At 44.4% G+C, this 72,089-nt stretch overlaps 1 protein-coding gene and 2 pseudogenes across 1 annotated transcript; 2 read left to right on the forward strand and 1 right to left on the reverse strand.

Annotated features, from left to right (window-relative positions):
* Window positions 1–16,362: 16,362 nt before the first annotated feature.
* LOC127212732 (serine/threonine-protein phosphatase 2A regulatory subunit B'' subunit delta-like) lies at window positions 16,363–23,127 on the reverse strand. The gene is made up of 13 exons (XM_051172860.1): window positions 22,546–23,127; window positions 20,982–21,206; window positions 20,785–20,888; window positions 20,593–20,695; window positions 19,695–19,769; window positions 19,532–19,618; window positions 19,100–19,256; window positions 18,250–18,298; window positions 18,081–18,170; window positions 17,623–17,798; window positions 17,181–17,299; window positions 16,947–17,065; window positions 16,363–16,750 (listed from the first exon to the last, which is right to left on the reverse strand). Exons 1-13 carry the CDS (start codon window positions 22,837–22,839, stop codon window positions 16,660–16,662), a joined length of 1,689 nt encoding a protein of 562 aa, XP_051028817.1. The 5' UTR covers window positions 22,840–23,127; the 3' UTR covers window positions 16,363–16,659.
* A 10,771-nt stretch (window positions 23,128–33,898) lies between these two features.
* LOC127187065 (heterogeneous nuclear ribonucleoprotein C-like) lies at window positions 33,899–34,792 on the forward strand (annotated as a pseudogene).
* A 12,728-nt stretch (window positions 34,793–47,520) lies between these two features.
* On the forward strand, window positions 47,521–47,930 carry LOC127187024 (60S ribosomal protein L27-like; annotated as a pseudogene).
* Window positions 47,931–72,089: the final 24,159 nt, after the last annotated feature.

Below are 72,089 nucleotides of genomic sequence, written 5' to 3' on the forward strand. Positions count from 1 at the left end.
GGTGTTGTGTGGCTTTGCTTTGTTCTCTGTTTACACAGCCGTCTGCATGATTTTGAGTTCTCAGTATGTTTTCTCAGTGCTCTGTTCTGAATCTGTCAGAGGTTTCTAACTTTTCAGAATAAAGCTTAAAGTTTTCCCTTTAGCCTTAAAGCTCTAACCAGTTTGGACCCTTCTGTTTCCTCACCTCCTTTGGAACTCTGCTATCAATCGCTCATTTTGGGACAAGTGTTGCTTCTCCCAGGTGTGATCTCCATGATTCACACAAGGGTCAGTTCCTGTGCCATTTCCACAGAGTACAGAAAATCAACAATTATGTGAATTAATGTATATATTAATTGGCTCAGTATTGCCATTTCACAACCAATTCATAGATTCCAAATCCTATTATGCATCATAAAGTGTCTTGTAAAGTTTAGGGAACAAATGCCAGTAGCAAAGCCTTACTCGTTTTAACTCAGCATCATGCCCGCTTTCCCCACTGCTCAACCTCCTGACTTCCCCACATACTCCTGCACACCAGACAGAATGTATCTACTCACCTCTTGTTTCCACCTAAGAACAGAGAGCACCCCTTATAGCAATGGTTGGACTCATCTCAATGTTTATCCCATGAGCTTTGTTTTGTGATATGGTGAGCGATCAATCAGCAGCTGTGCATGAGTCATGCAGTCTTCAGGAAGGACATCGTCTACCCCAGCTTAGGCAATGAGCAGGTTTTAACATTCTCACTAGAAGGGGCTGAGAGATGGTTCTGCGGTTAAAAGGGGGAGGGGGGGGGGGCGGGGTTCCCCAGCTCCAGGGAATCTGATGCCCTCTTCTGGTCCATTTGGGCACTGCATGCATGTGGTACATATACATACATGCTGCCAAAAACACCTATACCCCTATACACAGAAAAATAAAATTAAGTAAATATTTTCTTAAATTAATAATGTTACTAGTTTATGTCACTAAGCATTTCTGAGCCTCATCTTTAGATCATAATATCAGCTGAAAAATAAAGACATCAAGAAATGGAAGAGAAGTTTGATAACCACTTTAAAATATTTCTGCAAGTGAACAGTGGAAATAGCTCTGAAAGCAAAGTGCTTGTGCAGGCATTAGGGATTGAGTTCAGATCTCCAGCAGCCAATAATGGCCTGTTGCTGCAATGGGCACTTCTCATCCCAGTGCTGGGGGACAGAGACTCTCTGGTCTCACTGCCCAGCCAGCCTCGCTGAGCTGGTAAGAGGCGGGTTCTGTGAGACCCTCCCTCAGACAATGCATTACAGCAGAGAAGTGGATGAGAAAGACACCCAGCATTGACCTCTGACCTCCACAGCACAGACACATGAGCAGGTGTACATATATCTCGGCACTTACACGAATGTGCACACACATAGAATTAAACAAAAATTCTACAAATGCATTAATATTAGTATAAATGATGCCTTTGTCCAAGTCTAGGAACTCAAGTGTGAGGAATCTGCCACAGGACTTGGTTGTCCCTTACAGATGTAAATATCAGGGACGTATGTTCTGCTATGAACATGGCCCCAGAGTTAGGAGTGAGAGAAGAACATGTTTAAGGGGGTCTGGCTGATGTGCTTTAATGGCTGATAGCCGAGCAAGCGTTGTAAAGCTTTTGTTTCACTCACAAGAGCTGGAATCTGTTCTCAAAAGAAAGAGAACAGCTCAGGAAAAACACAATAAATTCTGTTTGCTAGTTAACATCTCTGACCAGTGTTCTCTCACCCTCTTGAAGAGTGTTGCTGATGCAGAGAGAGTTGTTTTTAAAGATTTATTTTATTTACTTTAGCAGATTCTGAGAGCCCTGATGTCCTAACATTGGTTGGAGATGGAGTGGCTGTTTTATTTGTGCTGCATTTAATTTGCATCTTATGGGCATGGCATTTGCTCTGGTGGGAAGAACCAGGAACCTCAAAAGGACAGGTGAACTGTGTAACCCTGCACATCAGGCAGTCACCAAGGACAATGTCTATAGCCCTTAGCTTGACTCAGAGGCAGCCCTCTGCTCACTGAGACACAGCCACCCGAATACTCCTCTACTGCTGGCAACTTATTTAGGAAACAGTTAATGATCACTTATTTCTCTGTTAATCAAAATGACTTCTTTTCATGGGTTGTTGTCCTTTTAGGGTCCTTGGCTGTCCTGGACTCGCTTTGTAGACCAGGCTGGCCTCAAACTCACAGCGATCTCACCTGCCTCTGCCTCCCGAGTGCTGGGACTAAAGGCATGCGCCACCATTTCCTGGTAAACTAAGTGATTTATTTTAAACTTTACAAGGTGATTTACACTTAAATAGTCCAAAAATTATCATCAGATGAAGGTGAACTGGAATAAAGAGATTACAGGATGAACATGTGGACTGCTTGGGTCCAAAGCTTGATTTTATTTTAGTTATTTTGCCCTCTACTCATTCTCCCACAGGAATTCTTCTGCAGAGAAAGGATAATAACTTAGAATGAATTTTTTAGCACTCAGAGTAAAATTAAAAACGTATATAGAAAAGGTTTCTGATTTGATTGGTAAAGGGAGAATAAAACTTTATAAATTATCAGGAAAAGACCCAGCAGAGATTATAAAGCCTTGTACTGATTCTTAAATTATGTCTTTACGGATAACTGATGTGGATTGGCACAAGGCTTGCAGTGATTCTGTGGGAGACATTAACAAGAGATACCCCAGAAGCAAGCAACTTAGGTTATAAAAAGAATTATTTGGATTCTTCCTTATATAATACAGCTTTCCTTTTATACAGATGTCAATAAGCCAGGAATGGCAGATTATAAGTCAGAAAGTATAAGTAATTAAAAGACCATATATTTCAGCTCAAAAGCCAGAACTGTATGCTAGTCCCATGGTTCTATTAGATTTTTTTTTCTGAAGCCCTTAATATAGATATTAAATATGCAAAGTTGATTTGCATATGGAAACTGCCACACTTATTCCAGATTATTCAGAATTAACACTGTTATTTATACCACTACAACGGGTAACTCAAAACAGAGGGTGTGTGTGTGTGTGTGTGTGTGTGTGTGTGTGTGTGTGTGTGTGTGTGTGTAATATATAGTACACTGAAAACCATAGTACTGAGAACCACCAGGCAGGCATCGAGATTCAGAGTGAAAATTACTTTGCACCGGGCATGGTGGCACATGCCTTTAATCCCAGCACTTGGGAGGCAGAGGCAGACGGATCGCTGTGAGTTCGAGGCCAGCCTGGTCTACAAAGTGAGTATAAGACAGCCAAGGCTACACAGAGAAACCCTGTGTCGAAAAACCAAAAAAAGAAAAAAAGGAAAGAAAGAATATTACTTTGCATCTGGTGCATGGACTAGTGGCATCATATACTCCCTTTGCTTCTCCCCTGTCCTTTTTGTTACACTTAATTCTGTGACTGTCAAAGGTCAGGCAGAGTGAGTGCTGCCTCGCACTCTTCATGGTCAGGGGCTCTGTCACACACCGCTTTCCAGGTCTGATTTGGAACCTGGTGTGCATTTGTGTTGTATTTTAAATCAAGCAACGTAAGCATTCATGTTTGTCTCACAGAGTGAACTTTTATAACAAAAGAGAAATTTTTCATTTTAATTAACAAATGGCCAATTATTTATCCCTCTGGATGCACCAAAGACCAGTAAAGTTTATAGCTTTTGCATTTATATTTATAAAGCAACATTATATTATTAAAAATCACTACTTTATCACGTGCTTGAAATTTTTATTTTTGTTGTTCTAAAAAATGTGCACTCTAAATGTATCAGAACCTTATTTCTCCCTTTGAACTCAAGCTGCCTATGCACAACAAATGTAAGATTATCAACTGGAGATGAAGTGCCTAGAGTCCCTGGGCTCTTATAAACTGCAAGAAAAGAGAGCGAAAACAAGTTCTTTGTCCCAAGTTACAGTAAATGTTCGACTTGGTTGATAGGTTGCTAACCCACAAAAAATCCATTCCAGGTGTGTGTCTGGCTTGGGCTGTATCTGGAGTAGAGACTGGGTCTGAGATTTCTGAGGCAGGAGAGTATCATCTTCTACCGCTGCCCTTGTTCTGGATAGAGCAGTCAGCAGACGGAAGCATCATAGGGCTGCTGTCCCGTAAGTGCTCTGTATGTGGCTGGCAGGATTGGCTAGGGCTGTATGTGTTTGTACTTTTGGGTACATTTGTGGCTGGCTCCCTGTCACTGTACACCAGCTCTCTTTGGCAAAATTATAACAATCAGTTTCTCTCGAGTCTGTCACATTTTGCATTTAAAATTATTTGCAATGCCAAAATAAAAAAAAAAATCTGTATATGAAACAATATGTTTGGATTCTATTTCTTTCAAGAAATTAAATTTAAGCCGGACGGTGGTGGCGCACACCTTTATTCCCAGCACTCGGGAGGCAGAGGCAGGTGGATCACTGTGAGTTCGAGGCCAGCCTGGTCTACAAAGTGAGTCCAGGACAGTCAAGGCTAACACAGAGAAACTCTGTCTCAGAAAAAAAAAGAAAGAAAGAAAGAAAGAAAGAAAGAAAGAAAGAAAGAAAGAAAGAAATTAAATTTATCAGAAACTTGAACTTCTAAAAAAGCAATGTCTGTGTCAAAATGTAACTGTTAGCAGGTAGTTTGTGGCAAACCAACTAAATGATGATCAAGTAAGTCTGAGTCTGTGTAACTAGTGAGCTGCATTTTCTGTTGAGAGCATTATTGTTGGTCCTACAAGAGGCAACGGCCTGAATTGATGTCTTAAATATAACTTGTGCAGAAATAGTTCTATAAATACATCTAAATAAACCGTAAAGACATGTTGTTGTTGTTGTTTTTTTTTTAATTTACAGGTACTTTTCACTGGCCCAAACACAGAGCAGAGAATCACGCCTATCAAGTGTTGGGAGGAAGAGGATGAAAGGACAGAAAGGGGGGTATAGGGGTAAAAGAACATCGAGGATGGATTATTGTATCTCTTTGACAGCGAAAAGAAGTGTAGATTATTGTACCTCTTTTTAGACTAGAAAACGAGTCTAAAACATTTTTACGTTGGTATTGATGTTTATATATTGATGGAAACTTAAGTTTCTATACTGATAGAAACTTAAGCTCTTATAAGCTACAACATACCATATATATATAGGACTGAGCTGTTGCTTAAAGCATTGTACATATGCAACTCATTGAAAAATATAATAAAGTTCTACTCCTATAGCTACGTTTGAAACAGTTTAGTGTAATTAAGAAATGCAAGTTAGTAATTTTTATTTTTCTGCTTTTCTCAAGTTGTGAATTAATTTCTCGCTTCTCAAGTTAGTTCTACTTAAATCAAATAGCTAGTTAAATTTAAATATTAAGAAAACTTTATTATGTCCAGAAGAGTCGGACAAAAAAATAAGGAAACAGTTTCTCAATATTTACTTAAGTGTGGTTACTCTTTCCATTTTACCATGATATGCTTGAAATTCTTGCTTTGGTTTAAGACTCTCAGGTGGAAGAACATCACCATATTTTGGATATTTTTCCAAATATTCTGTTGTGGGGCAAGATATGCCAGAATGTTCATAAACCCTTGTGACTCCATGTGGCCAACAATGTCATCTGTACAAATAAATAAACCAAAACATTATTTTGCCTTTAAAAAAATTTTCTATTTAGTAGTCACTCATAAGCAAGCAAACTTGTAGTCATGTTAGGGGCTAATTAAGTTAATTACAGAAATTAGCTTTATTTAGCCTCATGTATATGTTTTCAAGGTAAGCAGATAGTATTTAGATAGGCTTCAGTGTTAATGTCCAGGGCTGGGAAAACTGAGTGAGATGGGTGTGGGGTCTGTGGACAGGTCAGCCTGTCCAGTAGAGACTGATGTGCTTTGTGGCTAGTCAGACTGTTTCTGTACTTAAACGTAATCCACTTGAGCTTTGTGCCGAGGAGCTCAAAAGCAGTTCTACTTAGGTTTGAACCCCCGACCTACAGACTTAAAGTCTGATGCTTTACCAACTGAAGCACCTGAGGCTCTCAGCCTTCCTAACCCCAAATTCAGTCCCTTGGGAAAGTCTTTTTTTTTTTACCCCCCCTCTTAACAACAGGTAGTCTTAATTGGCCTTACAATGAGCTTCTAGCCTGATTACTCATAAGCTTTATCCTGTTTTTGCAGGCTCAGTCCAGTAGTGATCCCTATGCTGTCTTTGAAGCCATCACAATCAGAGTTAACTGTTTTGGGCTGTAAATTCAGGCTCAGACCATTGATTGAGGGTAGAGTCCTGTTAACCCTCTGCAAGCCAAAGAGGAAAGAAAGAGAAAAGATGGGAAGTCTCTCTCTCTCTCTCTCTCTCTCTCTCTCTCTCTCTCTCACACACACACACACACACACAAACAAACACACTCTTTCAAAAGATAGATGAAACAAGAAATTTCCACCAACAAATACTGACAAACTTACATACTGATAATGATGTTGGCTTCAGCTGGCGTCTTCTCTGCTGAAACTGCAGGAAGTACAGGTTGCCTTCAGGGAAAACCTCTTTCCTGGCCAGCTTCCATGGACATTTAAACAAGATCAGCCTGTATGGACACAAAGGCAAATGATGAGACATATAGACCTGTACATATTCATACATGTGTGTGTGTGTGTGTGTGTATTAAACAGACGATACAAAAGGAGCTCCTTGCAGACAGGCAATTGACATATATTAATGTAATGTATGTACTAAAATCAGACGAACACATTCACACGCAAATGTTTATCTATATACATACTTACTTACAACTCATGGATGAATCAAACTATAGTGAACTTCAAACAGGTTTATTGCCTGGTCATATTTTATACTTCTGAGACAAAGTTTTCTACATCAGAAAAGGAATTATCTCACAGTCAAAAAGGAAATTAATCAGAAATACAGATGAATGCAACAGGATAATAGGTTACATTTTTTTCATAAAACAACAAACATTTCTCATCTATGTATCCATAACATAAGTTCATTGAGTTCTAATGACGAAGGTTGACAATGCTCAATTGTTAACAGGCTCCAAGAGGTTACAACAAGATATATGTCTTTTCAATTAGGACTGACCTCGCTACACATATTCCAGCTATCTCTTAGTTTAATGTGATTTCAGGACAAAAATTGTATCTGAATTTCATTGCAAGATACAAAGTAAATTTAGTATGACAATTTTTTAAGCCATAAGCTGACAAGCTATAAGGATCCACAATAAAACAAATTTTCCCTGACAACATTTCTTGGTAGCCCAATTATATTTTGAATACATGGAAAAAGTTTAAACCAACTTGCCTATATTTATGACACATACCAGGATTTGTGGTGCCAGATAAGAGTGAAAGCTTATCTGAGGCCACAAGTCTGTTTCAGGCCTATTTCTATCCTAATGAAGTTTATATGTCTATGTCAAGTGAAAAATATCACAGAATTCTTAGCAGATATAGTTATTCTGCAGGAGGAGCAGAAAAAGCCACTTGAATCAATTAAGGAGTCTTTATCAAGAATTATAAAAGTATTTCTTATAATGATTCTGCAAGAATCTTCCTGTCAGAGAAAAGCAGTTACACAAGAGCATAGACAATGAAAAACTATACAGCCTCTTAATGTATATATGTATACATACATACACATAAATATATATACGTACATATATACAAAAGCACACACGCATATACATATATACTTTTCTGGGCAAAGGTCTGAATCAGCTCCTCTCCAGAGAAGCCAGTTTTACCTGCACGGGGATGAAAGGAAGCACTCCCTCCAGTCTCCAGAAAATCCCATTTGGTGGAAAGGTGTGACTTTCCTGGTCCTGCTGGAAGACTTCAAAGCAGCCTCTGAATTAATAAGAGACCCCGGAGACAGGCACCTGGGAGATACCCTGGGTCCCAAGTAGGGAGACCTTCTCATCCCTTCTCTCTGTCCTCCTGACCCCCAAGCCTTTTGTCCTTTTTTCCCATTCTCCTAGGCTTCTCTTTACCTCCCCTTTTGGCAGCTGAGCTCAGACACTGGCCTCTAAACTAATTCTACCAGTCTTAGTGCGTGAATCAAAACTTAGTTCTTTGTCTCTTGGCTGCCTTCTTTCGGCTAACCACATTCGGCCACCATGAACTTCTTCAAATCCTAGCCTTCAATTCCCCTCACAGAGTGTAAGAACCTGACTCCCCTCTGACTGAGAACGAACGCGTGGACACCCACATTCAACCCTCAGCCCTCTGCGCAATCCGATCACAGAGCAAGCCTCTGCCCAGACAACTTCACCGGGTCTTGGAGGAGCAGAGGCTGAGGAAAGGCACCACGAGGGGGCGAGAACCGACAACTGGCGCCTTAAAACACAGGGCAACGGCGACATCTGCTGTCCAGTCTCAGGATTTCATGACCAGACTTGGAATGGGAGCCTACTAAAGGAAAAAACGATAATGACGGAAATATTACTTCCAGGCAACCCACAAACAGTAGACACAGATATGCAAGGTCACACTATACTAACTGTGAAGGCTCCTCACTCCTAAGATGTTAGCAGTTCTTCATCAAAAGTAGTCTGGGGGACATACAAGAGCAAATGTATTTGTCCTCATAGTGGACCCCAGACAGTTTGCTGTTCTACCTTCTGAGTGGAATGTTACACAGTAAAAAGTATTTGAGTTGCCTGTGATACTACTAAGGATTTTTAAGGTGTTAGAATTCTTTATTATTAAACAGTGATAAAGTTTTTTTTTATCTATATTATCTTATAGCTCGCCCAGGGATGGCATGCTCATACGAAGCCAGAAATTCTCAGTTGTCCACAGATCTTAAGGCATTGCAGCTAAGAGGAAGACCTACAGTAGATGGGCAGGGAAGCTAGCTGGGTATTGATACAGATAGATAGGTTTCCAGTCTGTGGCCTTCTCCACTGTGCGAGGATAGATACCGTAAGAATTTTCTTAAAGAAGTACTTGGTTAATGACCGTCAAACTGATTTCTACCTCTCAGTAAACCTTTTCCAGGCTGAAGTGTGCTCCAGGGTAGTGTGCTCAGCCAACATGCACAAGTCATTGGATCTCATTCTCAATTCTAGAACAAAAAAATTTTTATAACTTTTTTTTTAAACGATTTATTTATTATTATGTATACAGTGTTCTGTCTGCATGTACACCTGCAGGCCAGAAGAGGGCATCAGATCTCATTATAGGTGGTTGCGAGCCACCATGTGGTTGCTGGGAATTGAACTCAGGACTTTTGGAAGAGCAGGCGGTGCTCTTAACCACTGAGCCATCTCTCCAACCCCTTTATAACTTTTAAAACACATTCATCTATAATGAGCATATTAATATATGCCTGTTAAATACAGCCTAGTATGTTATTGATCCACACAATGTATGATACCCTGGTATTTTGTATTCAATTTTTAGAAACTGGAATGTATTTTATTTGTATATAGACAAATAAAGCTAAGCTAAGTGTCCAGCAGAGTTCCTGATTCACACAGAGAATGGACTCTCCTAAAGGAAGAGCAACATCCTTGGGCATCTGACACAGATTCCCTCTCCACTTCCCCCACTTAACTAAAAGACCCCAAAATTTAGCAGATCAAGAGGAATTTCTCTAACACTTCCACGTTTTTCTTTTTTATGTCTAAGGCTCACAGAGACATTTTTTTCTTTATTCTTTTGGTAGTAGTTTGTTTATTTTTGAGACAGGGTCTCACCGCATAGCTTTTGCTATACTGGGAATCACAGGATTTGCCTGCCTCTGCCTCCCGGTCACTGGAAGTAAAGTGTGCCACCATGCCCGGCAAGTTTATTTTTAAAAAAGCTTTTACCCAGTTCTTGGGAGCCTGAGGCAGGAGGATCACTACAATATGCGGGACACCTGGGATACATAAGTTCCCAGCCAGCCTGCCCTACAAAGGGAAAAAAGAAAAAGAAGAGGAGGAAGAAGAATTTGTATAAGACAGAACTTTTCTTTGTAGCCCTGGCTGTCCTGGAACTCAAGGCTCTACCTGCCTCTGCTGTCCAGTGCTGGTTTAATGGCATGTGCCGCCTCACCCGCCCCTGAGCCGCCTCACCCACCCCTGAGCCATCTCACCCGCCCCTGAGCCGCCTCACCCGCCCCTGAGCCGCCTCACCCGCCCCTGAGCCGCCTCACCCGCCCCTGAGCCGCCTCACCCACCCCTGAGCCACCTCACCCGCCCCTGAGCCGCCTCACCCGCCCCTGAGCCGCCTCACCCGCCCCTGAGCCGTCTCACCCGCCCCTGAGCCGCCTCACCCGCCCCTGAGCCGCCTCACCCGCCCCTGAGCCATCTCACCCGCCCCTGAGCCGCCTCACCCGCCCCTGATCTCTTATATCTACATAGTCTCTGTACTTCTTTGTTGGAGGACAACCGGAGTTAAAAATCTCTTGCTCTTTCCCATCTGTCTTGAGAACATTATTCTCCACTCCCCATCATTTTACTTTATATATCTTTTAATGTGTCTTCTTTTTTCTTCTTCTTCTTCTTCTTCTTCTTCTTCTTCTTCTTCTTCTTCTTCTTCTTCTTCTTCTTCTTCTTTTTCTTTTTTCAAGACAAGGTTTCTCCATGTAGCCTTGGCTGTCCTAGACTCCCCTTTGTGGACCAGGCTGGCCTCGAACTCACAGAGATCCCCTGCCTCTGCCTCCCAAGAGCTGGGATTAAAGGCGTGCGCCACCACTCCTGGCTTTATGTCCCTTCTTTTACCCTTTTCCCTACCCTTTTTTGTTTCGTTTATTTACAATGCAGCATGATTCTTAAGTCATATTTAATTTTATAGTGCACTCTATTTCTGCTTGCTTTGCCCCATTTCTTTTATTTTTATTTCATGAAATACTTTGGTTATCTCCTGTTCTATCTGTGGGTCTTTAAAGGCAACTTTTTTTTTTTTTTTTTTTTTTTTTTACATATACATTCATACCATGCTCCACCATTATAAAGAGTTTTGGGTGACTGTTCAGGCAGCAAACTGTCTCTGTTATATTTTCATTTTGGAAGCTGCTAACCTGCACTTGTGGTTTCCTCGGGTAATTAAGTTTTATTCTTTCTCACGTCTCTGATGGCATTGAAGACCAGATAGTTTAGTTTTATAATTAAAATTAGTTGTTTGGTGGTTAAGCTGTTTTTAGGTCTAGATAAATCGTTTAAGTTGATAGAGATGAGATATGATAAATACTGGTTTTCATTCAGAATTTTAGACTCACCAAGATAGGAAAGATGGTTTCTTCAAGGTTGCCAAATACCAAATATCCAAAATACTATGAATGTAACATTTATATAATTCCTTATTGTTTTGTGGTTCTTCTTGCTGTATGTAGTTTATTTTATTTAGGTGTAATAATACATATATATATATATATATATATATATATATATATATATATATAAGAAATATAGTAAAAATTGCAAAAAAGAGATCACATCCTTGAAGGAGAGATAAACCTGTTTTTGTTATGATCCCAAGTGTGGGATGGGGAATGGTCTTGTGAGAGAACAGGTTAAGCTAATCCACTAGAAGACAAACTACCTTGTGTGGGAGCTTGATTGTTGCCAGCTGAAAAGATCCATGAACAGACTCTAGGAGGAGATATATAAATGAGCCCAGAACTGGAGACGGGGCTTTTGGAAACTTGGGATAGTTTTAGCTGTTCATCGCTCCACTTCAAGACGTTCCTAGAGAGAACTGCTCAAGGGAAGGCGTCAGGCCTCCAGGCTCCTGCTGAGGTTCCAGGTTCTGGTTATTCCAGGTTCCAGCAGAAAAAATCCTGTTGGCAATGCCAAGAGAATTGTTTCTCGGAACTGATATCCTTACAGTTTAGGTATTGTATTCTTTAACCCTCTTTTCCTATTGTTTTGGTTAGTCAGGTTATAAGGGACACATGCTCAGTTAATAAGTTTGTAATAAAATATATTGGTTAAGGAAATTGAACCAGCCGGGTGGTGGTGGCGGCGGCGGCGCACACCTTTAATCCCAGCACTCGGGAGGCAGAGGCAGGCGGATTGCTGTGAGTTCGAGGCTGGCCTAGTCTACTAAGTTAGTCCAGGACAGCCAAGGCTACACAGAGAAACCCTGTCTTGGGAAAAAAAAAAAAAAAAAAAAAGAAAATTGAGCCTACACATCCTGGGTTGACAAATTATAGAAGCCAGAAAGTACACTTAGGGACTTTCCCAAAACTATAGCCTTTGACGGATTAGATCTTTGTTCTCACTTTGGCAGGTGGTGCCGCCTACATGCTGGGCCTGAACGATGCTTCCCTCATGGCAGCAGGGAGCCTGCAACAAACACCCCATCTACTGTGTGAAGGGAAATTTGAGCCTTGTGTTGGTGGACCACGTGTTACTCAATCCCTGGCAATGAAAACTCACAAATATCCACATGAGAGTGAGAACCTTTTGTCTTCCTTAAACATAGTGCCAATTCAAACAGGAAACGAACTGTGTGTAGCTTCAGTTTCCACAACAGCGACTGTCATAATGGACACATCATACACTGTGCCCGTTTCTCTTAGATGTTGCCCTTCAGGTCAAAAGTTTTCTTCGCTTTCCCACTATTCTCCACCTCTTTCTTTTCAAGTGATCTTATTTTCTTCAGCCATCTTTTCATCCCTGGCAAAAATGAAGAAGAGGTAGCAGAGGAAGGTAGTAATACGGGGATTTGCTTCTTCTTCTTCTTCTTCTTCTTCTTCTTCTTCTTCTTCTTCTTCTTCTTCTTCTTCTTCTTCCTCTTCCTCCTCCTCCTCCTCCTCCTCCTCCTCCTCCTCCTCCTCCTCTTCTTCTTCTTTTTTTTTTTTTAACACCTGTGCCGTTAGGAACAAGCCATGTGCCTCAGTTACCTCCTGGGAAGTTGTGAGGAAGCCCTGGGAGCTACTCACTAGAAGGGCTCGGAGCAGGAGCAGAGCCTTCCGTGGGGAGGTGTACACATCTCTTAAACTGGCTCACTCAGCTTGTAGCAAGGATGCTGTGCTGGTCTCACCCTGAGGAGAGTCGTGTGCACTCAGAGTGCCTGACATATTAATGTAATTAGATTTTCAGCTGGGTCCTGCTAGGTGCTACTGAATTCAGGCCAGGCACCCAGGTTCTGTGGAAGATGGACTACCTACATATTCTCCGAGGTCCCCACATGTTCCTGGGTGGTCTAGGGTATGTTCTAAGAGAAGTTAGTATGGCATTCAGTTCGTTCTCTCCCCCCCCCCAATGCCGTGTGTGTGTGTGTGTGTGTGTGTGTGTGTGTGTGTGTGTGTGTGTGTGTGTTGTGGGATAGGTGTTCCAGTAAGTGTGGTACTTGCCATCCATGGCCCTGCTTCCCCAACACAATTGAAAATTCTTATTTTTTTAGTTGTTAAGGGCCAGGACAAGTCTCCAGTATACATGGGGTTTACTGCTAGCCACAGTGTAAACCATCTGCTGAGGGATGGATGTTGTGTCAGGACATAGCCCCCATGGATAGCAGAGAGCTGAAGTGTTTCCAGTAGCAACCAGAGCATCAGTGGTCCAGGTGCAAGCTGACAGTAAAGATACGTAGAATGAGACTCCCTGTCACTCACACATGAGAAGCAAGCGTCCTGGTGAGTGTACGCACGGTACTTGCGACCATTCGGGAAATCTTGGCAGGTGAGCAGCTAAACTGTCTTCTTGATCCTTAACATTGCTGGTTAGTGTGGTACAATAAAAGGACCCTCTTGCTCGCAATGTGGCACAAGTACGCATCCTCTTCCCCGGCATGCCAGTAGGCAGGGAATCACAAAGGGCTACAAAGGCACACAACACAAACACACAAACTTACACACACATACACATACAGGCAGGAGTTGGGGCACCCCACACACACAAACACTGGCCTATGCACACACACACGAAAGCACTACAGTCTACGAACACACACACACACACAATCGGCAGGAAGGCAGATGGAGCTACAAATACCTCCCCACACTCAGCACACACACATACCGAAGGCTCTTGTACCCACTCCAACAGCAACCCCAAGAACACACACACACACACACTCCTAACACACACACACACACACACACACACACACAGGCACACATACTCAGGCCCATATATGCCCTTGGCCCCTAGAGGCTGGTGAGAAAGCCGGGTTCCTTGTGGATAACCTCCCACCAGGTGGGCTAGGTAGGAGCCTCCAGACCCTCCAAACTCCACTCACCCACACACTACTTGGGCAAGGAAGACCTGAGCCAAGTGCTGTCTGAGGTGACCCAGGATCTGGATCTGAAGGCCAGCCTGGGCTTCAGGCAAGTCAAGGGAGCCTCACAGTGGTTGTCTACCTCCTGAGGGCTCTGACCCAGGGTGAATTTACAAACTTTTGTCAGAGTGGAGAGGGGGCTATTTCGGACCTCAGGTGGGTGGGTGGGGCCGGGCCGGGCCCTGCCCTGGGTCCCAGAAGCTCCCTGGCCAAAAGCACAAAAGCCCTCTTAGAGGGCAGGCTAAAAAAAAAAAAAAAAGCCTACAGCAGGTATTTCTGGGCGGTCTCCCATCCAAGTACTACCAGGCCCGACCCTGCTTAGCTTCCGAAATCAGAAGAAATCCGGCAGTTCAGGGTGGTATGGCCTTAGACTGGGGGGTGGGGGTGGGGGAAGGGGGACAAGTGGGGGCAGAGGGGGGAGCTGGAGCCCCAAGAGCCTACTGTGCTGCTTGCTGCTCTCCTGCCCAGAGCCCAGCCAACCAGACCACCTCTGGAACCTGGCTCAAGCCCCAGCCAGCCAGCCAGCCAGCCCGCGTGCCCACCTGCCAGGACCCCCTCAGCAGTCCTCTGTGGGAACTGGAGGAGGGGCCCGGTGACAGCAGCGGCCAGGCTTACCCCGACCCCTACCCTCACCCCATATTCTCTGCCCCACAGACCCCTAACTGGTCCCTTGGCAGGTTTGCTGGTTCGGTTCCTTTTTCCACCCACTCGTTTGCCCCTCAGCCTTTGGTTCAGTGTGCCCGCGGCATCTAGCTCATTGAGCGGGGAATCTAGCAGTGTTGGCTTGGATGTCTCAGGGCTGTCCATGGCAAGCGTTGGCTTGGAACCCCTACTCGCCTCATATGGGGCCTGAGGCCTGGGTCCAAGGAGGCTCTTATCTTTGGGCTGGTTCGAGCCCTCTCCTCTCACGTGTAGGCATTCGTGGTGGTGGTGGGAAGGCCAGGGGGCAGTGGTGAGGAGGAGTGGAGGTGCTGGGGCCTGGGTTCCAGGTCCTGCCCCACCTGTGCTTTGGCCAGTTCCCTTCAGCGACTGGCAACCACTGGCTTCCGGGGGAGCCGCCCAGGTAGGCACAGGTTAGGTGCCCAACTCACTTGGCTCATCCTCCCAGAAAGGGAAGACCCTGCCCTGTGGGTGTCCTGCCAGAGCTATCCAGGTGCCCTGCTGGATGGGGTGCTCCGGTGGCATCACCCTGGGGACACTGTCTCCCTCTTGACCACCTCACGGCACTAGGGCATCTTCTCTGCTCCCAGAGAACCCAGGGGCAAGGCCCCACCTAATGTCAGTTGAGTGGGAGGGAATGTGGGTGGGTATGTGGCCAGGATGGTTTGCTCTTTAGAACATGAAATCCTAGCTCCTCCAGCTCCTGTCCCCACACCCAGGAACTCACGCGTGCGCGCGCGCGCACACACACGCACACACACACACACACACACACACACACACACACACACACATTCCTCGCCTCCAGAGGCTGCCACCACGAAGAAATGCAAGCCTTCCGGGGCGCAGGAAGAAAAGCACACGGGCCAGAGAGGAAGTTGCTTTGGGGGCTCAAGGACCCTAAGGAGCTCGCACACCTCAACAGCGACTTTCCTTCCACTGGACAGTCGACTATCCTATGTCGGACAGTGTAGAGCTTCTAAGCTTCACAGGCCTAATCACCTCCCCCCTCTTCCCCCGTACCCCTTCCTGGGCCTCCCCGCAAACCCCTGAAGCTGTCGGGTGACCTCTAAAAAGCACAGAAGCGATGTGCAGTGACTCACCTTCTGGATCATGCTTCGGGTCGGGGTCGGGAGAGTGGTAGTGGACTGACCGCTGACTTCCTCTTGCCCAGGAAGTTCCTGCCCAGGAGGTTCGGGTTCCAGGGCCTCCAATCCCTATCCACCTTGGTCTTTGGTCCTTGGCCATCACCTAACTCTAACCCTAACCCAAAGCCCTAACGGGAACAGGAACCCTGTTGCACAGATGGCAAAGTGAGCAGGATTGAGGATAGGAGTGCTGTTTCCAAAGAGGAACCGGTGTTTGTGTGGGACGTGGCAGTATTTCCGTTCGGCCCTGCTTGTGATTGGCCATGAGGCAAGACCATTATGGTTGTGGACTTAAGTTGGTGAGTCCCTGGCTCTACGTTCTGCTATGTGTTTGTAGCTAAGGACGTCAGTCATTCCCGTGACATCACCACCTCCAGAGTGCCGTCACACGAGGGATGAAAACCATCGAAAACTTTATTGAAAAATAAAAAGTGACCCGCCCCTCTCCCACAGGCCGCAACGGTGTCACGTGGGGCCGGGGTAGGAAGGCACCTGCAGGTGGCCAGGGTCTGGTCAGTGAGGAAGATCCCATTGTTCCAAGGAGCCCATTACTCCCGTGACCCTGGAAAGTCTGTGCAACTCGAACAATCACGTCATGGCTTGTGTGGGAGCAGGAGCGGGGCAGGCCGGCTGCAAGCACAAACGTCATCCCCCAAGTAATCCCGGGCACATCACAGGGGCCGCGTGAGGTCGTACAGGTTCACGTCGTCATCATCCTGGTCATCCCAGGAAGGGTTCAAGTCCGCTGGGCTCAGCTCAAACCTGGGGTAGAGAAAAGGCGGGGCTAGAATCAGTGGGCGGGGCCGACGGTAAGAGCGCGGTTAGCGGCAGCTTCCATGGCAGAGTAGGCAGCAGTGACCGGGAGGAAAGCTAGAGGGCAGAAGTTGAGTGGCCCAGGGCGATGGGCGGGGCCCTACGGAGAGGCAGGATACACGCCCCGCAGGAGCCGCCCACTCACGCATCCTCCCACTCGTCCCCAGCCGTGGCCGCCGCTTCCTCCGCCACCAGGAAGTCGTACTCCTGCGCCGCGTAGACATCCCAGTCTGAGGGAGGGGGGCCGTCGGGGGAGTCAGCGTCCTGCGTGAGAGATGTGGTGGTGACGACGGCGGAGATAACCAGTCTGACGCCCTAAGTCCGTGCCCTCATCGGAAGACACCACTGGAAATCCCTCCCCAACACTGCAGACACCCACCCGCGCCGGCGCCGCCCGCTCCCGCTGCTCCCGGTCCAGGTATTTGTCCACGTTGAAGAACGTGTCGAAGAAAACGCCCGCGAGGCCGCAGCGCTTCAGATCATGCAACGTGATCCTGCCTGCGTGGAGCAAAGCGGGTCACATTTCTCGGGGAGGGCAGTGTCCCGTGGGAGGCAGCCACACCCTACCATGTTTCACAGAAGCACATTCCTTAGCATGTCCAAGCTATGCCTCCCTGGAAGCCTCGCCTTGTTCCCAGAAGCGCTGCCCCCTCTTAACCCATACACACAAGGGCCCAGCAAATCCCTCGTCAGGCAGCCGCTCCAGCAGCTCACTGAAGTTCCGCCTACTCAAACCTGTCTTTAGAGAACTGTTCGCAGAAGGGCCCTGGCTCCAACTCGCCTGCCTCCAGCCTCCCCCGGAAAGTCCTGCCCCCTCTCACCAGGTACCCGCGGCCTGACCATGTCCATCATCTGGCATGCACAGTCGCGGAAGGGCAGTGGCTCCACGTCCCGGGCCTCCAGCCGCTGGGCCTGCTCCTCGTAGAAGAACTCGAGCTCGAACAAGGAGAGTGCGCCGTCACCGTCCAGGTCCATGCAGCGGAACCAGTACTCGGTGCTGCATGCAAATTATGGGTGACTTGGGTGGGACACACGTGACACATGGAGAAGGGGGAGAGCATGCTGTCCCCGTCCTGGTCCATGCAGCAGAACAAGTACTCAGCGCTGCGTGGCACGGTGTGTAGGTCACGCGAGGAACCTGGGAGTGTTGGGGTGGGCACAGGTGACTCAAGGACAGGGAAACAGCACTGGAGACTGCCCGGTGGGTGACAAAGATGGGTGACTGACACAAGCTCAGGGACCAACTGCAGAGACTCCGCCCACAGCCCCTCCCACATACCTGGTGGGCGTGGTTTTATCCTCCTCTGAAAGCAGGAACCAGATGAAGTCCGCATAGCTCATCTTCCCGTCCTTCCGCACCTTCCGGCCCCTGTGGGTGGGTGGTGTCAGGGCCGGCCCGCCTTTGACGTCACAGGGACTCCCCCTGCCACCATTCTACCAGCAGGTACCTAGTCACAGCACCGGAGAAGATCCTGTCAATCATCCTGGAGGAGATGGCTGTGGAGGAAAGTGGTGGCTGAGACCCCGCCCTTTGTGACGTCACCCACAGCTGTCCTGCCCATCAGACCAGCCTCTTCAAGTCCCTCTCAGCGAATCTGCTACACACCCTCTGTCACTCACCCAGGCCCCGCCCCTCCACCCCTCAGCCCTGGTCCTATCCCTCCACTCTGCACCTGCCCAGTCCCTCAGGAATGTTGTCTCAGGCAGGCATGACCATCTGTCCTATTGTCCCCTCACAGATGCCATCCTGGCACGCCCATCAGCCCTTTTGTGACGTGATGTCTCCAGCTCTCACCCAGCTGTCTTGGCTGTGTACCCCTCACCCAGGCCACGCCCCCTCAGTGCAACAACCACACACCGTTGTTCCCAAGCTCAAGACCACCGGTGCTTGTAACCCCAGATCACCTGGCACCCTGTCCTCTGTCCTTCAATCAGCCTCCACCTCTGTCCCTCAGCCCCGCCCTGTCATTAGACATGCCCACTGGGCTTTCCTCCCAGGCCTTTCATCTACCCATGGCTCTGTTCCATGGTCCCTGTGTGCCCATCAAGGCCAGTGACCTCAACTCCCTATCAGTCAGAGGCCACGCCCCTCTGCACCAGGGTCCCACGTCACTTCTGCCCCACTATCAGGTAGGTCCTGTTTGCTGTCTGTCTCCGTCACCCTGCCTTGTGTCCCCACAGGCCCTGCCCCGCGACCTGATATGTCAGGTCACGCCTGTCAATCATAAGGCCGCGGTCCATCCATCCTCCTGCAACTCCTCCCCATCCATCCACACAGGCCCTGCCCCCCATGCTTACCCCCATCCCCATGCCGCCCCAGGTCGCGCCTGTCAATCATCAGGTCGTGGTCAGCATCCAGCTCCCAGAACTTGCAGTAGATGACATAGAAGTGCTCGTAGGAGAAGAACTCCGTCAGCTGATTGATGTCATGCTCCACCTCCAGCAGCGCGACATTCTGAGGGGGGCGGGGCCTGGGTGGGACACGCCCACTCCCCCCCACGGGTCACCCGACTTCATCTAGTGGGGACAATACCCTCACACTACATCACATGGATGGGTGATGTGGTGTGGACAGAAAGGGAAAGGTAGGCCATACCCCCATCCTTATGGGACACGCCCCTCACACAACATATACATGGATAGATGGAGGGAAAGACAGGTAGGCCACGCCCCTTCTTATGTCCCCAGATGGCTATACCCCTTTCCCCTGGAACCCCCATTTCCAATCACCTGCAGAAAGCTGCTCCGCCGCAGCTCTGAGCACGTGATTCTGCCAGTCCACGACCTGTTCACTGTGTAGAAGATCCTCTGGATGACCTGCAGTCACGGCAGGGGCGGGGTCACACATGAGGCGCCGGGGTTACGGCGGGCATGGTCAGGGCCTGTCACTCACCGTCGTGATGTAGCGAGAGTGGAACTCAGAGGCCTCTTTCAGGAAGGACAGGCCGGGGTGAGTGTTCACCACATCCTGTGGGGGGAGGGATCACGTGGGTAGGATGGAGGAGGCTTGGCCTGTGTTGTCTGTGATGAGGCCGGGAAGTTGACAAGCCCAGGAGGGGGCGTGGCCTGAGATGAAGGTGAGGCCAACTGTGGCCTCAGGCAGGGTGAAGCCTTGAATTGTCATAGGCAGGGGATTAGCCAGGGATGGGGCCATGGCCAGTGGTGTGTGGGTCTGACCAGGTACAGGTGGGGCCAAGGGCAAGGGTGTGGCCAGGCCTAGGATGTGTAAGAAACCAGGCACAGGCTTGTGGGGGGTGGAGGTAGGGGGAGCAGGGAGTGCACACAGGAGGGGGCATGGTCCGAGTAGAGAGGATGGACCTCAGAGGAAGGAACAGCCCCAAAGAGGCAAGTCAAGGACAATAAAAAGGTCTGGAAGACGGTATGACCCTGGTGGGGGCGTGGACTGGTATATGGTCCAGACTTAGAACAACGGTTCTAAAGCCCTGGGGCAGCAAGGGCAGGAGTTCCCGCCCCAGGAAGTTGGTACCAGGGAGGGCAAGGCTTGGCCTGGGTCTTGAATGTGGGCTGGGACAAGGAAGGGTCGGGAGGCGTGTCCCAGGGCAGAGGCGTGTCCCATCAAGTGAGTGTGGCTTACAAGAAGGCCCGGCCCAGGAAAGGGACAGGGCAGGGGCTGGGACAGGCATGTCCTCACCTGCAGTAAGTCCTGGTATACCAGGTATCTGCTTCCTGGTGGGGGGGGGGGGGGCGTTACCTGTGGTGTGGGCAGGGCTAGCGAAGTGGGAGGGACCTGTGAGATGGGCATGGTCCCGAGAAAGGGGGCGTGTCCTCACCTGCAGGAAGGGCACAAAGTCCTCCTGCACCAAGAAATCTGTCCCAGGAGCCATGAGCAGCCTAACGAACCGGGAGGCATCATCATGACAAGTCAACAGAATCCTGGGGGTGAGGAGAGAGCGGGGGTGGTGGCTTCACTTCCTACCATGACCGCTTGGACTCCAGCCCCTCATACACAAGCGCATACTCACTTCCGCCACGTGGCCACGAACTTGTGTACAGACACAGACCCTGTGCGCTCCCCGCCAGCGCCATAGAACAGAGGGGCCTTCCAGTACAGCGGGCAGCCGCAGGCCTGTGGGGTTGGGGCGAGGGGCGAGGTCATCAGGTGGCAGGGAGCAGGGACATCAGAGGGCGGGGCGCAGGGCAGTCAGGGTGAGGGGCCCACCTCGGCCAGGGCGCCCATGTCCCCCAGAGCCGCCCTCTCCTGAGGGAACCCGGAGAACACGCGCTCCACCCTGGCGATAACATCATCCACGCGGCCACCAAGACTCCGCCCTCCTTCCTGCTCCTGCTGCGTGGGGCGACCGCGTGGGAAATGGAAAGCCGGGATGATGCTGTGGCTGGTGGGCGGAGCCTGGGGGGGCGGCGGCTCCTCCTTCCTTGTCTGGGCCTGCGGGAAGGCAGGGATAGGGCGTTACGGGGAGGGGGGTCAGTCACCTTAAGGACACGCCCCCTCCTGTCAGGAGTAACCCGTGATTCACACCCACAGCCTATCAGTCACCCTCAGACTCTCCTGGCAGCCTCTGCCAGATTAACATGGGGTATTTTTAGCCATTGCAGTTGCTGGGAGAAGGCGGGCGGGGCCCTGATTGTGGGCGGGGCCAGGGCTCCCGACCAGCCCCTTCCAGGCCTCCTGGTGCCACCCCGACCCCGTCCTTCTCCGTCTCCCCAATAGGGTTGTGACCTGAGCTCCGGAAACAGGATCCGCCCCATACGGACACCTCGGGACAGACAGGGACCCACAGACACACCACACACGCCAACCCCGGGACTTAGTGAGAGCTTTCCGGACCCCTCAACATACTTCTCCTCCCTGACCCCGACAGGTGTCACACGTCGGCCCCACCCCCTAAAGACACACGGAGGGAGGGATACACCGGCTTGGCCCTCGCTGGAGCTTCCAGGCTAGGGAGAGCCCCGCCCCCCACACCTGACAGGTGTCACGGGCGGACCCGCCCCCGACACGCACACGCGGATGGAAGCGCGGACTTAGGACTCAGACGCGGACGACACAGATCCTGACGGACGCACCTGCCCCAGCGCCCGCAGCCTCCGGCGGAAGCGCGACGGCAGCACCAGGTCGCATCCCCGGGCCAGCGCCGCCAGCTCCCGCCGCACATGATCGCCGTCCGGGCCGCGCGGGGGCGGGGCGGGCGGGGCGCCGCGCATGGGGGACGCGGGGCGGAAGGTCAGCGGGGGAAGACGCGCATGGCGGGCCGGGGTGCGCTCCCTGCGGTCCGGTGCCCGGCGGCCGTGCGCGGCCCGGAGTCGGCTCTCCCTGTCCTCCCCGCAGGCTGGAGCCCAACCCTGCCCTCCCTCCCTCCGCGGCAGGCCACTGCTGCCCTCGGCGTCACGTGACCCCCGGGATTAGGAGTCCTGACAAGTGACAAGTGGTCAGTAGGGGGTGAGGGTGGGGGAGGGACGGAATGCACACGGTGGAGGGGGAGACCGGAGGTGTGCGCCTGCGACCGTGGCCCCGCGGTGACATCCCACCACGTCCTGTGACCGCGACACCATCCCCGGTGACCCTGAGGTGACCCCTGTCTCTCCCGGTATTCCATGGAGGGAGGAAGACTCGCTGGGATTCCCTCCCCCGCCACACAAACATAGACTTCCGGTTACGAGACTTAAAACGTGCTCTTTCACTTTAATTCGCGAGAGCGACAGGTGACACCTGTCACTTACCCCGAGATTCCCGCCCCCAACCTCCCCGCGGCTTGCACACTCACCGCCCTCCTCCGTGGGGACCGCTCGGGGCGGGCACTTCCACCTGTGATTCGCAGCAGCGCGCGGGGCACGTCGGGAGTTCTGTAGGCCTCACTTCCGGTTGCGTCCCCGCTTCCGGTCCCGCGCACCACAGGGGTGCAGCGTTCCGGGTCCGCCGGGTGGTCCTCTTCCGGGTCCGTGATGCGGCGCAGCCCGTCCCTCAGCGCGCGCTGCACGTCGGGATCGCTGAGGAAGCGCAGGAACAGCTCGTCCATCTTCAGGTGCAGCGCGGGCCGCGGCGGGTTCCGGGGCGCCATAGCGCACGGAAGTGCGGTCGCACGGACGGAGACGCGAGGTGGACCGACGGAAACACTGCCTCGGGGCCCGTAAACTCCGAGGGCGGCTTCTCCGGCTTCAAAACAGCCGCGTCTACCGCGGGGTTAGTGCGTCATCATGCCGCGACATCAACACTGCGGCCGCAAACCGGAAACACCGGCCGTGTCGGGCGCCGGAGCGGAAGCGCGGCCCAAGCGCGGATGCGCAGGGACTGTGGGTTGCCCACTCAACTGCTCAGGCTTCAATACAGCCGCCTGCTGACAAAAAAAAAAAAAGGAACATGGGTGCAGGACTGTTGCGTCATCGCGACGTGACGTAGACACGGTGGCCACTTACCGTAAACAGCGGCTTTATAGGACGCGGCATGGGACTTCCGTACTCACGGAGTGATGGACAAACGCAGGGACGGACGGATATGCGGCGCCACGCGGGGCGGGTCACGGAGGGCGGGGAAACCCACGCGCGAAGATGCCCACCTCCTCCGCAGGTTTCAAAACAACCGAGAACGCCGCAGAGATAGGCTCCGGAGCGGGATGGAAACGTCATCGCGCAGCGACAGTAACAGTGGCTTTACGTGGTACCATGCCGCACGGACGGAAGAACAAACACAGAAGCGGAAACACGGACCCATGCCGGGCTGCGCCTCTTCCGGGCTGGACACCCCACGCGAGCTGACGTCGGCCTGATTCCACAGGCCGCAATACACTCTCCTAGTCCTAAAATACAGGGTCCAGTGAAGGACGATACGTCATCGCGCCGCTACGTAAACACTCTGGGTACGCGTCGTTGCTTCGGGCCCAAAATACCACGAATCGGGGATTTACTGGCGCCAAAAGGGACACGGAGACGGAAGGACCCAGGCAGGGTTGGAAACACCACGCAAGGGCACGCCCCCTATTATGGGAGCTTCAAAACGGCGGCGACAACTTGAGGGGAAGAGCCGATTGGATCACCAGGAGGATATAGCTACACTGTAGAGCGACGTCATCAAGCCGCGCTGCAGACCACTCACACCGCGATTTCCGATCACTGCCGGGAGGGTCACACATGGGTCCCAGGGTCTATGAAGCAACCCCACAGCGGGCCAGAACTGGTTCTTTGCTGGCGGTCTTTTCAAAAAGCCATAGAGTTCTGCGCATGTGTCACACCTGTCAGTCACCGTGTGGGCGGGGCCCGGGCGTCCTGTCATTCACTCTGAGCAGGACCCGGACTTCCTGTGAGCCACCCTGTGCCCAGGCCCTAACCCTGAGGGTCACTCACCCAGTGTGTGGGACCAAAGAGTCCTGTCAATCACCCTGTGGTTGGGACCTTGTCATCCTGTTGGCTGGACAGAGTCACCCCCTTGGGCATGACAACAAACAATAGGCGCCTTCTTTGGTCAGCTTGGAGATAACAAGCATGCAGGAAGAGGAAGATGAAGACTAGTTATTGATGATTTAATGTATGCCACTGAAGGCAGTGTAGGTTTGGATCTGGCCTCAGATAAATATCTTACACTGTCTCCACAGTTTGAGTGATACAAAATAGCCACTGTTGTTTATGGCCCTTTACTTTCAGGGACAGTAGGAATAACCTTCGGAAGAAATGGATTAACTCCTCACAGCTTTATTGTGCACCCAGGTATTACAGATGGGTGTTGTAATGAAGAAATTAAGATGGCTTATGTAAAGAAGGAGATGCAAATTGTTGCGGGGGGCGGGGGTAGAATTGCTCAGCTGTTAACTCTTTCCTTACATCAAGAGCAAAGCCGTAGAAAGAACAGGTGCATTTGGGAATACTGGAAGATGTGTGTTCTAGCACACAATAGTTAATGATCAGAGATGAATGGTGTTTAAATAGTAGGTTTGGTGGATTCGAGAGCAGATGTCACGATCCTTTCTCCAAAGTCCTGGAACACAGATTGACCACTTCAGAAGGTTTATACATAATTTATAGAAATTGGGGAATTATCTCAAATATCTCAATCTTGTTCTCTTCTTATCCAATTTACTGGTTTGATGAAAAGATAACATGAAAGACACTAGTCATAACTCTTCCTTCCTTACACATGCAAGTTCCTGCTGTGCAGCCACCTCAGCTTCACTTGCATGTCTTACAGTGCACAGCAGCAGCCACACACACTCAGATATGGCTTGCTAGCAGTGTTGTACCATACAGGCTATTCTTAGTGACTGCAATTCATGCTAAAGTCAATGAACCCTGTTAATCAAGATGGCACAATACCCATATCACACAGAGAAAGACAGCCACCCTGGGGGGGTGGGAGGCACACACACACACCACCTCCAGTTGGCACAGCCTTAGTTGTATGTTCTGCCCATAGTAAGGCCTTTGCAACTGCAAACGTAGCAAGGCACACTACTGCATACCCCGTGTAAAAAGGAGGCCACATGAGACTCTTCCATGCATATTCTTATCCTTCAGACAGTTGAACCTCAGTTGGATGCCTTCTCCAAACCAAGGCCATGAAACCACGACTCCAAAACTCATGGATATGCCAAAGGTCACATGTGGAAGTCAAAGCGCAACATGTTAGGGTCTGTACTTTTTTCACTCCATGTGGCTCTGTAGAATTCAACAGAGGTCATAGGGCTTGATGGCAAGTACCTTTACCCACTGAGGCGTCTTCCAGCTCCCCCAAACTCAACTTTGGATCTTTTTTTTATTAATTTATTCATATTACATCTCGATTGTTAGCCCTTCCCTTGTTTCCTCCTATTCCTCCCTCCCACTTCCCCCCTTCTCCCCTCCCCTATGTCTGTGGTTGAGGGAGACCCCCCCATATATGCTCTTAGAGTATCGAGTCTCTTCTTGGTAACTTGCTATCCTTCCTCTGAGTGCCACCAGGCCTCCCCATCCGGGGGATGTGGTCAGAAAAGGGGCACCAGAGTCCATGTGAGAGTCAGATCTCACTCTCCACTCACCGGTGGAGAATATCCTGTTCGTCGGCTAGGTCTTGGTAGGGGTTTGAGGTTTACTGCCTATATTCTCCTTGGCTGGTGCCTTAGTTTGAGGAGGACCACAGGACCCAGTGGATCCTACTATTTCCCCATTCTTCCATGCTCCTCTCACCTAAAGTCTCAATAGGATGTCCTCTCCTCTGACCCACTTTCCTGGTAAGTAAAGTTTTTCATGGGACATATCCCTTGGACTAGTGTTTTGATATAAGTGACCATTTGTCTCTTTTTGCTTCTGGGTGAACTCACTCATTATGATAATTTCTAGATCAATCCATTTGTCCACAAATTTTGGGAATTCCTTGTTTTTAATAGCTGAGTAGTATTACATAGTGTAAATGTACCACAGTTTTCTTCTATTCTACATTGGGCAGTAATTTGTTGTATTAACTTTTCCTGGGGAAGAATGGGTACCTATTACAAAACAACGTAAGGATTCTTTCTACCAAAGTCCAACATGGTGAGACTATTTATAAATAATAACATGGTAACCACAAAATAGCTTCATCACTGCAAAGTCCTACTCCATCATGGATGCTGGCTTCATGGAAGCTACATCATGCAGCCCTAATTTCAGTTAACCTTCCATATCTATGTACTCCAACATCACAAAAGGTCACTGATAAATACTGTAGAAGGTCACAAGAGAGTAAAGGCTGGAACTCCAGGTGAGAGTCCTATGATCCTCTCTTTCTTCTACTATACAGTGTTGACAATTCCATTACCATAACCATAGACCTGGCTATTGCTATACTGTTCTATTCTATTAGTTGCCATGGCTACCTGAACAAAGAGCTGCTCTCAAAAATGGCAATGAGATAATCACGTTAAACAATATTATAAGAGAGATGAGCAGGACAGAGCCAACCTACTGAATTGACACTGGGTATTAATTATAGGAAGAATCAATTTGGAAGAGTGAGAGTGGAATGGGAGTATAGAAGCGCAGTTGCTGTTTGTTTGTTGCAGCCTAGATGTCGTCCTCAAACTCCAGGTACCTGTTTCACCCTTGAGCAGCCCTTTGTGAGGCCAAGTCACACATACTAGTCCTGTCATTTGGTGGTCCTTGAGAGGCTAAATTGCAAATGACTTTCTTGCCTGTGAGTAGCTCTGTGTGGGGTTAAGATCAGGTGTTACATACTGGCCTCACTGTTGAACAGTCCTTCATGGGTTAGGTCACAGATAATAATGTCATCACTAGGTGGTCCTTCAGGATTCTAGTTTTGAATGATGGCCCCCCCTTTGGGTAGAACTTGCCATGTCTCTGAGCATCTGAGTCTATGTTTCCTTGAAGACTCTGTCTTTGTCCAGGTTTCTACCTTACTGAATGCCCTAGGGTTGTGATACAGAGCTGCTTTCCTGTAGGCTAGACATTCTGTTGACTGTTGACCAGATCTCAAGCCACAGAATTACCCAAGGGTACAGTTCATTGAGATTCTGGAGCTGGCAATCCTCTACCTCAGCGGGAGACTTTGAAGTGGTGTGTCTTGAGGGGCAGGAGAGATATCTGTGATTAAGAATGCTTGCTGCACAATTGTGAAGACCAAACACACCTAACAAGCCAGGTGTATCCTAATTCAAAAGCCAAATGACATCTTTTAGTGTTATCTGGAATCACACCAGTGAGGAAACTGCCTGATCATAGGCCAGGAAGCTGCTTGACCATTGATGCCTGAACCTCTTCAGCATCATGGGCTCTGCCATCCACCCTGCCTTAATGCTCTCTGACAGAACTTGTCTGCCATGGAGATAAAGAGGGAGAAAACATCCCATCCTAGATTGCACCAACAAATGTCACACAGACTAGGTGTAAAACAGATGAATAGTATCAATTGGTAACAATTTCCCTAAGTGACTTCAGCTCCCTTTATCTAATTTCTACCTCTTACAGGAAAATGGCATTTGTATCTTAAATCCATAAGCTCAGAGTCATCAATAGTGATCACCTATACTCTTCAATGCAGAGCTACTCTGCAGATATGATTGTCTTTCCATGGCAATAACACAATCATTGGGGGGAAATTGTTTCATAAAAAGGGGGGATGCCTTCACAAACAGATAAAGATTAAACCTAAGATAAATCCAGAGTGACAACTCGACCCCCTCGCGTTCGTCAGAGGAACCCTGTGTTGGACTCACTCCCATCTATCTGTGCATCCTGTCCTCTGGAATGTGTGGCTTCCAGCTCTTCCACCCCCTTGAGAAGCTACCGATTCAAGAATGTTATCTGCAATCACACCTCCTTTCTTCTTTTCTCTCTCATTAAACTCAGTCTCATTGAAGCCACCTGGTTCTGCTGAGGTGTTAAGTCAAAATCCAGCTACAGTGGTTACAGAGAAAAAATTCTGTTCCTGAAGTCCTCAGCTCACAAGAACCAGCACTGGGGAAACCTGATTTTTAACAGGCATTGAAGGAAATCACTCCCTGATTCTGGAAGAAGGCTGCTGCCCTGTTTCATTCCTCATGCTAGACTAGACTGACATCTAATGGGCAACTAAAGTATCACTCTGAAGACCCCTGCAGCTTTGCTGGCTAGTATTTCTCCAAGCCAGGCGTATCCAAGAAATCTAGGGAGAGATCTCAGGGCTGGCAGAAGATAACTGAGAGGCTGAAGGAGGGAGTTCACAACTTCAAGGCTGGCCTGGGCAAAGTACTCTGGGCTCAAAATGGAACACTAAAAGGAGAGTAAGCTTTGAGCTCTGTAACAGAACACTTTCCTAGCATAAGTAAGCTGTGTGGGTCGTTCTCACAAAACTGAAGAGCTTCTGTAAGGCAAAGGACATTGTCAATTGGACAAAGCTACAGTCTAGAGAATGGAAAAATATTTTTACTGACTTCACATCCAATAGAGGACTATATTCCAAAATATATAAAGAACTCAGAGTAGATATCAAAAGACCAAACTATCCAGACTTGATAGACTTGAACATCATTTCTAAAACACGTCACTCTTGGCCTTCTTCCAGTTCCAAACTTGTGTGAGTCAAGCTTCTTGTCCACATCTGCTAGTTTTCAGAAAAGTAAGGATACATGTTCAAAGTCTCAGAGTACCCAATCCTGTTCTTTCCTAGTCCTGTAGCCCCTGGAGAATTGTGCTTCCCATTAAAGGCCATGAATTGTTCCTGGTCTTATAAGACCACTAATAATAGTCTCTGTAGATATTCTAAAGGAATACTGGGCACAGATGGGGATCACAGTGTGGCTGATAGTGGAGATGGGATGGAGGAAGAAAGCGCAGGAAGTGACCGCTGGAACTTACTTTGGGGCCATTCTGGGTGTGCTGTGGAAACCTAATGCACTGAAAACTTACTACAATCTGAGAAGAGGATCCACATGAGGACTCCTGGAAATGGGGGAGTTTCAACAGCCCATCTCTTGTAACCAGGTGACACAGTGGTGGTACATGATAGCATTCAATTGAGGTTTTGGCCCTAGGCCCCATGGAAATCAACAAAACCAGCCTGTTGCTAAGACAAAGTCACAATCTCCACAACATGACATGCTTCGAGTCACAGTATTTGTCCCAATCAACCCTCCACTGGGTGGAGTCTCTCAGAGGACATCGGTGTTGGATTAATTCTTTTAAAGTATACAATTCAAAAGGGTTTTTTAGTATGTCCTTATATAACCAACACAATGTTTGTTTTTTAAAACATATTTATTACTCCAGAAAACCCCTTTATCCGTTAATACTTATACCTTGTTCCTCCAGACCCTACCCCCTATCAGCTACTAATCTAACTCTCTGGTAGTTAATAGAAATGAAATCACCTACTGTAGAACTATCCCGTTCTTCTCTGGCCTGGCTTCTTTGACTGAGTTTAATGTTTCTAAGGTTTATTCTCCTCTTACGGCTATGTAATATTCCCTGGTATCAACACACCACACTTTGTTTACTCATTGATCTAATGGTAGGTATTTAGGTTTTCTATTTGTGTTTATTATAAATCATGCTGAGCACATAGAGGTGCTAAGGGATGCACCATTTCATATTTAACAAATGTAGCAGATTCATGTTCCTCAAATACTATATGCTTATGTGTGCCCCAGTGCTTCTATGTGCTAGATATGTCCTATATCACTGAGCTATGTCCTCAACCTGCAACACTTAATTTCTAATTTTTAAAAGAGATCTTGCTGCCCAGCCTCAAACTCGTGTATGTTTTCCTCCACTTACCAAGTGCTGGGACTCCAGGACTGTGCCCTCACTATGCACTTACCTTTTAATAAACCATCCTAATGACATTCGGTAGCATCTGGTTGTACTTTGATTTGTATTGCTCGAGGGCTGGTAATGTTGGACATCTTCCTTTGTGCTAGTGAACCATTTGAATGTCTTCTGTGGAGAGTGTCTGTTGAGATCCATTGCCCACCGTGTCAGTGGGTGGCCTTTTAGTGTTGTTATAAAAGATCTTTATGTGTTCTGAACACAAGGTTCTTCAGAGCCTATCTTTTTATACACGATAAATGAAGATATTTCCAAGAGCAGTGAAAACATGATGGCTTCTTCTGGACACAATACTGCTAAAAGCAGAAACTTCCTGTGTGCTATACAATTCATAGTTGATTGTACTGAGACATATTTAGTTATATTAACATGCCATGCCTTTTTCAGCATTAAAAGGGAGTCTAGAGCCTTCCATATGTGAGGCAAGCTCACTCTACCCCTGAGATACACGCACAGCCAAGTATGTTTCTTAATAGCAGTTTCCAAGGCTTTTCTTTTTTTAATGAGGGAGAAGAATATAAGAAATATGTCTCTTTTATTTTAAAAAAAAAAAAAAGTTGTAGCCAGATTTTGACTACTTTGGTTCTATTTCCTACCTCCCTACACCACCCCTATACCTTCCAACCCCTCAACACTAAGTAGGAAAGAAAGAAGGCTAGAAGGTAAAGAGGCATCAATATCTTTAGACTACTTCCTGCTGATTATGGGTACTGAGTGTCTTGGGGCAAATTTGATCTCTGTCAGCAGGATATCTCTAACCAGCAAACAGCAATCCAGCAAACAACAAACAGCAACTGGAAACAGCAAGCAGCAGGAGCAGACAGCAACTGAGGGTACAGCAGCTGCCTCCCGGGGCTCTGGCATCTATATGCCCTCTGAAGAGTCCCCAGAATTCCAAACAAACTATTCTCAGCTGGCAAAATTATGTCCCTACCTATGAGAGGAGGAGGCAAATCATAGTCAGCTACCGTAGGCAATCTGAAGCAGCCCCATATCCCACACCTGGGATTAAAACAGAAACATACTCGCATAGCATTTGTTTGTAAAGAGACCAAAATTCTCACTACAGAATGTTAACGTGAATTAAACTTTGGGTGGCGGGAGAAGATCATTGAGACGGCTCACCATGTTAAGATCACTCTCCATACAAGCCTAATAACCCGAGCTCCATCCCTAGACTCCATGTGAGGAGGATCAAACCAACTCCCAAAAGTTGGCTGCTGACCTGTACATATGTGCGTTACAAGCACCCGAACCACAAGCATCATACACACGTAAGCAGAAGCCATGAAGGGATGCTCATTGGCTCACAGCTTGTTCAGCCTGCTTTCTTTTTTCTTTCCTTTTTTTGTTTGTTTGTTTGTTTGTTTGTTTTGGTTGGAAAGACAGGGTTTCTCTGTGTAGCCTTAGCTGTCCTGGACTCACTCTGTAGACGGGGCTGGCCTCAAACTCACAGAGATCCACCTGCCTCTGCTTCCCGAATGCTGGGATTAAAGGCGTGCGCCACCACACCCGGCCAGCCTGCTTTCTTATACAACCTAGGAACATCTGCCAAGGAATGCCACCACCCACAGTATGCTGGCCTTCCCGCATCAACCCAGAAAATGTCCCTACAGACTTCCTACCAGACTGATGGGAGACAATCCCTCTAAGATTCTGTCTTCCTTGATTATGTCTAAGTTTGCATCAGTGTGACAGAAATCAACCAGTCCAATATCCCACAAGGCTCATGTACTACCGTGAAAGGGAGAGAAGGAAAGAATGGAAGTGTCAAAGTTTGGAGAGAAATGCTATGACATGGGGTCTTCTGGACATGACATGGTAATACACTCATGAGCTCCATACAGCTGGTTTTTCTGCAGAAATTCTACATAATATTGGGGCATCATCACGGTGTCCTACGCGGTGAGAGGACCGTTAGGCCTCAACACTCAGTGAGGGACTACAGGCAGTTAATGTGAGAGGAGTAGCATAAGATTTTTTTAAAGGAGAAAAATCAGACAAGCAGTCATTCAACTGCTTAAAGTTTATGATTTTTACTTAGTACATTATAATGGGAAACAATCATTCAACAAATGTTATATTTTAGAAAAAATATTTTTTCTTTAAATTTTCTCATTTTTTTATTTGTGTTGATGTAGATTATGTAGGTCACAAGGCAGAAGCTTTAAAGGACCAAGGATCAACTGGAGCAGAATCTAGAAAGAAAAGCAAGAATTACATGTTTGGCCGAGTGTGGTGGCGCACGCCTTTAATCCCAGCACTCGGGAGGCAGAGGCAGGTGGATAGATCTCTCAGTTCGAGGCCAGCCTGGTCTACAAAGTGAGTCCAGGACGGCCAAGGCTACACAGAGAAACCCTGTCTCGAAAAACAAAAAAAAAAAAAAAAAAAAAAGAATTATATGTTTGATCCCAACAGCTTTAGAAGTAACTTAGCAGAAGTAGGTAGGAAACATTGAATCACCAGTGTTTGAGAACCAACTTGTGTATGAACCACAATACAAAATGAGAAAAATTGTGATGTGCCTGTGGTTTGCACCCAGACTCTGATATCATCATAGCTAAGTACCAGACAGTTTCCATTTGTATTCATGGACAAACCATGGGCTAAGTCATAAGGACCAAGCAGCAGAGTCAAGACAAGAGGGCCCACTATGCGGCAACCATATGATGTAATCCTCCCAAATCAGATGGACAGGCAATGTCCACTCAGGTCGTGGCTATTATGCAGGTATAATACAGGGAACTGTGGGAAAACACAGATGAAACTTGGAAGTCCATCTTGGGTCAGGACTACAGGCTCTATGGTGGAGGGAAACACTGAAGAGAGCAAGCCAGGAAGATGGAAGCAGAGCCCACTAACAGCTAGAGGTGGGAAAAAGCACACATGTGGTGGGATGCTTACAGAGAAAGAAGTGGAGTAGGCAGGTGGCAAGGTACGAGGATGAGTGTGGACAACCACCTGGCTGATGGGGATGACTTGTGTTAGTGCAGGCTAAGGAAACAACACTTCCCTGAGGGGAAAACGAAGCAGTGAGAAAACAGTGGCAGGAGTTTAAATGGCACTTGCAGAGGACAGCTTACACAGTGACTCCTCCTCTAAGTGTTGCTGGAAGAGTCTGGGTTTTTCTACCATCATTCTGAGAGGGCGATGGTGACAGAGTGATAAAGTGCTGGGATAGAAAACATGAGGGTACAGAGACTTTTGGAGACAAAGCCACAGACCATGAAAAATGAGGAATAAATGTGTGCTAGCGATGTGTGTGCTTGCATCTTTTGTTTGATCTACTTAGGAACAAGTTGATGTAGAAATTTTTTTAAGCAGAGGGAAGAGCCTATTGTGCTGCTTATAATTTATATTAGAAGTCAATTACTTAATCTAAATTTAACTCTCAAGCGAGGGAGCATACCTTCTTCTGCTTCTCTGGTCATGTGCTTTAGCAACCCCGTCTGCCTCTGAAATAAGTCAAATGTTATTTACAGAATGCTTAAAGTAATTATTATGAACATGATAGACATTTTAAGATTTTAGACACTAGACCTAATGAGGACTGATTCAAGAAAACGAAATCATATAAATAAAATTTCTACTTATTTTAAGTTTAGATCACAGAGAAGACATCTGTGCCAAGATCTGAACAAGAGTACAGGGACATATATTCACTAAATATACATTACTTAAGAGTATGGTTTAGGTTTTGTGAAGAGACAGAGAGTGAACGGTCATGTGCTCCCTGCTTGCTGTAGCTTTGGCATCTTAGCATTGACCCGCAGTAGGAGAGGCAGTCTCTTTTCTCTCTCTCTCCCTCTCCTTCCTCTTGTTTTCAGCTTTGTGAGACACCTCATCATCAAGGAGATGGCTAGCAATGTTATCAACAAAACAGCTCCGTGAATTCCCATGTATTCATTGGAAATCTCAACCTTCTTGTGGTCAAAAAGTGTGATATGGAGGCCATTTTTTTCAAAGTATGGCAAAATTGTGGGTTGCTCTGTGCATAGGAGCTTTACCTTTATGCAGTATGTTAATGAAAGAGATTTCCAGGCTGTTGTAGCTGGAGAGGGTGGCAGAATGTTGCTGGCCAGGTTTTAGATATTAACCTGGCTGCAGAGCCAAAAGGGAATTGAGGGAAAGCAGGTGTGAAACAATCTGCAGCAGAGATGTTCGGCTCCTCATGTGACTTGGACTATGACTTTCAATGGGATTACTATGACAGGGTGTACAGTCACCCAGCACGTGTTCCTCCTCCTCCTCCTGCTTGAGCCGTGGTGCCTTCTAAATGCCAGCGTGTGTCAGGAAACACCCTCACAAAGGGGCAAAAGTGAATTCAATTTGAAGAGTGGGCAATTGGGGATCTTCTTCCAAGTCTGGAAGCTTGAAAGATGATGACCTTCAGGCCATTAAGAAGGAGCTGACTCAGATAAAACAAAAAATGGATTCTCTGCTGGAAAGCCCGGGGGAGGGGGAGTTGTAAAAAAAAAGTGAAAAAGAACAAAGCAAACAAGCAGACTTGTCCCTCTCATCCCCAGATGAGAAGAAGAATGAAAAGTCCAAGGAGGAGCAGAACAGCACCTCTGGGAAGAAGGATGAAGTCTGAGGCAGGTGCAGGTGACTCTGCTGAGGAGGGCGACCTGCTGGATGAGGGCGACAATGAAGGTGGGGACATGACCAGCTGGAGTTGATCAGGATGATGAGAAAGAGGCTGAGGAAGAAGAGGATGACAGAGGCAGCACCAACGGGGAGGACAGATGACTCTTAAGCACATAGTGGATGTTAGAAATCTTATCCCATTCTTCATTTACCTGGGCGCTTGCGAGCAATCAAAGCAACACCAGACGTCTCCCCTAGCCTCGTTAGAGCATTCTCACCGTGCTCCCTCTGCATTCCTTCCTGTGTCCAATAATTCATAACCTTCCTGTGTCCAATAATTCATAACCGCCCTGTGCCTAGTTGCATTTTCACTTCCTTTGATGCTCCTTTGTAGCTTTGTTAGGTCTTACCCTGTACGTTTTGCTTTAACTTTGATACCTCTTTGACTTAACAATAAAAAGATGTATTTTTTTTAAAGAGTATGATTTATTGATACAAAGCTTAAATAAATATGTATTTATACTGAATGAACTATTTTATTAGTTGTAGTAAACTTCTATTCCAGACATGCATGTCATGCATGTAAATATATGCAGGCAAAACACTCACACACATAAAATACAAATTTTAAATCTTTTTATAATGTTTGCTAATTATATTAATTATAAATTATTAATTATAAAATGTTTAAAAATGCTTCTGACTATCTTAGAAATGCCCCCTGTTTTTATGCTGCCATTTAAATCTTTGTATGGAAGAAACTAAGTAGTTTTGTTGATATCCCAAGCAGACCCTAAAGCAGAAAGCAGAATGCACATGTTTGGTGGCAGCGAGAGTGTGGTGGTCAATGCCCTCACTCACTGTAGGCAGGAAGAGGGACTTCTTTGACGGACGCTTTCCCAGGGTTTGCTTTCCATCACATTTCTGTGACAACAGCACTATGGGAAAGTCCTGTAAGTGTAACAACTCAACACCAGAGGAGGCTGAAACACTTCCTGTAGTATCACATTTTGGAAAACTGTATGTTAGAAACCAGCAATGTGACATTATCTTCCATCCAAAGTTCTTTTCTGAATTATTTATTTAACACTTACAGGTAGTAGATTTTGTTATTATGCATACTTTTCCCAAAAATATTTTCATAACATATAATTTCCACTCGGTATCTGAAGAAATGGCTTGGCTGTTAAGAACATAAACTGTTCTTCCAGAGGAGCCCAGATCAGTTCCTAGCACCCATGTCAGGTAACTCAAAACCACCTGCAACTCTGGCACCATAGAGCCAGACACCCTCACTGGGGCCTCAGTGCGTGCAGGTGCATTCTGCACGCACACACGGGGGGGGGGGGGGGGGGGGGGGGGAGGGAGGGAGGGAGGGAGGGAGGGAGAAGAAAAAACATTACCCCAAATTCCTTACTTCTGTCCTAAAGGCATCCTTTCATTTCTTTTCCCTCCCTCGCCCTCCCACTTGATCCATTTAATTCCTTGCTTATGTGTTTTGGTGCTGACTGGGTCCTGGGGCTTGTGTGAGCTAACATGTACTCTTCCTCTGAGCACACCTCAGGCCTGTGTGAACAGATTTTAACTCTAGGACTAGATAATTCCTACGTGAGGAATAACAAATTCAAGTAGATATCACCTGTCTTCTCCTAGTTCTTCAAGAGCACCTGGCAGAGTAATTTCCTCTCTCCAGCTGTGCTGTGGCCTCATCCTACCCGTCCCTTTCCTCTCCTTCAGTGAGCATTGAATACTACACAGTAGAAATCATAGCTGAGGGCAACTGCTTTGAGAAAGAGACAGCAAAGACGAGAGGAAGACAAACGGAAAAGGACAGGCATAAAATACTAGTGGGAGGGGCTTCTCCATGATCAATCCCCCAACGTTTACTTATAAACATCTTGAGCAATGAAGGCTCCTGTTTTGTTCTGATTGGTGAAAAGTAGGGGTGGCCTAGATCTCAAATGGCAAGTAGCAAATAGTGATTTTTTTTTTTTTAAACAAGTCTTTGAGTATTGGAAGAGCAATTGAAAATCCCTTCCTCACATGAAGGTTTAAAGTCACCAAAATCTGCCAGTAAGAGCTAGAAGAGATAGAAATGTCTCTTTTCTGATGACCTCTTTTGAGTCTCCTGAGGAAACAGGCACAATCCAGGGTAAGAACATCCAATTGGCTGAGTCCAGAGTAACTCTATGACTGATAAGGCGTTCTTTATCTATTAGATGCTGGGTCTACTTATTCTGTCTGCATCACCAGGGCTTTTGGGACCCCACTTTCACTCTGCTAACTTAGTAGTTACTCAGTATTATGCTACTGCATTGGTGATGATTACAAAATGAAATTTGCAATATCGATATGTGTGTGTGTGTGTGTATTGAGATATACATACATATACATATATATATGAGGTCATTTTTATTGTTCATTTGTGGCTTGTATCGGTTTAAAGCTTTAAAAAAACCTATATTTTCTCCATTTAAAGGAGCTTATCTCATTTTTTGGTTTTTTGTTTTTGTTTGTTTGTTTGTTTTTTTGAGACAGGGTTTCTCTGTGTAGCCTTGGCTATCCTAGAGTCACTTTGTAGACCAGGCTGGCCTCGAACTCACAGCGATCTGCCTGCCTCTACCTCCCGAGTGCTGGGATTAAAGGTGTGCGCCACCATGCCTGGCCTTATCTCATTTTTAAAAAATGAAAGTTAGAACTTAAAATGGTCTTTCCCAAAAAGGACTCTGTCTCTCTTTGGGTCTCTGGACATTAGAGAAGAACATCCTGTGACACTGGCCTGCTGAGCCAGATGAAGGACAACCAATGGAAATGCAGTTTCTCTACAGATGACCTGAAACTAGCCCTGCAAGCATCTTGCAGACCACCCCTAGAAACCACCCTACAAGACCCAACAACTGGGTATTTCTTTAAAAAACAAGCTCTAGTGCCTCATTAAAATCTGTCAAATATCTATTTGTTAAAAGAAATCATTGTAATTTCTGCTTAGTATGCATCATCCAACTAAACAACTCAGTATTTCATCAAATTAAAAGCAAGTATTATATTAGGAACTGAAAATTTCCTGAACAAAAGACAATTTTGATAACCTTGGACAGGCCCTTCCTCATGCTCTTCTTGCAAACAGGCTGCAGCTCTGAAGTAGGAAGAAATGAGGCATCTTTTGGAGGCAGACCAGGGCTGTGTCCCACAGCAGGATTGAGCTTGGCAATCTGAGGGGCACTGTTGAACAGGCAGGGAACTCAGAATAGTTTCCAAGGTCATTTTCTTCTGGCTGACCCGCATAAGCTTCTTTTTAGATACCTCAAGTCTTTCCATCATCCTGTGAGGATTGCAACAAGGATGTATTTAGCATCTTATTTTTCTCCTTAATAACTCTTAAATTACTTATTTTGCTCTGAAAAATGCTATAGGAATAATCAGAATGGCCCAACAAATAGTCTTTGAGCTGAAAATGTATCAGAGCAAACCAGCCTCACACAATTACAGATTTACAGCTGTTGTGAAAAAAGAGCATCTATGCAGAGAGGAATCCCTCACTGCTAACACAAAAGACATCTGTTCCCCTCTCAGATGGCAATGTTACCAGGGTTAGCAGTGAGTCACAACTACCACCTTCTGAAAGGTTTTACTTACATCTGGAAGATGACAGCAGAAATATTTTCATTACAAAGAGTTAAATATGTGAAACTGTGGTTATGTTAATTTGTTTAGCAATACAGTGAGTTCCCGATATGTGATTGTGTCCAAATATCACGTTGTGCTCCTTAAATGTATACAATGAATAAGAACTTAAAAAAAAGAACCACAGGGGGCTGGAGAGATGGCTCAATGGTTAAGAGCACAGACTGTTCTTCCAAAGGGTCCGGGTTCAATTCCCAGCACCCACATGGCAGCTCACAGCTGTCTATAACTCCAAGATCTGACACCCTCACACAGGCATATATGCAGGTAAAACATTAATGCACATAAAATAAATATAAAAAAATTTTTTAAACCATAAGTCTTTGTCATTGGTAAAGCAATTTGGGTTTTTAAAATCATCCCATGAAATCATTTGTCATCTATTTGCCTTTAACATCTGTGCACTCTGTCCATAATCTATATATAAATTAAGATTTACCCCCAAGAGATCATTCTTGAAGGGAAAGAGGAAATAGCCAATGAGGTCACCCAAAGAACTAATGTTCTTGCTGTGGTCATAGACAAGCTAACAAAACTCCCAGTAGCCAGCCTGGAAAACCTCCCTTTGAGTTTTCATTAGGGGAGACCCACAAGGCTTCCAAAACTATGCAGGCTACTTCCATTGCCCTTGGCTGCCTCAAAGAACTTGAAGGTCAGACCCTGTTTTCTGAAGCCATGGCATACATTTACATTTTTTTTTAAAAGAAGAAAGCTTTGAGTGAGCCCGCTGCCAAGCCCTAAGAGCTGGCTCTTGTGTTTTCTGTGTTGTACACACCGTCTCATGCTAACCAAGGAATTACTTTAACCGCGTTGTGAATAACATATCCATTTATTCATGTTTTAATCTTTTCTCATGAGTTTATCTTTAAGTATAGAGAAAAAGTGTAAATGGAAGTTTGCCATGGGCACTGATAATACCAAAGATCACAACTGAGGAAAGTTAATTTCCCAAGTTCGGGGGGAGGGGGGGAAGGAATGGGAGGATACAAGGGATGGGATAAACATTGAGATGTAACAAGAATAAATTAATAAAATAAATAAATAAATAAATAAATAAAAGGAAAAAAAAATAATTTCCCAAGTTCAGAATGTACCCAGGGTAGTGGTGTTACGGCTTCTCCTCACCCATTTGGGTCCAAGCGCAACCTTCAAAATAAACGCATTAATAACTCTGTGAAAAGAATCTAGGGGTATTTTTATTAAAAAGTAGGTATTTGGCTGGGCATGGTGGTGCATGCCTTTAATCCCAGCACTTATGGCTGCAGAGGCAGGTGGATCCCTGTGAGTTCAAGCATCCTGGTCTACAAAGCCAAGGTTACACAGAGGAACCTTGACTCAAAAAACAAACAAAAACTAAAAAAGTAGATATTCAAAACACTAATAAAACTGGGCATAGTGGCTCCTGCCTTTAACACTATCACTTGGGAGGCAGAAGCAGGCATGTCTCTACCAATTTAAGACCAGCCTGATCTACATAATGACTTTCAGGACAGGGCTACACAGACACCCTGTCTCAAACAACAACAACAACAACAACAAAACAAATAACTAGTAGAGCAGGCTAGCCCTGTGAAAATATAAAAGGGGCAGCCACAACATAAAACCAAAGCTAGAAAACTGAGAAGAAATAGTCTGTCACGGACTAACGTTTTAAGTGCAATTCATTCTCTACCGTTATTTTCCAACGTTTATTGTGTAGCTACCGTTCATATTCTACTAATCTAAAAAACCTGTTTTACTAGAAATCATGCTTTAGAGACCAATAAGTGAGTTGAATTATTTTCCATTGCTGTTTTGACTTACTTGTTTAGTGCACTAGAGAGTGATTTTCTACTTTTATTTTCTTCTACGTAGAGTTGTTTGTATTTTTCCATTTCTCTTCTAGAAGAATCCACTTGACTTTTTATCTCAGGGAGTTTTGATTCCAAACTTTTGACCCTGAGTATCACTTGACTCATTCTAGAACCATTATTGTTCTCTCTTAATTTCTCTAATGTTTTTTCATCTTCTGCTTGTGTCTAAAACGAAGTAAATATTTTTAAAAATAACTATACCCAAAGGGAGTACTGTGTATGTATCTCCAGAACTCATAAATCACTAGCAGCTGCATATATTCGATACCATATGCTGGACATTAATATATTTACCTTCGATTTCCTAGAACTGCACTACACCTGAGTCAGAGAACATTAACTGGCTCTTCTTTTCTCTTTCATGCTAAAGGAAATCTAATCTGGAGCCCTGTGTGTGCTGCTGAAGTGCCCTGCCACTGGGTTACAGCCTCAGCTGAGAACCACTCTCGTTTTTTCCATTCCTGTCACCAGATAACTCTCAGTCATGGAGTCATTCAAAAATTTAAAACTTGCCGGGCATGGTGGCACACGCCTTTAATCCAAGCACTTGGGAGGCAGAGGCAGGTAGATTGCTGTGAGTTCGAGGCCAGCCTGTCCACAAAGGGAGTCTAGGATAGCCAAGGCTACACAGAGAAACCTTGCCTCAAAAATAAATAAATAAATAAATAAATAAAAACTTGAGCATTGTAACTTAAGAACAAATCCACTGGATGATGCGGTTTTTTTCCCAATAGACTTTTTATACACAAGCTAGCTTTAAAAGACAAATGACTCAAAACAATAATCATTATAATGTAATAATGGGGACTGGATCTCTAAAGGGGAGGACTCAGGTCGTCTACCTTCCAGAAATATACAAATCAACTTGCTGTAAGTAAAGTGGAGGAAACACACAACAGAGTTACCCAAAATGTCATTCTCGGTGAAATGAAGCTAAGGATGATACAAGCAAATAAAATGTTAAATTGGACTACTGTGCCATGCCTCCAGGATGTGGTGCCTTGTTCCTGCCTGGCTCTCCTTTCATGCTCTTGAACTGACCTTGACTTACCATGTTCTCTTGAACCAGACGTTTGAGGGCTAATACTTCCTTTTCCACGTTTCCTTGAATCTTGCGTAGGCTTTCATAATCCTCTTGGTCTGTTTTTATTTTTAACAGCTCTTCTTCAGCCAGTTGAATGTTTATATCTTGATGTAGGTATTTGCAATGTATAGGTTCCCATGTATCTTTAAGATAGTGGATCTACATGAGGAAAAATACAGTTTGTAGTGATGGATTTAGACTGAAAATAGTCTAATAAGAATAAATGCATAATTCTGACATAAATGCAGTTGTAACTTATTAAAATCTGTAGCAGAACCTTGGCGAGTCGTCTGTTGAAGTTCTCAGAAGTCACTAGGAGTCACAGAGCTACACTCTTTGTCACCATCTTTGTCACAAAAGTGGACATTCGCCCTTAGCCCTCCATTTTCATTGTTCTATAACTGTTTCTTGTTTTCCTTCTTTGAAAGCACAGAGTTTAGTGCCTTATGTAGTCAGACTGAACAAACTAGATAAGAACCAAGCTGCGAGCTGGCTCGTGGTATCGCAAGCCTTTAATCCGAGTGCTTCAGAGGCAGAGGCAGATGGATCTCTGAGTTTAAGGCCAGCCTAATCCAGATAGTGAGTTCCAAGACCGCCAGGACTACACAGAGAACCCAGTCTTGGAAAAAAAAAGAAAGAAAGAAGAAGAGAACGAAAGGACAGAGAAAGAAGAAAGAAAGAAGAAGAAAGAAGAAAGAAAGAAAGAAAGAATAAAGAAGAAAGAAAGAAAGAAAGAAAGAAAGAAAGAAAGAAAGAGAAAAGAATCAATAGTGCTTTCACACACATTGAGTAAAGCAAAGTGCACCTGGAAACATGCTCACATAAGGCTTCCCATCCGTCTTCTCTGAGATGGTCTTTCTGAGGACCACACAACAAACACAAAAAAGACACATACTAAGCGCTGCTTCCTCTTACTTCTTCCCTTCTCTAGAAGTCGGGGCAGAGGCTAATTTTAATGTGCTAGATTCTCAGGGTCATCTTTTGTTCTATTCTCCAGGCTCTATTGATAGGACCAGTACATAGGAAGCAGAACCTTAAATAAACTCCAAAAGCATCCAGGACAGGCAGGGCCCAGTGACTCCTGTGCTCCAGGACAGATAATCAAGGGAAGTACTGGACACTCAACTGACCTGCAGGAAGAAGAGGGAAGAACGTGGCAAAACCTCCTTGACCATTGGAGGTAGCTAACCGTGAAGTCGGAGACACTCACAGCCACCTGCACAAGTGCAGGGCAAAGGCCTTCCCCTGGGACAGCAGAGCTGAGCTCAGGACTGACAGGCTTAAGTCACCCAACCCTGGGTCGGCTCTGTGAGTCTGGAACACTTTGGTCCCCAGCTGCCTTCACATCCAACCCTCTACCTTCCCACCGTGCAGGCTACCCCCATATTACTTTGGCATGCTAAGCTCTGACTCACTGTGTTCAACATTTTAATGACATAAAGTAGCTGCCTCGCTCTTTACTCTTTTCAGAGGTACAGAATAGTACCTAACAGAGCCCTCAAGTGTCCCTCAAGATAAAACTGTTGAAATGCACTGGTGTGGATGAGCCCCCCGGGCCAGGTGCTTTGTTCACAGGCAGGCAAAGTGCTCACAGGCTCTATTATAATGTTGGCTCATGCCTTGGGTTCCAGCGCACAGGATGCCTTGTGGACTTCAGACCTTAGGCCAGCCCCAGACTAGAAAATATGCTGCCTGTTGAGAAAACATTAATCCTGACATCTCTATCCAGAGGACTGGGGCTGCATTCATTTGGTTTTTATTGAAACAAGGTCTTGCCCTAACTTGCAGTGGCTCTCTCACCTTGTTCTCCTGGGTTCTGGGATTACAAGTATACATCACCCTGTGTTACATATGCTGGGGAAAGGAGACGCACTCTGCAGAGAAGGGCTCACTTCATTAACTCTATGGTCTCCTTCTGGGCTCCTTTCTCTTTCTCCTTCCTTCCTTCCTTCTTTTCTTCCTACCTTTCCTCTTATTTTTCTCTGTTCTTGGATTTCCAAGTCAAGAATGATAATAATTGGAGTCAGTTTTAAGCTCAGTTTGATGATTTCCTGGAGTTTGCAGGTAGGGATAAATTTGTTCTGCCTCCCCAAAGCAGGTTTTGTTGCAATAAAAGATTACAGCTTAGCTCAGCTTCTTCCTCCCCGGTCTCCTGCCGAGACAGTGCAAAGCAGTGGAGCATGGAGCAACCTGGAAAAGCCATGAAGGGAGAGGCACCATTTTCTAAGTGGTCTCAGATCAAGGTTCCCAGCTTTATTGGCATCTGAACAACTTGGAGAACTTGTCATAACTGCAGACTCCCAAAACTTCCGTTTCCCATCCTTCAGTGGTGAAAAAAACAGTCATGTGGGAAGAGGGGGAAATGGGTTCTACCAAAGACAAAAAGTTAGGGGAGAGGAACCATGGTTGAAGTAAGCAGAAACCCAAAAGAAAAGAACCACAAAATAGCAAGTAAAGCTGGTGATGAGACCTACAGATGACCTCAGCAAGACAGGAGCACATGGACAAAGGTTTCATAAGCCCTGCTTCTCCATGATCACCAAGCTAGCCAAACAGCACTCTTACCAAGTTCCAGAATATTAGGCTAGGCAAACAGAGCATCAATATACAAGAAAGACTGTCTGCAGGGAGGGAGGCCAGGGGTGGCTGAGCAGCACACTGTGCGTGTAACAGCTTTGAGAGTAATTTCCGTTTTGATGGCATAGACAGACAGGTCCTGGCATCCCTACACTAGAGGTGAGCTTACTGGGCAGATTTATTATATTATTAGTGAACCCTGCCTGATTGCCTCCAGCCTGTCCAGTGCATGAGCTGGCTCTTCACAGTCTCCTCCTGGATAAGCTTTTTTGAGGGGCCTCTTGCATAGGTGGACCCAGAGGTTTGCACTTTCTCACTCACCCAAGGTTGTACAGCTGATGTCACCTATAGAGACACTTATATGCACTTATATGCAAGCCTAACAACACCACTGCAATCCCAGAAACCCACACAACTGTGGAAGGAGAGAGCTGTAGAGGAATTTTAATTGAGAACATGGCTGCTCTGGCAACAGATCCCATCTAAAGACCTTCTAGATCTGTGTGATCTGGGGGGAATGCAGACATGTTGGGCAGTGGTGGCACATACATTTAATCCCAGGAGACAGAGGCAAGCATATCTGTGAGTTCAAGGCCAGCCTTCCGCAGAGCAAGTTTCAGGTGAAGAAAATATTAAGTGCAGGCGTGGTGCTACGTGCCTTTAATCCCAAACGATGAGGGTAAAGTTAGTTTGTAGAACAAGCCAAGTTTGAAAGTGATGTCTAATTGAATGGGAGGATCAGTGACGAATCAGAGAAAGATTTGACAGACGGGATATGCCCAACTCTCACGAGAACAGCACAGGAAATGGAGGCTGTTTAAGAGCAGGGTAGGAAGAGAGAGGAGGCAGTTTTACAGAAAGAGGTTGAAGAGAGAATAAACTAGACACAGGTGAAGACAGATTGAGCCAGAGATTGAGAAGGAGCCAGAAGATTAGAACAGATTGCCAAAGTTGGTATGAGGCCAGGCAGAGTAATTCAGTCAGAGGCTGAGAGAGAAGCCAGGGTTTAGAAAGAACCAGAAAGGGTGAGCTTATTCAGCAGTAAGTTTTGAGGCTGAAAACATTCTAGGACTAGATTAGATTGCACTGAGGCTCAAAGCTTCCAGTACTAGGCCTCGGTTAGCAGATGGAGGGAGTAAGCCTCAGAGACAATTAAATTAGGCAAAGAAAAGTTCCTATTACAAAGAGCTGACTTCATAAAGCTTCTTTCAACCTCCACATATCCTGTGTGTAATCACAAACACACACCATTTACACACATGATAATAATAAACAATTTTAATCTTTACATTTTTAATAGACAAAGAGCTTGAAGTTTTATGTGCCCCCAAATTAAGATTTTTAAGTCTTTAAGATTTCAAATTACCTCATGTTGTAACGCTTCAAATGTTCTATTTTTCATATGGCCATCGAAATATAATTCTCTATTTTCACATTCATTTAACTTTTCTTCTGTTATCTTTAAGACTCCCATAAATCTGTAAGAACATAGTAGTAGCATGTGAAAATTTAAGTGTAAGCACTTAAATAATATTTAAACAGATAGTAAAGAAATTATTTTATAAAGTATAAATCTGTCTCATTTGTACCAATCTAAAATTACTTGAAAGTATTCTAATAAAAATTCATATACATATATATTCTTAGGGAATTTCATACAATGTATTTTAATTTTGTATTATCATATGCCTACACCTGTTTTGCTTGCATATATGTATATATACCACATGTGTGTGGTGCCTACAGACGGACTGGAGTAACAGATAACCAGCTGTCATGTGGCTGCTAGGGATCCAACCCTGGTTCTCTGGAAGAATAGCAAGTGCCCTTAGCATTAAGCCATCTCTCAGGCCACATGTAAGGTATCTTAATCTTGTCCCCCCAACACTGCAGGACACAACTCCTCTCAGAGCCACCATCCCACAACTCCTCCCAGAGCCGCCCCACGCCCACCCCCACCATCCCACAACTCCTCCCAGAGCTGCCCCACCCCCACGGCCACCTTCCCACAACTCCCAGAGCCATCCCTCCCTGTCTCCAACCCCGCTTTATGTTATTTTTATCTATTTATTTTAGAACAAACTATTTTGTAGCATATGTCTTCTTCCCTTGTCTCTTAAAATCTTTCTACCCTGTTCTACAGTGTATCCCCGAGTCTGAAGTGCAGGGGTGTTGTCATAAATGTATTACTTGGGAATGGGTACCCCAAGGTCACATTATCGCTGCATCTTGACCAGCTGTGGCTTGTGAGGAAAATTTTTATGATTAGTTTGGCAGATAAACCTGTAACCACATACAGAATTATTTGAGAAACAAGTTCACTTTTAGTTCTGTAATGGCTACTTTCCTCATGCGATGACAAAATAGCTGCAGGTTTTTGCCAGCATAAAATAAGCACAGTGCCGAAGATGCAAAGCCACATGCACAGGGACAACTAAATGACACAAAGACATCGACTAGAGTCAAGGAACAAAGTCACAAGAACTCAGAAACCAATCCAAAGCAATCATGGGGGAGGGACGTCAAAGAAGCTGGGAAATATTATATACTTCCGAATATGGTGGCAGAGACATGATTGTTCACCTCATGCCTTCGTGTCTGACACATAACATATATTTTGTGTGCCAGCCTTGTTATCTACAGGTTTCACATCCATAGATTCAACCAAGCATGAATCAAAAATTCTTGGGAAGCCAGGCATGGTGGCGCACGCCTTTAATCCCAGCACTCAGGAGGCAGAGGAAGGCAGATCGCTGTGCGTTTGAGGCCAGCCTGGTCTACAAAGCGAGTCCAGGAGCGCCAAGGCTACACAGAGAAACCCTGTCTCATAAAAAAAAAAAATATTCTTGGGAAAATTATCTATATTCATGGGCATACAATCAGCTAACAAACTAAAGTTTAAGAACATATATATCAGGCTGGAGAGATGGCTCAGAGGTTAAGAGCACTGACTGCTCTTCCAGAGGTCCTGAGTTCAATCCCCAGCAACCACATGGTGGCTCACAACCATGTATGAAGTTTTCTGATGCCCTCTTCTGGTATGCAGATAGAGTACATAAAAATAAATAAACAAATATTTTTAAAAGAACATATATATCTCATGTCAACACGAAAGACTTCAGTTCAAATGAGTTTATCCTCTCCATATATTTTATTACTGAAAATGAGACAGAGGTAGAAAAAAGTAAATACAATCGACATAACTGTGCTGGGAAAGGACAACAGAGTCTCAGACATAAGCAGGTTTGAATGTCAAAGAGAAGGATATTACCAAAAAGAAACACAAACACACACACACACACACACACACACACGCAAGCACATGCACACACATATACACAAAAACACACACACATGCATACCCACACAGACACACACAAGCTTGCAAGCACATGCATACAGACACACTCATATATGCACAAACACACACACACATATATGCACAAACATATATGTACACACACACACAGACACACACCCACACACTCACACATTTCAGAACTACAAATTCCAGTTGGAAGACAAAGAAAACAATGACTGTTATGCCAAAGGCCCTGTTCTTACTGCTGCCAAAGCTGTCAAAGAGTGATACTGATATTTGGACACACAAAAAGGTTCTACATTGACCTTTTAAAACATAATTTTTGGGCCTTCTTTCCTTTCTGCTGGGTGCCAGCTGTTAGCTGGCGAAAATGGGCAAGTTCATGAAACCCAGGAAAGTGGCGCTGGTCCTGGCTGGACGTTACTCTGGACACAAAGCCGTCATCATTGAGAACATCGATGATGCACCTCAGACCGCCCTCACAGCCATGCCCTGGTGGCTGGAATTGACCGCTGTCCCCAAAAAGTGACAGCTGCCATGGGCAAGAAGAAAATCGCCAAGAGTTCAAAGTTCAAGTCATTTGTCAAAGTTTATAACTACAATCACCTCATGCCCACCAGGCACTCTGTGGATATCGCATTGGACAAGACTGTTGTCAACAAGGATGTCTTTAGAGACCCAGCCCTGAAACCCAAGGCCAGGTGGGAGGACAAGGTCAAGTTTGAGGAACGATACAAGACAGGGAAGAACAAATGGTTTTTCCAGAAGCTTCGCTTTTAAGTATATTTTCATTTCTATCATTTAAAATTTTAGAAAAACATAATTTTTGGTTACAAAGTGGTGGATGCACAATTAATTTTTATTTAAGTATTCATTAAGTTAAAGTTAAATTGATAGCTGAGTAACTAAAAAGATCTAGAATATTAAAAATTTACCTGTGTAGCTCCTTTTCTAATTCTTCAGTTTTTTCCTTCTCTTGCTCCAAAGCACACGCCAGAGACTGTGCTGATTCTGTCAGTTTATTTCCTTGTTTCTTTCTGTCTCCAGTCTTTGACAAAATATTTATAAGTAGATTTTTTTTATTACCTAAGACTCATTCTTATTTCTTTAAACAGTATTTCTCATGAGTTTATGACCAAAATGCATTAGAAACAGTTTATAAAATGCTAACTATGAGCCGGGCGTGGTGGCGCACGCCTTTAATCCCAGCACTCAGGAGGCAGAGGCAGGCGGATCACTGTGAGTTCGAGGCCAGCCTGGTCTACAAAGTGAGTCCAGGACAGCCAAAGCTACACAGAGAAACCCTGTCTCGAAAAACCAAAGGAAAAAAAATGCTAACTATGAAAAGTCAAATAATGACTTTTTTAAAAAAAACAGAATACATTGACTTCTTTCACACAGAAAATAAATGCTGGATATATTTGCTGCTAACACAGAAGTTTTGAGTATTTGGAAGCTGACAGGTGAACAAGCAGGAGAAAACAGAATTATTTACTCATAAATGCCAGTAAGCCCATGAGCACCATTCACAGATACCTGAACTGAGTCATAAACTCCTGTCCTGCTCCTGGGTGTTCACTCCCTGTCCACACACAGGCATCGGATGGGGAAATAGCCAATGCAAATGCCAAGCTACAAAACAGACTCCAGCTTTCTAGTTTGAGGTTTGGTTTTAGACAGGCTGTCAGTCCAAGCTGGCTTAGAGGAAAGACACAATATAATGAAGGGGGAATCTTCTGCCTCCACCTCACAGGAACTTAGACTACAGGTGTGCCACTTGCTGGGTTGAATGAGATTGACCCCTTAGGCTGTAAAGGCATGATTAGTCCCCACTTGATGAGCCATCTGGGAAGGATTAGGGGGTGTGGCCTTGTTGGAGGAGGTGTGTCTTTGTTGGAGGGGGAGTGTCCTTGTTGGAAGAGGTGTGTCCTTGTTGGAGGAGGTGTGTCCTTGTTAGAGGAGGTGTGTCCTTGTTGGAGGAGGTGTGTCTTTGTTAGAGGAGGTGTGTCTTTGTTAGAGGAGGTGTGTCCTTGCTAGAGGAGGAGTGTTACTGGAGTGGGGTTTGGGGTTTCAGGTCCAGTCTCTCAGCTCTCTGCCTGCTGCTTTCTGATAAGCTACTGCTCCAGCCTCACACCTGTCTACCTACTGCCCGGATCCCTGCCATGATGGTTATGGACTGACCCTCTGAAAGTATGAGCAAGTTCTCAATTAAATACATTCTTTTATAAATGCCCTCAGTACTGGTGTCTTGTCACAGCAATAGGAAAGCAACTTAAGCGCTTGTTATGTGCCCGTTTCCTTAGGATTGAAACATGCTTTCCAGGAAGGAGTAAGAAGACCCAGGAGATTCAGGAAGTACGCAAAACATACAAAGTTTACAAGAGACACAAGGCCTCACCCCCAGTGAGAGTGTAAACACCCTCACTGTTTACCACGAAGGCGTAAACAATTGTTGGGGAGAGGAGATTCTGTAGTGGATCTGACTCTAATGTGTGCAGTGAGCCCCAGGAATGAAGCTTTTAAGCTGCCACTATGCTGGTATTTCCACCTCAGTGATGCCGCTATCTTTGAGTCCTAAAGGTTCCTATAAATAACCTTGATAAATTCCCTGTTTTACCAAACTGCACCTGGAATCATTTCTTTGGCTATTGGTGCCATATCTGGGGTGAAAAGACATTTGTTTATGTAACCTGAGAAGAAGTCACACCAAAACTGACTTAACTTTGTCGTTTTCTTCTGATTTTTTTTTTCAATCTGTTTCTTGCCTTCCACTAGATTCTAATATTCTTGAAAACAGGTTTTCATCTTCAAGTCCAATTTTAGTCACAGCATCCCTTTACACAAAAATTGGCATTTTTGTTTTTGTTTGTTTATTGGGCTTTTTTGTTTTTTTGAGACAGAGTTTCTCAGTGTAGCCTTGGCTGTCATAGAACTCACTTTGTAGACCAGGCTGGTCTCAAACCCAGAGACTATATGGAAGGCTCAGAAGACCATTCAGCTGAAGGACAAAGACCAGATATCCACACAAACCAGAATGTAACTAGTCAGATAATAAAATTTGCCACAAATATCCTCAAAGTAGTGGCAGTTTTCCCCTTTGCTTGCCCTCATCCTCTCCCTTCTGGACGACTCCAGAAGAAGCAGTTGTGGCTTCTCTCCTCTGTTTGGGGATGCTAAGTCCCTTAGCCTGCCGGTATTTGGTGTAAACTATCCTCTTAAACCATGCTGTTTGTATCAAATTTTTCAAAAGTACGTTTTCTTCTATTTGTTTTGTCTGATTCCAGTTTGTCTGTTTCTGTTTTACTCTTCTTAGATGTCTGTTTTCTAAGAATGGGTGTGGATTAAGATGAAAGGAGAGGTGGGAAGGAGTTCAGGGAGGTGAAATATATTCAGAATATATTGCTTGAAAAAAATTTATTGTTTCTTGATACAAGGTTTCTTTTGTAGTCCCTGGCTGTCCAGGACTTGCTTTGTAGACCATGCTGGCCTTGAACCCAGGGATCTACCTGCCTCTACGTCCCAAGTGCTGGGGGTAAAGGCATGGGCCACCATCCCTGAAGGAAAAAAATATTTATTTTCATATTTTCTTTCTTTCTTTCTTTCTTTTCGGTTTGTTTTTCAAGACAAGGTTTCTCTGTGTAGCCCTGGTTGTCCTAGACTCACTTTGTAGACAAGGCTAGCCTCGAACTCACAGCAATCTGCCTGCTTCTGCCTCCTGAGTGCTGGGACTAAAGGTATGTGCCACCACACCCGGCCTTTAAAAATCTATTTTTAATAAAAGAAAACTAGAAGAACAATTTCCAAAGCAAGATCTTCAAGTAACACAGCCCTGATGACATTAGCCATCCTTTAGGGAGTCTGAAGGAAGTGCATGGCCTTGACCTTTGCTTATAACAGAGCAACTACTATTTTATCTGCTTTATGTATTGCAATACCCTGTGTGTGACCCTTAAAAACAAACTGTCTGAGCATACCAGCCTCTGTTCTGTGTTTAGATATAGTTATGGCTCTGAAAGACCCTGTTACTATCTCAGCCCCTTTCTGCAGTGCTGGGCATTGGACCCAGGGCCTTACGCAGTTGTGCTCTGCTCTTTGACATAGGTGCAGCCGTTTTTATATTCAGCTTCTGTTTTGCTTATACAGTGAAATTAAGTTCAAATTTTTTAAAATTTTCAACTGTTTCCTAGAAGCCGTTATTCATAGCTGACACTAATATTCCCTGCCAGAGGGTCAAGCTGACCTTATACTTAGCTACACTCTGGTTGCACCCTTGCCTTGCTATCTATGTTCAATGGTGTCATAATTCATACTTTTCGATCTACATACTTGGCTATACTTTGGATGTACACTAAGCACTGCCTTGCTTATCTCACTTTGAACCAATCAAACTAAAGGTCGATTAGAACTGCTTGTCTGGTTAGCAGGAATAACGAGTCAGAACTGACCACCCTGCTCCACCATTCACCCCGCTGTATGAGGTAATTGCAGTTTTTGCCTTTATAAACTGTGTCTGGGAAACAGGTCAATGTCACACTTAGGCTCCCACGTCCTTTCTGTGGCCCTGATTGCAATCAGCCTTGTCTTGGGTTGTGCATTCACTCAGTAAACCATCCATATGTGACTGAGACCGGAGTCCGAGTGGTTTGTGCGGCTGTTATTAGACTACAGCAATGCATGGGAGGGGCACACTCTACCCACTGCGGTATAGCCCCAGCTGTAGGTTTTCATTGACAGTGCTGGACTTTTCTTTGAGCACCAGACTATCAATTGTTTCCTCTCTTGTCTTTGGAATAATCTACTTTGTTAAACAGACATGATGTTAAGGAGGTCTTACCCTGAAGTTCCTCTCACATGGCATTCAACCATATGGAAGTAAGGTCACTGTGCCAGATAGAGATCTCATATTCCCAGTCTAGACTCTTCACCTTAGATTCTTTTTTTTTTTTTTTAAAGATTTATTATGTTATACACTGTTCTATCTGCATGCACACCTACACGCCAGAAGACGGCACCAGATCTAATTACAGATGGTTGGGGGCTACCACGTGGTTTCTGGGAATTGAACTCAGGACTTCTAGAAAAGTAGACAGTGCTCTTAACCTCTGAGCCATCTCTCCAGTCCCCATCTTAGATTCTTTATATATATCATCTTAATAAAAGCACTCTCTAATGTAAGCAACCTATGGTCTGAGGACATTCCTCGGGGCTTATTGTTGAGTTAATGAAAAGAAACATACCTCACTAAATATCCGGTTTATAGAGTAAACTGGAAAATGGCTAATGATTAATTTTAATTGCTTATTTCTAATTCATTCCTTTGGGAATCTATAGAAAATCCATCAATACATTTGAATAAGTTTAATAGGTTTGGGGTGCTATTATAAAAGCTTTAGTTTTTAGCATCCTAATGTGTTTCTGTATGACACTTATGTGTAGAGTGTCTACTAGAACTCTTATTAACACAATGCTTTTCATTGACATGGTGTCACATTATATATGCAGGAAAAGCGTGGCAATAGGTGGCTGTTTAATTAATAGGAATAATTAAAACCTGCTTTGACGCCTCTTCAGTCATGAAGAAGATCGGTCAATACAAATGCGCTACTTTGCCCTGAGAAGCACATGAGTATAATGAGCCACATGACTCCAGCTACTGTGGTGCAGAGAGACAATGAACAGACGCAAAGGCATCATTGCTCCAACTTAGTTCTCACAGTATAATCCTATCATCCCAATTTCTTTGCTTGAAAGATTTTTAATTATGTGTTTACATGTGTCTGTGTTTGGTAATGTGCATATGTAAATGCAGGGGCCCCCTGAGTCCAGAGGAGGGCATCAGAACCCCTAGGTCCGGAGTTATATAGGCAGTTGTGAGTTACATGGTGCTGGGAACCAAACTTGGGTCCTCCACATATGTCTGAACTGCTGATCCATCTTTCCAGCTCACTGTGGTCTCAAAAGTATAAATATCATTTTCATTATGTGCTATTAAAACGGCATCCTAAATTACACCTCTGCCTTTTCTGAGATTGCCATGAAATGTCGTTGGAAGGATAGTGAGCAAACGTGAAAGAAAAAAATTAGCCTCTGCGCCCTCAGTGCCAGTGGTGCCACATTTCTCTGCAAGGCCCTAGCACATCGAGCAACCATTTCTACCAACTTACTGCATCACATTTCTTTTAAGCATAGAAAAAAATACACTTTATCGGGGGGTAAGTGTTTGTGAAATGGACAATACTAGTTCTTGGTGAAATAAAGATTAGAAGCTATTTATTCTTAAAACATCCCTGAAAGGCTAGATTAAAAGAGACTACATCGAATGTCAACTTAATATGCTAAGAAAAATAAAATACTAGCAGAGCTCTGTAAAATACCAACAGAGCCTCAAGCACAGAACAGCAGACACATTTCTCTCTAAAGTAGGTTATAACAGGCAGAAGGCAGAAACAGCCCCGATGTCCCTCAGTAGATGGATAAACATGGTGAAATGCTGGATTTCAACTGTCAAAATCTTCTCTGGCAAGACCTTACTGCACAACGCATTAATTCTATGAATTCAATCAGTGCTTCTGTTAAGTCAAGAGGACTTGCACTTTTAACACATATTATCACCATGAACACAGAAATATTTTTTATCAATTAACTCTTTCCTGTTTCCTATACTTTTTCCACACAGCAGCACTGAGGTCAGGCAGATTGCTCGTCACAGTGGTAAAACGGATGCCAGACTAGCTTACCAAATCTTCTCCTAAGAGTTGATTCTCAATCTCTTCGATTTCTTCTGCTTGGTACTTTACTGAGTGCTCTAATTTGAGACACTCAACTTCCAGCCTAAAAAGTATTTTACAGAATAACTAGTTATTCTAAATTATTTTATTCTCATTTTTTAAAGTATTGATTTATTTATATGAGTGTTCTATTTCCATGTGGTTGCCAGGAATTGAACTCAGGACCTCTAGAAGAACAGACAGTACTCTTAACCACTGAGCCATCTCTCCAGCCCATTATTCTAAATTCGTAATGATTTGATTCTTTTTTTTTTGGCGGGGGGGGGGGGGTTGAGACAAGGTTTCTCTGTGTGGCCTTGGCTGTCCTAGACTTACTTTGTAGACCAGGCTGGCCTCGAACTCACAGTGATCTGCCCGCCTCTGCCTCCCGAGTGCTGGGATTAAAGGCGTGGGCCACCACACCTGGCTTATGATTTGATTCTTAAGGAAGTGAAAAGACGAAAGATGAGGGGACCCAGGATCTTTCCGATGCAAATTATGTAGCTTAGCACTGACTTGTATCCCAGCCCTAAATCAGGCAGCGCACATAACATAAAGTCTCTCTGGCTTAACACGGGTGTGTTTACTGCTGCAGCTGACACACTCTCCACGCTACACTGTTGATCAGGGTTATACATTACTGAGGTGTTTTCCATGCGGCTTTACGTCATACTTCTGTAGCAGATGCTCCGTTCTTGGGGAACTCAAGGCCCTTTCTCTCTGTGGATCTTCTCCCAACTGTGCTTCCTGCAACTAAATCACAGAAGCTTAGAGTCATTCAGAACATAGCCGCCATCACCTACTTTGATGCTAACGCTGTAGTCAAACAGCTGCACGCATTCGCCATTCTGCCATGGTTTGTGGGAGCTTCCGTGCTGTACAGACTGAGAGCAGAGTTGCTGGAACAGGAACCTTATTCCCATGAAGCCTACAACCATACAGTCCACTTTCCTGCAGAAGAGTTTTTCACCTCTGCTCTAGAATGGAAGCACAGGATTCTTGTTTTGAAATTACATCTTATGACATACTCAAACGGAGATGATTAATAAAATGGGAGAAAACCCAGAAATTCCCCCATGTGAAGAATTTAATTATATTTCAATGCTAACTCAAAAAAGATCATTTGAAAAATTCATACAGGTGAATTCATACAGAATTCCAATAATAATAAAAATAAAGATGATATTCTGGGCAACAAGTAGATGTTTCATGAAATAGTCTGAGTGGTATCACCTGTACAGATGGATCTGTATTCCAGCTCCCTAAGCTTAACACTTGTGTGAAGTGAACAGCTTAGCTTTCTATACTTCAGTGACTCTGACTCTACCATGAGAGATCCATCTAGCTACAACAGCAGACTCTTATAGAGGTAATTGGTGCATAGGAGCCATATGTTATATTAGCTTTCAGCATTAGCACTTTGTGGTTTAAGGCATGATAAGAGTTGCTATGGTAGGTACTTGGCGTGTCAGTAGAGGTCTTCTACACACAATGCACTCTGTCGTTTTTCACACTGCAGAAAGCAGCAGCCACTGCAGAGCATGAGGCCCATAATTTCTCCCCAATATATGTAAAACATTTACAACTGCACTAGCAACCGCTTATAATAATTCCTAAGTAACTTTTTCTCGGTACTTAATTTTCACTGCAATGATCATATAGTCAAATGCAAACAGAACCTTCACACCACACAGCAGGTAACAGATGTGGTACCTGAAAAGACTGGCATAATATTGGACTCTATTTTAAGATCAAGGTTCGTGAATCAATGCATTCCTAATGAGTATCCATGCTGGGCTGCCCTACTCGGAACTCTGAAGGGTATGTGGAATGCATATCAGAAAAGCAGTGCCCAGAGCCTTTCTGAATTAAACGCTACAAATCTACCTTCCCAGCTAGCTACATAACAAAGGAATCCAAATCTCATTTGTCTCCATAGTTAGGAAAACTCATTTTAGTCTTTGACAAAATAATCTTCTATTAGAATAAGTGCTTCAAATTTTCATACTTAATTGCTTACCCACATTTATCTCACAGGTCTTAGTATATAAGGTGAAATGCTTAATTTTGTCCTGGCAAACTGTCAAGCAAAAAATGTATTCAGTTTAAGTAAAAGTTACATCCTTACCAAATATCATTTCTCCTTCAGTAAATGTATACTTATACAAGATTGTCTTCTAAACAAATGAATAACAATGCAAAAACTAAAAGAACAAAGTAAAATTACAGGCAAGCTTGTTACAAACAATGATTGACAAGAGTTAGATCAATAATTTTAGCTGCGTTATAATTTCATCATAGGATGAAACAGTTTATTTAGCACCTAATATTATAACAATACACTGTATAACAACATCATCGTCAGCTGTTACATGTGTGACTATCCAATGATGGTCCACATATGATGCTTCCCAGTACCGCAGTACGTGTGCTACAGTTGTGTAAGCAGAACCTTTAGTGCTTGCATAATGATGAAATTGTCAGTGAACATGTTTCTGAAATAGCATCCCTTTAGTGGCACACAGATGGATAGATGGATGGATGGATAGATAGATAGATACAGATAAATAAATTAAAGATATTATAAACATATATAAAACACAAATTGATATAAGTAATATTGATAAGGTATGAAATTTGCAGTGATGATTAACTTACCTGTGTCACACTGTTGTTTAAAGCCTTTAGATTAATATTGAGATTCTCAAGGAACAATTGATGTTGACTGATGTCAAATTCTTCATTATAGCGTTGATGGTATGGTGGCGACAATAGCTGCCTTTCAAATTCTTCATGATATTGCCTTTCCACACCTCTTAACTCAGTTTTTATTTTTCCATAACAAACATCACTCATTCTTTTCTCACTTTGTTTGAAGAAATACCTGCAATTAAACATGCTGATATTAATCTTCATTGTGTTTAAATGAGAACAGGCCCCATGAGCTCAGATAATTGAATGTTTGGTCCCCAGGTGGTAGAACTATTTGGGAAGGATTGGGAAGGATGGCTTTGTTAGAGGAGGTGTGTCTCTGGGTGTGGACTCTGAAACTTCAAAATCCCGCACCATTCGCACTTAGTTCATGCTGTCTGTCTCACGCTATGGCTCAGGGTCAGCGCTCAGCTGTTGCTCTCTCAGGGTCAGCGCTCAGCTACTGCTCTGGCACCATGCCTGCCTCCCTGATACCATGCTTCTTTCCAAAATGAACTCTAACCCTCTGGAACCATGAGCCCCAAATTTAACACCTTCTACATGTTGCCTCAGTCATGGCATCTGGTTAATAGAAAAGTAAGACATTCATTATTTAGAAAAGAAAATGTTAATTTTTGTAAGTGAGATTTTCAGCACACTAATAAATCAGTATCTTTGATGACTTAATAATGCTGCTCTGTCCCCATTATTTTTCCCATTCAGTTCACATGTTTTCATTTCTCATTTCAGTGTCTTTGAAAAGTTGTATATACTTGAAAGGTAATTTTGAAATAACATTTTGTTGATTGATAAGTTTGCTTAAAAGTAACTCTGGTAAAGAAGGTGAAAAATCATCTTGAAATATTCAGACATGGTGCAAACTGAAAATCAGCTTTTGTACACTATTAAAGTTATTTCTCAATTAAAACAAATAATATGAAAATAGGCAGTAGCCTTTCTATATACAAATGACAATCATGCAGAGAAAGAAATTAGGAAAACTACACCCTTCACGTTAGCCACAAGCAATATAAAATATCTAGGAGTTACTCTAACCAAGTAAGTGAAGGACTTGTTTGAAAAAAAAAAATTCAAAACTCTGAAGAAAGAGATTGAAGATGACATAAGAAGATGGAGTGATCTCCCTTGTTCATAGATCAGGAGAATTAACATAGTAAAAATGGCCATCTTACCAAAAGCAATTTACAGATTCAATGCAATCCCTATCAAAATACCTACACAATTTTTAAAGACATTGAAAGTGCAATTCTCAACTTTATATGGATAAGCAAAACACCCAGAATAGCTAAAACAATCTTGTACAATAAAAGATCCTCTGGAAGACTCTCCATACCTGATCTCAAGCTGTACTATAAAGCAAGAGTAATTAAAACTGCATGGTACTGGCACAGCAATAGGCTGGTTGATCAATGGAATCGAATCAAAGACCCAGAGATGAATCCACACACATATGGTCACTTGATTTTTGACAAAGAAGCCAAATCTATTCAATGGAAAAAGGATAGCATCTTCAACAAATGGTGCTGGTCTAGCTGGATGTCTCCATGTAAAAAAAATGCAATTGGACCCATATTTGTCACCATGCACAAAACTCAAGTCCAAGTGGATCAAAGACCTCAACATAAAACCAGAGACACTAAATCAGTTAGAAGAAAAAGTGTGGAAGAGCCTGGAACACATTGGCACAGGAGACAACTTCCTGAACAGAATACCAACAGCCCAGGCCTTCAGGTCAACAATTAATAAATGGGACCTCATGAGGCTGAGAAGCTTCTGTAAGGCAAGAGACACTATCAACAGAACAAAGTGACAGCCTACAGACTGGGAAAAGATCTTCACCAACCCTACATATGACAAAGGGCTAATATCCAAAATATATAAAGAACTCAAGAAATTAAACACCATCAAACCAAATAACCCAATTGAGAAGTGGGGCTCAGAACTAAAAAGAGAATTCTCAACAGAGGAATATTGAATGGCTGAGAAACACTTAAAGAAATGCTCAACGTCCTTAGTCATCAGGGAAATGCAAATCCAAAACAACTCTGAGATTCCATCTTACACCCATGAGAATAGCTAAGATCAAAAATTCAAGTGACACCACATGCTGGTGAGGATATGGAGAAAGAGAAACACTCCTTCATTGCTGGTGGGAATACAAACTGGTACAATCACTTTGGAAATCTATCTGGCACTTTCTCAGAAAAATGGGAATAGGGCTTCCTCAAGACCCAGCTATTTCACTCCTTGGAATATACTCAGAAAATGCTCCAGCACACAACAAGGACACATGCTCAACCATGTTCATAGCGGCCTTATTCATAATAGCCAGAACATGGAAACAGCCTAAGTGTCCCTCAGTAGAAGAATGGATAAAGAAACTGTGGTACATATACACTATGGAATACTACTCAGCTATTAAAAACAAGGAATTCCTGAAATTTGTGGACAAATGGGTTGAACTAGAAATGATCATAATCAGTGAGTTAACCCAGAAGCAGAATCAAATGGTATATACTCACTTATATCTGGACACTAGCCCAAGGGACATGTCCCATGAAAGTCTTCACTTACCAGGAAAGTGGGACAGATAGGAGGACATCCTATTGGGACTCTAGGTGAGAGAAGCATGGGAGAATGGGAAAATAGAAGGATCCAGAGGGTCCTAGAAACCTACAAGAAGAACATTATGATGGGCGGACCTGGGCCCGGGGGTCCTGCTCAAACTATGGCACCAGCCAAGGACAATACGTGCAGTAAACTTCAAACCCCTACCCAGATTAGCCAATGGACAGGACATTCTCCACAGTTGAGTGGAGAGTGGGGACTGACTTTCACATAAACTCTGGTACCCCATATCTGACCACATCCCCTGGATGAGGAAGCTTGGTGGCACTCAGAGGAAGGATAGCAGGCTATCAAGAAGAGACTTGATACCCTATGAGCATATACAGGAGGAGGAAGTCCCCCTCAGTCACAGTCATAGGTGAGGAGAGTAGGGGGAAAGTGGGAGGGAGGGAGGAATAGGAGGATACAAGGGATGGGATAACAATTTAGATGTAATATGAATAAATTAATAAACCATATTAAAAAACAAATAATATGAATTTAACCACTTTTTAAAAGTTATTGCTTATGAACAAGTTTCTAAAATAACTAGAAATTAAGTTTTATCTTCCTAAAATATGCAAGAAGGTGGGCGTGACGATGCACAACTTTCATCCCAGCACTTTGGAGGCAGAGGCAGGTGGATCCTTGAGTTCCAAGCCAGCCTGGTCTACACATTAAGTTCCAGGGCAGCCAGCACTATACAGAGAAACCCTCACTCAAAAAACAAACAAAAATATTACAAGCAACCCCAAAATGATTTTACAGTGTTGATAGCACCTTGAGATGCTACTACACAATAGCTTTCTGCACGCTGCCATACTCTGACTAGAACAAGGGGTCTAAAATCTGTTGTCCCATTTTGTTAAGTTTTTCTTTTCTTTTTCTTTCTTTTTCTTTTTTTTTTTTTTTTTAGTATTTCAGCCTATCTTGTTGAATATTATATACTACCTCAACTGAGTATTATATACTACAAAGGCCCCATTTGAACAGTATAGGATCTAATTAATCCATACTAAAAAATAATACATACTTACACTATATAAATGTGAATCATCAGTGTGTGAGAGAAACATGTTGAATAAGTTAAGCACCAATTTACATTTGCTTTTTATATTGAGTGTATGCATGATATATGTGTATCTTCTTGTGTCTACACACTTGTGCATTGTGTACATATGCATGTATAAGCCAAAGTTAATGTCAGGGATCTTTCTCAATAGCTCATTTTATTTTATGAGTCAGGGTCTCTCTCTGGACCTAGAGCTCATTGATACAGATTGACTGGCCAGTGGTGTCCATGCACCCTTCCCTTCTCTGCCTGCCTAGCCCTGGTATTACAGACATACAACATGACACCCAACTTCTCATAAGTATTCTAGGACCAAACCCAAGGCCTCGTGCTCTCATGACAAGCACTTTACATACTAAGCCATCCTCCCAACCTTCTAGTAGTTTATTTCACGCACAACCAAAACAAATGTATTGATGAGGCCTGGGTTGTCTAGCACATGAGACCCTTGGTTGATCCCAAACAATGAAAATTAACTAAAAACTACAACTGTTTACATCCTAGAGGGGAAAAATCCTGGGTTCAGGAAATGTATACATATATATTAGTTTTTATTGATTCTTTGTGAGTTTCACATCATGCACCCCAGTTCTGGTCATGTCCCCTTCCCTTCATATCTGCACTTCACTCTTGAAACCTCCTCCCAAAATAAAACACACACAAACAAACAGACAAACAACAAGAAAGCATAGACGACATCTCATCATGGAAGCTGTAGTACATCACAGTGTGTCCCACAGTGTATCCCTCTGTCCACATTTTTATTTGCAAACGTTCATTGTGGTGAGTCTTGGTCTTGTTTGAGGTCTCTGGCTTCTGTGACACCTCCAATATTGGATCCCCACTAGGACTCTTCCTGGTTATCTCATTGTTGCCCAGTGTCATGGAGACCTTCTAGCTCTGGGTTAGCAGAACTGGCCCTTCCATGTATCCCGATTCATTCTCGGACGATATAGATTTTGGAGTAGGCCCACTCGGAGCCCTGGGTCTGGGCCTGGGTGGTAGCTGAATTAATTGGTCAGTGCACCTTATCCACACCACCAAGGAGAGCTCTCCAGAACTGCTCGGGCTAGACCACCCACAGCAGCCATGGGCAGGAGGCAGGGTCACCTCTTCTACTCTCATGCCCTTGGGTCCTGCTCACCCACCCACACCCATGCTTCCAAAGCCAGCTCCACTGTGGGACCCACTTCCCCAAGTGCTGCAGCTTGTGAGGGGCTGGGCCAGCTCCCCTGCTCTCAGGCCCTTGGGGCTATCTAACCCGTGCCTTCGCTATCAGGGCCAGCCCCATTGGGTTGCCCAAGCAAGACACAGTACCTACTCTCCTGAGTGCTATAGTGCTATAGCAGGTTAGCTCTCCCTGCTCTCATGCTCTCAGGGGCAGCTCTGAGGAAGGTAATGGGACATCACTCCTGCACCCGCGCTGCCTCACAGCAGTTCTCCTTCACTCTCGCCCTTGGGTGGCTCACCTGCACTCCCTCCGCCAGTGCCAGCTCTACTGTGCTGCCAAGGCAAGGTGCACGGCATGCTCTCCCAAGTGCTGCAGCCAGCAAGGGACAGGGAGACAGGGCCAGCCCACCCACTTGCATGATCCAGGGCCAGATCTCCTGAGGGCTTCCAGGTGGCAAGGGGCAAGGTGGGGGAGGACACCACCCTTGTACCATGCCACCTCACAGCAGACGGACTAGTGGTGGAGCCAACTCTCCCTCATTCTCACCCTCAGGGCTACTTTTTATATTCTGGTGGTATACTTTTAAATTAATTGAACTGACCTGGGTACAACTTAATCCCTTCTTAAAAGTTCTTACATTTTCAATCAATAATTACATTGAAGCATTCACTAAAAAAGATAAATAATCCCAAAACATAAAAGTACATAAATTATATTTCTTGATGTATTAATAGCCACAGAAACATGAAAACAGCCATAAAATCTTATTGATATTCTTATTTTAGAATAGTCATTTAAGTATTAGGATTATTGTAGCTAACAGCTGATGGTGTTACCAACAATTTTTTAATTGCTTTTACTACTTTAAAGCTTTATTTTGTGTGTATGGGTGTGTTGCCTGCATGTGTATTTGTGCATGACATACATGCCTCATGCCCATGGAGGCAGAAGAGAGCCTCAGGTCCCCAGGAATTTGATCTACACATGGTGAGCTGTCTTGTAGATGCTGGAAATCAAACCTAAGAGAGTAGCCAGCTCTCCTAACTGCTTAGCCACCTCTTCAGCTCATATTTACAATAAGATTTTTTTTTTTTTAATGTGGCGCTCACTGTGTAGCTCTGGCTATCCTTAAACTTGCTATGTAAACTGGGCTGGGATTTAAGGTATGTACCACAATGCTAAACTATTTACAAGAATTTTATACTATACAAGACTGAGACATTTTCTTCCATGTAAGAGTCCAGAAGCCAAGTCAATAATTAGAAAGTATCTCCTACAATTCTGTAGCATCATGTTAAAGTTTAAAAAATTTTTCCAGCTTACCTGTCATACCTCAAATGGCAGTGTTCTCTCTGTTCTGTTTCTCTTTGCTCTAGTTGTGATAACACTTTAGTAATTTTAGAGAGTTCTTTGTGTGCTCCACCATGCTCAGCTTCCATTTTTTTAATTTCTCTTATAAGTACACCACCACAACTATCTTTAATTTCTAGAAGTCTTCTATATAAATATAACTCATCCCTGAGTCCCAATAGGCAACCAGATTCTGTATCTAGGAGAAAACGATATAGGAAATAACACGTCTGAGGATTTTTTTTTATGCATGGTGGACTATACATTTGACACCCTCTAGTTTGTTTACTGAGCTAACAGCTCTGCATGTGGACAGTGTGGAACATATTTGTCTGACTCGTCAGATACAATGGATGAGATCCTGCTCATGTTCAGTTTCATATGTGATGGAAAAAATAAATAAAATGACCATTATAAAATCAGATAAATGCTGATAGAAAACAGGGGACTGCCTCCAGTGGGCCCAAGGGAGACTACCTGAGGAAGAGACGGCTACACTAGGAAATCAAGGACGAGCAGGATTCAGCAGAAGATAGTCTAGCCAATGGACAGCATTAGTCTAGCCGATGGAGAGCATTAGTCTAGCCGACGGAAGGCATTAGTCTAGCCAATGGACAGCATTATAGTCTAGCCGATGGACAGCATTTGCTGAGACTACATTGTAGTCTGCCTCCAACAAAGATAGAGTGAAATGAATCAACTTATAATTTTACTAGAAACCACCAAAGCCAAAACAGATGAGATTGTTCTGTCAACAATATTTAAGACAAAGGATTATCATCAATGGTCATGATCCCAAAGCTTGCAAAGGGGAGGGACTGGATTAGAACTTATTATCAGGAAGATTGTCTGGGAAACCCATTGAGAACCTCTCTAAAACAAAAAGTGGAGGTTTAATGCAATGGTAGAGTATCTGCTTAGCATGTATGAGGCCAAAATTTTAATCCCTGGAACTTAAAAAAAAAACAAACAGAAAAGAAATAATTTTCCAGATATCAATGAAAGTGGCAAACATCTAACTAGCCTCTGTAAAAATTTTGATCTTACAGGTGATAGTGGTTATAAGATCTGAGAGGAAGATGAAAAGCAATGTTTGGAATGAGTCCAGCAGAATAAGAAGACTCACTCCTAATGTTCCATAGATCAATAAAATAACTATGAATAGCAGCCGTTGACTTACGATTTCAAAAAACAAAGTGGAAGGCTGGAGAGGTAGCTCAGAGGGTAAGAGCACTGGCTGCTCTTCCTGAGGTCCTGAGTTCAATTCCCAGCAACCACATGCTGACTCACAACCATCTATAATGTGATCTGATGCCCTCTTCTGGCCTGTAGGTGTATGTGCAGGCAGAGCACTGTATGCATAATAAAAAACAAAGTGGATTAATGATGCTATGACAACAAAGAAACAGTAACTCTATGAGGTAACAGATATGACGACCACCCTCATTTGGTCAATCTATTTTGACCATCCATATTGTACAAATACACGGAAATGTCACACTGGATCACATGATACACACAACCACATGTCATTTAAACATAAAAAATGTATAAACAGAATTTAAATCTATACTTTATCAGAATATCATCAATTCAGAAAAATGTGATAAACACATAAAGATCTACATGCTAAAAACTACAAATATTTCAGAGAAATCTAAATGAATCAAATCTAAGTAGTCATATACTTTGCTATAGAGTCAAAAGATTATTTAAATGCTAATTCTCAACAGTCTAATTCCCTGAAGACTTTTAATGTTAGTCTTTCTTAGTTACAGTTATTTATTTCATGTATATGTGTATATGCATAGGAGCTTATGTCATGGTGCATGTGTGAGGTCAGAAGAAAACTTGTGGGAGTTGGGTCTCTCCTTCTACGTCAAGTTTTGGAGATCAAACTCAGGGCATCAAGCTTTCTGTTTAATGTCTTTACTAACTGTCTAGTTTCTTTTTTGATCCTATGATAAGACGCAGTGACAAAGGCAACTTTAAAAATAAATCATTTAACTCAGGGCTCAGGGTTCCATGACCATCATTGTGGTGAGCATGGCAGCAGGCAGGCAGTGTGCTTTTGCAGTAACTGAAAGTTTGCTGTACAACCAGAAAGCAGAGAAAACTAAGAATGACACAGGCTTTTGAAACCTCAAAGCCCATTCCCAAAGGCACACCTTCTACAAAAAGGTCATCCATCCTAACCCTTTCTAAACAGTTACACCAACTAGGGACCAAGCACTGAAATATATGAGCCTATGTGGGCCATTCTCAGGCAAAGAACCACTCCCCAAAGACAGGGGATTGTTTTTCACTGAAAATATGTTTAGAACATCCCTGTAAAGGCGTGGGAATATAACTTAGCAGGACAGCAGTGACTTAACATGCACAAAGTCTAGGTTTAACCCCCAGCACTGCAAAAACAAAAACAAAAATCAGAGAAATGTAGCACACCTGCAATAGCCAAAGTAGTCTCCAAATCCAGGACAGCAAGAGGATGGCTAGGATTGCTTCACATTCTACAGATATAGAAGAATCAAGAGAGCGATGCTAGTATAAGGTCATTTTAAAAAATGGAATACAATGCAAAGAATTGGCCAAACACAAAAGCAGCCAGCTTCTTTTTGATAAAAATACAAGCAACGTGCAATAGGAGGTTATAGCACCTTACACACATGCAAGAAAAGGTCAGAAGGAAACCAATGGTTTTATGTGAGTACAGGGCATGAATAAAAAAAATATGTGAGCTATAAGATATGGCTGGGACAGTGCTGGCAAGTGTGCAGGATGGATCACCACGTCAGAAAGAAAGGATAAAATTCAAGCCTACAACAATAGAAAAGCATTGAGATATCTATATGGCCAAGAAACGCGTAAAGAAATGTTCAGCGTCCTTAGTTATCAAGGAAATACAAATCAAAATGACTCTGAGATTCTATCTTACACCTACCCAAATGGCTAAGATCAAAAATTCAATTGACAGCACATTGCTGGCGAGAACGTGGAGAAAGGGGAGCTCTTCTCCGTTGCTGGTGGGAATGCAAATTTTTACAACCACTTTGGAAATCAATCTGGTGCTTTCTCAGAAAATTGGGAATAGTGCTACCTCAAGACCCAGCTAAACCACTCCTAGACATATACCCGAAACATGCTCCACCACACACAAGGGCATTTGCTCAATTTATGTTCATAGCAGCTTTGTTTGTAATAGCCAGAATCTGGAAACAACCTAGATGTCTCTAGAGTAGATAGAGAAACTGTGGTACCTTTACACAATGAAATACTACTGAGCCATTAAAAACATGGAAATCTTGAAATTTGCAGGCAAATGGATAGAACTAGAAAAGATCATGCTGAGTGAGGTAACCCAGACTCAGAAAGACACACATGGTATGTACTCACTTTTAAGTGGTGCCCAACATAGATGTCCTCTGAGAGACTCAACCCAGTGGGGAATCAGAACAGATGCTGGGATTTGCTTCTGGACTCCAGGTGGAGTGCTGAGAGTGGTATGGAAGACTGGGGGGCGGGGGCAATGGAAGAACCCAGAGGGTTCAGAAGCCCCATAAGGAGACCATCAAGGCAGGTAGATCTGGACCCAGGGGGGTCTGCACAAACTGTTGTACCAAACAAGGGCAATGTGTGCAGTAAATCTCGACCTCCTGCTCAGATCTAGCCAATGGGTAGCTAATTCTCCATGCTTGTGTGGAGAGCAGGGACTGGCTGTGACATGAACTCTGGTGTCCTCTATTTGACTACTTCCCCTTGGTGGCAAGGATAGGCAGGCACACAAGGGAAGGGGAAGCAGGCTATCCAGATGAGACCTGATAGGCTGTGGTCATATGGTGAGGGAGGAGGTCTAGGGGAGGGGAACAGGGCAGAAGAGGGAGGGAGAGAGGGAAAGGGAAGTTACAAGCAAGAGGACAGCAATCAGGATATAATCTGAATAAATTATAATAAATGTTTTAAAAAGGAAAATACACTAAGGGGAAAGAATCACATTTATTTTGTAAGTTTTAAAATCACACAGGGCTGCACAAAAGACATGGTTGAATGGTTTCATCTGTTTGTTTTTGTTTTGTTTATTTTGAGACTGAGTCTATGTAGGTGTGATTTTTAAAAACACATAATACTTGAAGAGGAGATCATGGTTCTAGGATATAGGGATAGCTGGGAACCGCTCTATGGTTACTATAGTATTCCAGGGTGAGACCATGGTCAACCTGACCTAATCATGAAGAAGGGGCAGGAGAGAAAACAGCCAAGAAAAGATGGGAATGTCACATGCACTGAGAAAAAAGCAAGGGGGATAACCGTAGCAGCCATTCTATTTAATATAAAGTACAGGAGTGGTGTAAGCAGAAAGTGTAACACATCACTGTTCCGTGCCACAGTGCTACTCACTCTGTACCTGTGAGTACAAGGCACACACAAAGACCTTATATGTACATGCTGGTCCTGACAACACATTCTGTTCCAGGTTGTGTGTTTAGCAGCAAAGCATGCTTATCACTAGGGTGAAGCAACTCACAATCATCTGAGGCTGTTTGAGATGACACAGTCCAGTCATGGAGGCCTTCTGGAACATTTATTTGCTTTCTGACCTGTAAAATAAACACCACAAGATATACCATATACAATATGTATTATGTCTTAAAATATGTTGGGTTTGCCGGGTATGGTGGCGCACACCTTTAATCCCAGCACTCAGGAGGCAGAGGCAGGTGGATCTCTGTGGGTTCGAGGCAAGGCTGGTCTACAGAGTGAGTCCAGGACAGCCAAGGCTACAGAGAAACCTTGTCTGGAAAACACACACACACACACACACACACACACACACACATCAACCAAGAACCATGCATGGACTGGACCTAGGTCCTCTACATAGATGTAGCCAATGGGCAGCTCAGGCTTCATGTGGGTCCCATAGTAAGGAGAGTGGGTGCTATCTCTGACATGGACTCTGTTGCTTGCTAATCGATCACTTCCCCCTGTTGGGACTGCAGTGCCAGGCTACAGGGGAAGAGGATGACCTCAGTCCTGATGCAATTTGATGAGCTGGGGTGAGTGAGTAGGGGGTCTTTCCCCCTTTTCCAGAGGAATAGGGGAGGGGAAGGGAGGGTGAGACTCATAGGAGAGGAAGGAGGGGGCTATGATCCAAATATAAAGTGAATAAATAAGTTAAAATTTAAAAAATAAAAGAGAAAGGGAGAGAGGGAGACAGAACAGGAAGGAAGGAAGGAGGGAGGGAGAGGGGGAGGGAGGGAGGGAGGGAGGGAAGAGTCAGATGGGAGACTCAGCAGCTCCCCATGTGGTGGTCACACCGCTGCTCAGGACTCTGACTTTCTCTGCTCCTGCCATCAAACTATTTTTCTCTTTATTCCATTTACAGTACCTCATGCTCTTCTTTAGATGAGCTCCTTGCAGGCCTTAAAATGTAAAGAAACACAAAATTCTTTCAGATGATTAGGAAGTATTTTGAATATAAATTATATTTTTCTTGCAGATAAGAATCTGAGGTTGTAATTTACACAACTGTTATAGAATACTTAATATACAATTATTTCTATTAAAAGGCTTGAAAATAAACCTAAGGCACTAACAACATTATTATCATGGCCAATAATTAACTTTAGTCAAACTTTCTGTTTTATTTTATTATTTGATAGAAAGAAATATAATTCTTTTTTCTCTTTTTTTTTTTTTTTAACTTTGTCATTTAAAACTACACCAGGCCTGGGAATATTGGTGCATGCCTTTAATTCAAACAATCAGGCCACAGAAGCCGGTAGGTCTATCTGAATTTGAGGCTAGCCTGGTCTACATAGTGAGTTCTGGGCCAGCAAGAGCTACAAAGGAAGAAAACCTGTCTGGAAAAACAAAAAAGAAGGGGCTAGAAAGATGGCTAAGCAGTTAAAAGCATTCACTGCTCTTGCAGAGGACCTGAGCTGATTTCCACTATAAATCCAGAGGCTGTGATGCCCTCTTCGGACCTCCACAGTCACCAAGCACACATGTGGTGCACACATGTACATGCAGGCAGCCAGCACACAAAGGATAAGCGCAATTTTAATTTTTAAATAAATAATAAAAATTTAGCCGGGCAGTGGTGGCACACACCTGTAATCCCGGCACTTGGGAGGCAGAGGCAGGCAGATCTCTGTGAGTTCGAGGCCAGCCTGGTCTACAAAGTGAGTCCAGGACAGTCAAGGCTACACAGAGAGACCTTGTCTCAAAAAACCAAAAAAAAAAAATAACAATAATAATAATAATAAAGAAATAAATAAATAAAAGCTCACCAACAAACTTTCATTAACACTAAAACCCACTCAGAAAATATTATTTAAGCACTCAGGAAACTCTTTTTTTTTTTTTTTCTGTCTTCCTTTTTCTTTCTTTTTTTTTTTTATTAATTTATTCTTGTTACATCTCAATGGTTATCCCATCCCTTGTATCCTCCCATTCTTCCTTCCCTCCCATTTTCCCATTATTCCCCTCCCCTATGACTGTTCCTGAGGGGGATCTCCTCCCCCTGTATATGCTCATAGGGTATCAAGTCCTTCCTCTGAGTGCCACCAGGTCTCCCCCTACAGGGGACATGGTCAAATGTGAGGCACCAGAGTACGTGAGAAGGTCATATCCCACTCTCCACTCAACTGTGGAGAATGTTCTGACCATTGGTTAGATCTGGGTAGGGAGGAAACTCTTTTTTTTTTTTAAATACAACTAGAAACTAGATTTCTCAGGGCCTCATATGCAAGTCCTAGGCACCGTACACATCTCATTTTAAAACTCACCACAGGAAGCTCTGTGAGTTTGAAGACAATTCTTACACAGAGCTAGTTCTAGGACAGCCAGGGCAACAAAAGGAAAACATGCTTTAAGAAGAAGAAAAAGAAGAGGAAGAGGAGAAAGAAAAGGAAGATAGAGGAAGAAGAGGAAGAATAAGGAGGAGTGGAAGAGGAAGAAGAGGAGATAGAGGAGAAAGAGAAAGAGAAGAAGGAGAAAAAGTAGGTGGAGGAGGAGAAGAAGAAGAAATGGACTATAGCAGACGTGGTGGAACATACCTTTAGTCCCAGCACTAGAGAGAGAGAGGCAGGTAGATGTCATGTGAGTTCAAGACCAGGCTGATCTACATAGTGAGTTCCAGGATTTGGAGAGATCCTATATCCAAAAAAAAAAAAGAAACAAACAAACAAACAAAAAAAACCCTCCAAAAAACAAAAATTTAAATTCACTATAAACCTATGAGGCAAGGAACATAGGAGATGTTTTACAAAATGAGGGTCAAAATAAAAACTGCATGGTACTGGTGTAGAAACAGGCCGATGGATCAATGGAATCGAAGACCCAGAAATAAACCCACACACCTACAGACACTTGATTTTTGACACAGAAGCCAAAAGACCATCCAATGAGGAAAAAAACAGCATCCTCAACAAATGGTGCTGGTCTAGCTGGATGTCTACATGTAGAAAAATGCAAATAGACTCTTACTTATCACCATGCACAAACTAAAATCCAAGTGGATTAGAGACCTCAAAATAAAACCAAACACGCTAAATCTGTTAAAAGAAAAAGTAGGGAAGTGCCTTGAACTCATTGGTACAGGAGTCAAATTCCTGAACAGAACACCAATAGCTCAGGCTCTAAGATCAACAATTAATAAATGTGACCTCATGAAACTGAAAAGCTTCTGTAAGGCAAAGGACACTGTCAACAAAACAAAGTGACAGCCTATGGACTGGGAAAAGATTCCCACCAGTGTACATCTGACAAAGGGCTAATACCCAAAATATATAAAGAACTCAAGAAATTAAACACCACCAAAAAAAATAACGCAATTAAAAAGTGGGGTACAGATAAACAGGATACTCAACAGATGAATATCGAATAGCCAAGAAGCACTTAAAAGAAATGCTCAATGTCCTTAGTCATCAGAGAAATGCAAATCAAAACGACTCTGAGATTCCATCTTACACCTGTTAGAATGGCTAAGAGCAAAAACTAAAGTGACAGCACATGAGGATGTGGAGAAAGAGGAACACTCCTCCATTTCTGACAGGTGTGCAGACCTGTAAAACCATTTTGGAAATTAATCTGGTGCTTTCTCAGAAAATTGGCTCAAGACCCAGCTATACCACTCCTGGGGATCCAAAAGATGCTCCAGCACACAACAAGGACATCTGCTCAACCATGTTCATAGCAACTTTGTAATAGCCAGAATCTGGAAACAACCTAGATGCCCCTCAACTGAAGAATGGATAAAGAAACTGTGGTATATTTACGCAATGGAATACTACCCAGCTACTAAAAACAAGGAAGTCATGAAAACTTCAGGCAAATGAATGGAACTAAAAAAGATCATCCTGAGTGAGGTAACCCAGACCCAGAAACAAACACACACACACACACACACACACACACACACACACACACACACTCTCTCTCTCTCTCTCTCTCTCTCTCTCTCTCTCTCTCTCTCTCTCACTCACTTTTTTTTAATAATTTATTTTTATTTTATGTGCATTGGAGTTTTGTCTGAATGTGTGTCTGTGTGAAGGTGTCAGTTGCAGTTACAGACAGTTGTGAGCTGCCATGTGGGTGCTGGGAATTGAACCCGGGTCCTCTGGAAGAACAGTAAGTGCTCTCAACCACTGAGCTATCATCTCTCCAGCCCCACATATACTCACTTATAAGCAGATATTAGCCACATAATACAGGATAATCACACTACAACCCACAGACCTAAAGAAGCTAATAACAAGGACGGCACTAGGGAGGATGCTCAGTTCTCATTCAGCAGGGCAAACAGACTAGACATTGGAAGCAGCTGAAGCTAAGGAGCAGGCAGGGAGCCTACCATTAGAGGTCCTCAAAAAGACCCCACCCAGCGGGGGATTGAAGCAGATGCTGAGACTCCCAGCCAAACTTTAGGGTGGAGCACAAGGAGACTTCTGTTGTGTTTAATTTTGCTTTGCTTTGCTTTGCTTTTGGGGGGTTTACTTGTTTGTTGTTTTGCTATGTTTTTTAAACAGGGTTTCTCTGTATAGCTTTGGCTGTCCTGGACTCTTTGTAGACTGGGCTGGCCTGAAACTCACAGAGATCCACCTGCCTCTGCACTTCCAAGTGCTCAGATTAAAGGCGTGAGCTACTGCACGCAGTCTTATGGAAAAGTTGGCGGGGGGGGGGGGAGTAGGGGGGGCAGAGGACAGGAGCTCCACAAGGAGACCCAACAGAGCCACAAATCTGGGCCCAGGAGGGCCCAC

The sequence above is a fragment of the Acomys russatus genome, chromosome 3, assembly GCF_903995435.1.
Source record: "Acomys russatus chromosome 3, mAcoRus1.1, whole genome shotgun sequence".
NCBI lineage: Eukaryota > Metazoa > Chordata > Mammalia > Rodentia > Muridae > Acomys > Acomys russatus.

Coding starts and splice junctions, on each gene's coding strand:
- LOC127212732 (XM_051172860.1), bottom strand. CDS start 22,839: ATGGCGCCCCGGAACCCGCCGCGGCCCGCGCTGCACCTGAAGATGGAC. Junction 18,299..19,099: donor GGGGCGGCATGGGGATGGGG/GTAAGCATGGGG, acceptor TTTCCTCCACAG/CCATCTCCTCCAGGATGATT. Junction 17,066..17,180: donor AGCGGGCGGCGCCGGCGCGG/GTGGGTGTCTGC, acceptor TCTCTCACGCAG/GACGCTGACTCCCCCGACGG.